Source organism: Quercus robur, chromosome 8 (assembly GCF_932294415.1).
Source record: "Quercus robur chromosome 8, dhQueRobu3.1, whole genome shotgun sequence".
NCBI classification, from domain to species: Eukaryota; Viridiplantae; Streptophyta; class Magnoliopsida; order Fagales; family Fagaceae; genus Quercus; species Quercus robur.
This window is the reverse complement of record NC_065541.1, coordinates 29,035,773-29,107,861: the sequence shown is the minus strand read 5'-3', so window position 1 is coordinate 29,107,861 and position 72,089 is coordinate 29,035,773. Positions and strand designations below refer to the sequence as shown.

The following is a 72,089-nucleotide window of genomic DNA, read 5'->3' as shown; positions in this document are numbered from 1 at the left end:
GCTAAGGATAAATTACAACTATACAGGTTATGTGATGTTAGAAATACTGAATGATTGTATTGTATTTCTTGAATCAAAGAATATACATCACTGCCTTTATATAGGAGGCATATGTGTGCAGTACAAGTAGAGTGTAGTACAAGTACAAGTGTGCTATACAAGTAACCTAATTGGGCCTAAAGCCCATAACATAATACATGTTAACAGCCCCCCTCAAACTCAAGGTGGATGTGAGACCAACTTGAGGTTGTCAACCAAATCACGAGTGCGTCCCTTAGGAAGTGACTTGGTGAAGATATCTGCAAGTTGATCTTTGGAGGAGACGGAGAAAAGCTTAAGAGCACCATGGACAAGATGATAACGGATAAAATGACAATCAATCTCGATGTGTTTAGTCCGTTCATGAAAGACATCATTATGAGCAATATGAATGACACTCTGGTTGTCACAATAAAGGGGAGTAGCAGAGGAGGTGAACACACCCAAATCCTTAAGGAGCCATCGTAGCCAAAGGAGCTCAGATGTGGTATCAGCAAGAGCACGATATTCTGCTTCAGTACTGGAGCGGGCCACAAAAGTTTGTTTCTTGCTTCGCCAAGAAATCAAAGAAGAACCAAGGAGAAAACAGTAACCTGTAGTAGACCTGCAATCAGTAGGATCTCCTGCCCAATCAGCATCAGAGAATGCACGGAGTACAAGAGGAGACTGAGCTGAGTAGAAAAGGCCATGAAAGACGGTGCCCTTCAAGTATCGAAGAATGCGCAGAACAGCAGCATAGTGAGTTGATCGTGGAGCAGACAGATACTGGCTCACCTGATGAACAGCATAGGAGATGTCTGGACGAGTAACTGTGAGATAAACTAGGCTGCCAACCAATCGTCTGTAAAGAGAGGGATTAGACAATGGTTTCCCCCCTGAGGGAGTCAGATGCGCATTAAGCTCAACTGGAGTGTAAAAAGTCTTGCTATCAGTGAGTCCAGCTCGAGACAAGAGTTCAGAAGCATACTTAGCTTGAGTAAGATAAAGTCCATCAGTAGAATGAGTGATTTCAAGACCCAAGAAGTAGCTGAGATGTCCAAGATCTTTCATCTCAAATTGCTGACTGAGAAAATCCTTGAGTTCTTGAATGCCACTGAGGTCATCACCAGTTATGATCATATCATCCACATACAGGAGAAGTAAAATAGTGCCTTTGTCAGTGCGACGAAGAAATAAGGCAGAATCATAATGACTGGCCATGTAACCCAAATGAGAGATGGTAGAGCTGAATTTGGCAAACCAAGCTCGTGGAGCTTGTTTAAGGCCATAAAGTGCACGTCGAAGGTAACAAACCTTGTTTGAGTCAACAGAGAGACCAGGAGGAGGTTGCATATAAACTTCTTCATGTAAATCCCCATTAAGGAATGCATTTTTGACATCCATCTGAAAAAGGTCCCATTTACGGGCAGCAGCAACAGCTAAAAGGGCATGGACAGATGAGATACGAGCAACCGGAGCAAAGGTCTCTTCATAATCAATCCCATACTCCTGTGTAAAACCTTTTGCAACAAGACGAGCTTTGTAGCGCTCAATGGACCCATCAGAGCGAGTCTTAATCTTGTAGATCCACTTACAACCAACCACAGATTTCCCGGGAGGGAGTGTCACCAAATCCCAAGTATGGTTTTTAGATAATGAATCAAGTTCCTCTTTCATTGCAATCTGCCATAAAGGGTCAGTGGAAGCCTCACGATAGGTGTGAGGCTCATGTAATGTAGCAAGAGCAGTGTAACAATGATAGTCAAGTAAATGTGTAGGAATAGATCTTACTCGAGTTGAGTGACGTGGTGGAATGTCGTGTGCAAGATCTTCAAGCGGAGCAGGAGCAGGGGACCCAAGCTCAGGGTTGGGGTTGGGTAGCTCGTCTTCAACCTGTTCATCTTCCACCTGTTCATTAAAGGGTGAACTAGGAAAGGGATCAGTGATATCTGGTGGTTGGACAGAGAAGTCTACAAGAGAATCAGGAGCAACTACAGGAGGATCAGGAGCAGCTACAGAAGGAATATGTGCCTCATCTGGAAAAAGATCTAAAACAGAAGAGGAAGATAGGGAGGCACGAAAGTGAGAGAGCTCGACAAAGAGGCGATGTTCCCAAAAGACAACATTGCGAGAAATACGAAGACGATGAGAGACAGGGTCATAGCACCGATACCCCTTTTGAGTTTCGCCATAACCAAGAAAACAAAAAAGCCTTGACCGAGGCTCAAGTTTGTTATGCTCATGTGGCTGAAGAAGAACGAAACAAGCAGAGCCAAAGGAGCGAAGGTGGTGATAGTCTGGACATGACCCAAAAAGGCGCTCATATGGAGTTTGATTTTGGATAACCGGACTCGGAATGCGATTAATAGTATGAACAGCATGAAGAGCAGCTTCGCCCCAAAAAGGAGCAGGAACTTTGGCAGAGAGAAGAAGAGCACAAACAGTGTCAAGAATATGACGAAGTTTCCGTTCGGCTCTACCATTTTGCTGAGAGGTACCTGGACAAGTTAGTTGATGAACAGTGCCATAGGAATGCAAAACAGCTTGGAAAGCATATTGAGTATATTCAAGAGCATTATCAGATCGAAAAATTTTGATGCGTTTGGAAAACTGAGTTTCAACCATTTTTGCAAAATTAGAATATACTTGCAATAATTCAGAACGATGTTTCATATTAAAAATCCAGCTATAGCAAGAGTAATCATCAACAAAGACAACAAAATATCGAGACCCACCAATACTAGAGACAGAAGAAGGGCCCCAAACATCAGAATGAATAAGGTCAAAGATATCAGTTGATATTGATTCACTAGTATTGAAAGGCAAAGCTGGTTGTTTTCCTAATTGGCATGAAACACAATCAAAATTTTTTGTAGACACTGAACCTAACAAACCTCTAGAAGCTAATTGTTGTACCCGAGAGGAAGATGCATGACCAAGGCGAGCATGCCAAAGTGCAAGGGAAGGAATTGAAGAAGCTGTAGCAGCTGCAGCAACAGAAACTGGAGCAACAAGTGGAAGACGAAGGTTGTCCACGGGAAACATACGCCCAACTCTGGGACCAGTCCCAAGCTCCTGTCCCGTCCTCGGATCCTGCACAATACACCCAGAATAATCAAAGATAATGCGATAACCCAACTCAGCTAATTGTCCAACAGAAAATAAATTATAAGAAAGGTCAGGAACATTAAAGACTCTAAGAACCGAGAGATTGGAGGTCGCAACGGAACCTATACTATGACCAGACATTGTGGAACCATTTGCTGTGCGAATATTAAGAGGGTGCGGTGCAGGTTTAAGGTCAGAAAATAAGGACGAGTGAGGTGTCATGTGATTGCAACAAGCAGAATCCATAAGCCAAGAGGTAGGAGACATACCAGATAAAGCTGAGAGAGAAGAGGAATAAGATGCATTACCAACTATACGAATGACATTGGCGATGATATTTATAAGGTCATCTCTGGAAATGGTGAAAGTGGATCCAGAAGACTGAGACTTTGCAGAGACGGGAGCCATAGGTTGGATACTCTCAGTGTTAGCAACAGTAGCAGCAGAAATGGAAACAGCTGATTTGTTGCGTTGATAGCAAGTCTCAATATTATGGCCAAAACGTTTGCAAAAATTGCAAAAAACATTTGTTGGATTGTCGGCGACGATTGTTGCAAAAGGAAGAAGACTTGTCCTTATTCTTCATTTTGAAGCAAAATATGCAAAAATAGACTGCAAAAATGAAATCTACGCAAAAAACTGGGTAAGGAGCACCTGTACTGTAAAAAGTCAACTCTGCAGAAAGTCAACGGTCAACGGTCAAGTCAACGGTCAACGGTCAACTCCAGTGATGATGTCAGCTAAGGCTGACGTAGATGATGACGTGGCCGAGATGACGTCAGCGATGACGTCAGCAGATGACCCAGCGGCGCGTGAGGCGCGTGAGCGCGTGGTCCAATCTTCGCCGAAACTTCTGTCGGCGCGTGGCACGCCTGATGATGCTGATTCTTCGCCGTTGATGTAGATCGGAGCAAGACGAATCCGATGATTGCGGCTGTGAGATGATCGGAGCAACACAGATGGCGCGTGGAAAAGCGGCCGAATCTTTGACCAGCGCGTGGCGGCGCGTGAGAGGTCAGATGATGATGATTCCGGCGGCTATGTGTAGATCGGTTGAAAATCTATACGTTGATATTTCTTATGTCTTAATCGGAGGTCTGATGTGGAAGACCTGACGGAGGCAGTGATCTTGGTGGCGGTGATCGAGCTTCTGACGGTGAAGATTCAACCTTGGCACCTCTGAGGGCACAAAAGAAAAGGTTTACTGACCGAAGAAGTCGAGGCAACGGAAAACACCAACAAAGATAGGACTGCAAGACACAAGAAGGTTAGAGCAATGGCTCTGATACCATGTTAGAAATACTGAATGATTGTATTGTATTTCTTGAATCAAAGAATATACATCACTGCCTTTATATAGGAGGCATATGTGTGCAGTACAAGTAGAGTGTAGTACAAGTATAAGTGTGCTATACAAGTAACCTAATTGGGCCTAAAGCCCATAACATAATACATGTTAACAATAACTATAGGAACATTTGAATTTTGAGTAGTAACATGATCTTTAGAAAGTGGCTTGGAATATCTTCAGCCATATTAGTTATCTTAACAACCCCCCGCAAGCTAATGGGAGGAGGAATCACCATAAGCTTGGAAGTGAGATGTGCAAAACGAGCATTTGTGAGAATGTCTGCAACCTGATCCACAGTGGAAATAAACTTGACTGAAATTTCACGATTAAGCACCTTTTCTCGAACAAAATGATAATCAACCTTAATGTGTTTTGTTCGAGCATGGAATGCAAGGTTAGACACCAAAGCAAGTGCACCGACATTAGCACACCATAAGATAGGAGTTGAAGGAAGTGGGACTTGAAGTTCCTTGAACAACATATGCAGCCAAAATAGTGCTGCAGGAGTAAGAGCAAGAGACCGATATTCAGCCTCAGTGCTTGAGCATGAAACAACTGCTTGCTTCTTTGCACTCCAAGAGACCAAACTCTTGCCAAGAAAAACTGTAAATCAAGAAGTAGAGAGTCTATCATCGGGATCACCTACCCAGTCAGAATCACAAAAAACAGACAATTGTAGACCACCCATAGTGTAGAGTAAACCATAGTCAGCAGTGCCTTTTAAATAACAAAGAACTTGTTTTGCATTGGTCCAATGTGTGGATGTAGGTGAATGCAAGTGTTGACAAAGTTGATTGACTGTAAAGGAAATCTCAGGCCTTGTAAGTGTACAATACTGTAAATAGCGAACCACATGACGATATTCTGTAGGATCAAGTAGACTTACACCATCATATCGTGAGAGTTTGGAACCAGAGGGAAAAGGAGATTTAGCTGCTTTGACCCCAATCATATGAACCCGAGCAAGCAAATTAGCAATATATTTAGCTTGACAAAGATGTAAACCATGCTCAATTCTTGTGGCTTGAATACCAAGAAAAAAACTGATAGGGCCAAGATCCTTAAGGGGAAATTCAAGCTGCAACCTAGAAATTATAGAGTTGATGAATTCAAGATGTGTCCCTGTAACAATAATGTCGTCAACATAAATAAGCATAAAAATCTTGATATCACCACAGTGATATATAAACAAGGAAGAGTCCACAAGAGAAATAATGAAGCCAAGATCCAAAAGATAGGATGAGAGCCGATTATACCAAGCTCTAGGAGCCTATTTTAAACCATAAATAGCTTTATGTAATCGACATACATAGTTGGGATGTCTTGTATCAACAAAGCCTTGAGGCTGTTCCATAAACATTTGTTCAATTAATGAACCATGGAGAAAAGCATTGGTAACATCAACTGTTTGATAGGCCAATTATAATTCACTGCCAATGTCAAAATAATACGAATAGTTGATGTCTTAATAAAAGTCTCAGTATAGTCTATCCCACATTGTTGCTCAAATCCTTTTGCAATCAATCTTGCTTTGAAACGATCCACAGAACCATTAAGTTTTTACTTAATTTTGTAAACCCACTTGTTTGTAATCACATTGTGATTATTGAGTCGGGGACAAAGTGTCCAAGTCCCATTACTTATCAAAGCATCAAACTCCAATTTCATTGCATCTCTCCATCGGGCATCAGAGGCGGCCTTGCTATAGCAATTGGGTTCAGTCTCATGAAGAATGGTATGAAAAAGATGGAAAGGATGTTTGGTGGAGGTGAATAATTTATAATCTGGGAAGGTCTTAGATCTAAAAGAGTCAGTTTGGGATCTAGTGGTCATATGGTGGGATGGATTTGAAGAAGGAATCCTAACAGGAAAAGCAATTGGCAAGGAAGGTGTTGGTATGGCCAAATCAACTAAATTGGAATAAGATAGTAAAATATTAGGTAGAGATGCCGATGAGGTTGGGCATTGGGAAGAAGTAGGGGATATATGTGTAGGTGAGGGTAAGGAAGGTGGGGCCACAATATTATCATGTGAGACTAAAGAAGAAGATGGAGAAGGACTTATAGTAATAACTAGAGGAGCATTAGACTGGACAGTAATTTTAGAAGGCATGTTAACAACAGCTTTCTCCATGGCTGGAAAAGAATTCTCATTAAATACAACACGGCGGGACAAGTAAACTTTATTGGAGTCAAGATTAAGACACCTGTAACCTGCATGACTATAACCTAAGAAAATACATGGTTTAGAACGATACTTCAACTTATTTAAACCATAAGGTCGAAGAAGAGGATAACATTTACGACTAAAAACTCTAAGAACATGGTAATCTAGTTCTTTATTGTAAAGTTTGGCAAAGGGATACTTGTAAGTAAAAACTGGAGTGGGTAATTTATTAATGAGAACACAACTGTAAGAAAAGCATCCACCCAATACTTGTTAGAGAGTTTAGAATGTCCAAGAAGAGTGAGACCAATTTCTAAGATGTGGTGCAATTTGCGCTTTGCCAGGCCATTTTGTTGGGATGTATTTGGACAAGATTTTTTGTGAATGATCCCATTCTTTTGAAGAAATAATTGGAATTGCTGGGAAGTATATTCACCCCCTCCATATGATTGAAGTTGTTTAATAGTGGAAGAAAATAGATTTTCGACTAACAACTTAAATTTTACAAATGATTGGAAAACATCAAATTTATTACAAAGAGGATAAATCCAAGTGTAGCTAGAGTAATCATCTACAAACACTACATAATATTTGCATCCACTAATTGATCAAATTGCAGAAGTCCAAACATCTATATGAATTAATTCTATGGGTTAAGTAGACACACGATTTGAAGAAGAAAATGGTTGCCCCTTAGCTTTTACTAGTTGACAAGAAATACAAACTACTTCTTTATTGAAATTGCTACATGAAACTGGTAATTGAAATTGATTGAGAACACGGGAAATAATATCAATAGACGAGTGCCCTAATCTAATATGCCATCCTAAAGATGAAGTTTTGACGCCAAGAAATGTTGTGAAAGAAGCTTGGTTGCATTTGAGAGAACCCCTTGGAAGCCAAATAGGATATAGTCCGTTTTCACTTTTGCCTTCCAAAAGTATTGCCTTGGTCTTGTTGTCCTTAACAAAAAAAAAGAGTAGAGGTTAGTTTAATGTAACAATCATTTTCTTTGCAAAATTTTTGAATTGACAATAAATTGGCAAAAGCATTAGGACAATGAAGCACATTTTTCAAATGAAATTTAGAAAGAGATGAAGTTAAGACTGTTGAACCAGCATTTTCTATAGCAAGACCAACTCCATTCCCGACTGCAACAGTGTCATCATTCTAAAAGGGTTGCTTGAAGCTTAAATTTTCCAAATCATTTGTAATATGAGCATTGGCACCACTGTTTGCATACCACTGCTGATCATCATAAGCAACGTTAGTGTGAGCAACCACGGTAGCAAGCTAAGGAGGATGAATCAATAAGGAATATTTGAGGGCATGACTCAGAACCGTCGACGATACCCTCCAAATCATTACTCCTCAAAATGGGATGAACTACAGATAACCACATAAGATTGTTGTTGTTGTCAAGCCGAACATGTTAATTGATAATGGGAAGATTTAAGGTACTGGATGGGGTGATAACATGAGCTTGAGGAAGCCATGGATAACATGATTAAAAAACGTTAGCTTAGTAAGGCTCTGATACCATGAAATAAAAGCTGAGTAAATGGTACTGGCTTAATTACCAATCCTTAATATGCATTAGGAAATATATATAGGTACACAACACAGGTAGTATTTGGTTACAACAGAAATTCCTAGATAGAGGCAGAGGAGCTAAGGATAAAATACAACAAAGGCTACAGATAAATTACAACTAAACAAGCTATGTGATAACTATAGGAACATTTGAATTTTGAGCAGCAACGTGATCTTTAGAAAATGGCTTGGCATTATCTTCAATGAGCATTAACGTGATCTTTAGAAAGTGGCTTGGAATTATCTTCAGCCATATCAATCATCCTAACACATTGCAGAATTCAAAGCTGCAATTTGCAAGTAAATTAGAAGAGAGCCTAACTCATATCTTTACCGGCTGGCTGTGGGGTCCTTTTGATTTTTTTTTTTGGGCCTTAGGCCTTGATTGATGTATTTATTGACAGGAACACCTCTGCTGTTAGTCTGTTCCTAATTTTTGGGTTTGTTCCAATAAAATTCTTCTAATAAACTGTGGTCCTTGTGGATTTGCTTCTATATATATATATATATATATATATATATATATGAAAGTTCAAAAACGTGTACAAAAACACTTTTGAACGTTTAGACCCCCAAAAACCAATTTAATCAACACACGCAATATGTTAAACAATAGTGTGCGGAAACTTAACATATGCTATAACATGGTATTGATTAAACAACTATCTAAGCCACAACAAAATAAACCACAGCAGATAATGTAAAGGCAGAGATAGAGAGGAAGGAAGATGCAAACACAGCGATAACACCAGATATGTTATCGAAGAGGAAACCGAAGACCTCGGCGAAAAACCTCTCCGCCGCCCTCCAAGCGGTAATCAATCCACTAGAAAATACAGTTGGGATACAAGGACAGCAATAGACCCTCCAAGCCTAATCTACCCAATGCACCTAAGCCCTCCAAGCTTCTTGCTCCAACGAGGTTGCGCCGAACCTTTTTCTTTTCTAGCTTTCCGGATTCCGCTACTTCACCGTAGCATCAACCAATAAAGATTGGCTCCTTCCTAACTGCTTCCCAGAACTCCAAACGACTGTCTCACAGAGATGATAATGGTGAGAACCAGGTTTGGTATAAAGGCCTCTCAAGGATTTGACAATGGAGAGGAAGAGAGTGAGGGATTTTGATGAGACTCTAAGGTAGAGATTGTGGGTAAAACAATCTGGTTTTTCTTTAGGGTTTCTCTCTCAAAATTCTCTCTGGAAGCTCTCTTTCAATCGTGGGTTAAAAGGGTATTTATACTGAAGAGGAGTGGAATGCGAAACGTCAGGTTTTTCCAAAACAGGGGTGGCTCGCGGCTTGACCTCGCGGCTTGACTAAGTCGCGAGTTCCAGTCGCGAGTTAACCGTATGGCCAGTTGTCCTGTTTTGTCCTGTAGTGCTCCAGCTAGCATGACTGTTCATCTTCCAGCATGCTTGGCACGTGTGCAGATTCTGGCGGGTTGAAGCCGCGAGTCCAGTCGCGAGTCCCAGCCGCGACTCTCTGTTTTCTTGCACACTCTTGAGCAATCTTCACACTATCTCACTCACTACCCTTACAACAATCCCACCTAAATACAGGGTTACTAAATGCTGAATTACAAGCAAATTTGGCACGGAATAAAGCCAATTAGATGGTTGAATAAATTCAACCTTACAATCTCCCCCTTTGGCTATTCCGTGACAAAACCCTAAAACAGACTCTAGACTTAACATGTGAGTTGGGAACAGTTGATCAAAACTCACTCACACCTAATTCTAGAAGCTGTGAAGCACTTGAATCATATGAACATAAACTCCTGAAACACAACAATACACCATGATCATTGTAAGCAGAAAATTATTAATGCATATGAAACAGGCAAAAAGAGATCAAGCATAAGATGGAGTTAAAGAACAAACCATGGCTTGATCAACCAAGTGAACACCACAAGGTAGTGATCACAGTGTTCATTCACACTTGGAATGAACACAAAGACATACAAGTTAACAAGCACGAGGCAAGACACTTGTATGCTCAACACTCAACCAATGCATAGCACACAAGGCATATGCATCTAGGAACAATCCTACAAGGGCACAAGAGTGACAGTACATAAACCAAAATGCAGAACATTTAGATTAAAGTACTGATTTCAACATAGCATAAAGGCTGCACTTAAGCATGGTACATACCACAAGGCCTACAAACTATGCATAAAACATAAACCCTGAAAGCTTACAGAAGCATATGGGTACAAACACATTATATTGAATAAAAACTTAAACAATATAAACTAAATGTGCTTAAAATTTCTCCCCTTCAAAGTGATGAGAAGCTGTGATGCACTTGGAACATATATATACTTGTACCCTGAAACACTTGCACAAAACACATTAGACCCTCAAGGTAAAGCAAGTAATAAATGACAAGTATAATATAACAAGTATAGAAATGACTACACTGATCACATAGCAAAGCAAATGATCATCTGAACATGCATTCAATGAAGCATAATAACATAGGGATATATGCATGTCCAAAGCACAAACATGATGCAATGAGAACACCAAAGCATAACACAAAGCACCATAAAGCCAACAAGAAAACAAACAAGGTTTTCTAGTTAACACAATGTCTTCTCCCCCTTGGTATATGCATCTCCCCTATGGAATAACTCTCCCCCTACAAATGTGCATGAGAAATAGAATTTCTCCCCCTAAGGATGTGCACAAGAGTCATATAGAAATGACAAAATACTCCAAAACATTCTCTAGAGTATACTCTCCCCCTTTTTGTCAGGAATAGACAAAGGGTCAAGAAGAAACGAGGGCAAGAGATAAAGTAATGAACAATGATAATGATGCATGAGGGATGTGAGATGAATGAGAAAATGAAGCTCAAACCTAAGACAAAGTAACATGCTACAAAGCATAAGGTAGACATGACAAGCTAGGATGAAACAGCAAGGTCAAGACCAATGCATGACAAGGGTAGCAAAGGTGTGTGCAAGAGGTGGCTAAGTGCAATGCATGATCAATGCATGAAAAATGCACATGTGGGGCAAAGTGTGTTAAAATACACAACCAATGAACCAAACATGTTCCTAATGAGGAAACATGAGAAACCCCAAAGTTTGGTACTCATCGGAGTCCAAACAAGCGAGAAAATGCCTAAGAGACATTTTATCAAACACCTAGCATGCACACTATGAGCAATAATGTGAAACAATGCATGAACATCATGAAATTCACCCTTAATACATGTTCTAATTGCCATAAGGGGCCAACATCCAATGCAAATCAACAAAAGAAACCAATCCCATGAAGAAAATTGACAAAAAATAAGTTTTCCCAACCCCTATGATGAAAATCCCAACCAAGAGCACAAAACTCTCCAAAACATAATCTAAGGATCAAAATCAATGAAAAGAGTTTATAATTACCTTAGAGATGTTAATGGATTGAAAAACCATTCAAATTGGTTGGGTTTTGATGTAAAAATATTGAAAGAGGGGTTTTAGAGAGGATGGGAGAGGTTTAAAACAAGTTTCCCACGAAAAAGCTCTTTAAAAAGCTGATTCTGGGCGACTCGCGACTGGCGAGTCGCGAGCCAAGTCGCGAGTGAGCCGCGAAACCTCTCTGTCTGAGCTCGCGGCTTAGACTCGCGGCTTGCAAGCCGCCAAACCGACCAGCCAAAACTGGCAGCTTGCTGGCAGCTCACGCAAGTAGCCAAAATGAGTGGCCAAAAAATCTGACACATGTTTTTCAAACCAGAACATGTTTAAACATTGAAAAACAAAGTAAGCACTAAACATAAACTCAAAGAGTGATAAAAATCACTTCCAAAAACATATAAAATGATCAAAAAACTTTTTGGATTGAACCATATATGATTGAGTACACACACATCACATTTAGACAAGTACAATCTAACAAATGAATAAGACATTCATTGAACATAAGGCAAGTGTGTTATGTGTGTGTATCAAATGTGGAATAGTCCTTAGTCTAGAATGAAGCTTCAATGATCAATTCAATCAAGTCATACACAACTAGTACTAAGTCAAGTGGTATATCTCAATTATAGAAGTGAACATATATGACCTCCCACAAGAAAATGATTACATAAGATTGAAGCTTTTCATTTGGCTTCTTACAATTCATATCATTTGATCATTTTGAATCAATACAACTCATTTTGAGCAATACATCTCATTTTTGAGATTGATGCCTGAAATTTTTGATATTTCAATTTGATGAACAAGCCTTTGGCTTTTTGGACATCATACATTTTCTTATAAGTCGCTTTCCCTTTTTCCTAGTCGAATACTAGTATGTGCGACGGCTTTTGCAGCTCATTATCTCTTTTCATTTTGAGATTTACATTTATTGAGCTCTTTAAGCAATAAAGATAAAAGAGTGGGAAGAGATATAAGCACAAGTCTACGCATGTATCAAAACCAACATGACTATTGACAAATCATTCATGACAAGCTTGAAGATCGATTTACAACAATCACACAAAGATGTCAAGATTTTTCCCACAAAGATATAAGTGCAAAAATAACAAGCTAAGCTCGAAAATGCACAAAACCATTTGTACAAAGGTACAAGGCCAAACTCACATGTGATATGTGCTCAAACATATACGATCAAACTTTTTGAATTTTTCACTTTTTATGTGGTTTTGGATTTTTTACTCACACAAAATAGAAACATAAAAGTAAGATCAAAAACGAAACAATGCATACAAATAAATGCAAGATGCACAAAATGCATGAAGATATGACATTTAATGCATGAAGGGTCCTACAAAGATCGAAAGAATTAGATCAAAGACCAAAAGAGCAAAAGCTCAACCATAGGAACCCTTCCTCATCCAAACGGAACGATTGTTTGGAATGAGTGTCTCATGAGAAGTGAGACGAGGGTTGGAAGAATGAGAACCGGAGATGCACATAGACAAGGAGTTAAGAGCATTAAACATTTTCTTTAACAACATGCTATTATCACTAAAATCCGGTTTATCCTTTTTAGCACAACTTCCAAGAAGCTCAAGTTTTTCTTTTCTTTTGATTCTTTTAAAAGCATGAAACTTAGAGCATTGAGGTCTTAAATGACCAAAGGCACCACAATGGTGACACACAATGTGTTTAGGTCCACTAGGCCTTTTGGGAAGGGATCTAGCAATATGATTTTGTTCCATCTTCAACTTATGACATTGAGGTCTTATATGACCAATCACACCACAATGGTGGCAAGTTGGAACAAACTTAGATCCATCCAAAGCCTTAGGTTGAGACCTAAACGAAGGCTTTGACTTAACAGCCTTTCTCTCCACCTTTTGATTTCTTTTATGTGGAGGAATGTACACCGATTTGTCCTTTAAGGTAGAACACACACTAGGCACAAAATCGGGTACCACAACATGATTGCAACAAATATTTTCATCCTTTTTAACAATAGGTTCAGCAATCAAACACTTGGCATGCATCTTAAGAGATTCATTTTCACATTTAAGATCATCAACAAGTTTGTTAGACAAAACAAGTTTAGCATCCAAGTCCATATTCAAACATTCAAACTCTTTCAGCTTTTCAAGAGAAATTTCAGCAAGTTTTTTATATTTCTCAACCAATTTGTTGGATTCATTGAGCTTAGCAATCAAATCATCCTTTTCACAAAATAACTTGCTCAAATTCTTTTGAAACTTCTTAGCATTTTTCTTGAAGAGTTTGTCAACAACACCCATAGATTCAAATAACATGTCATCACACTTATGAGGATTAACACTCATAGAGGCATTTTCACAAACACGTGGCATGTTACATTCATCACCAACCAAATCATGCAAAGAGTCATACAAAGCACAATCCATGGCAAATAAACACAAGGGGTCAAGGATCACACTTAGGTATTTAAACCATAACAAGTGTACCCGCTCTGATACCAATTGAAAGTTCAAAAACGTGTACAAAAACACTTTTGAACGTTTAGACCCCCAAAAACCAATTTAATCAACACACGCAATATGTTAAACAATAGTGTGCGGAAACTTAACATATGCTATAACATGGTATTGATTAAACAACTATCTAAGCCACAACAAAATAAACCACAGCAGATAATGTAAAGGCAGAGATAGAGAGGAAGGAAGATGCAAACACAGCGATAACACCAGATATGTTATCGAAGAGGAAACCGAAGACCTCGGCGAAAAACCTCTCCGCCGCCCTCCAAGCGGTAATCAATCCACTAGAAAATACAGTTGGGATACAAGGACAGCAATAGACCCTCCAAGCCTAATCTACCCAATGCACCTAAGCCCTCCAAGCTTCTTGCTCCAACGAGGTTGCGCCGAACCTTTTTCTTTTCTAGCTTTCCGGATTCCGCTACTTCACCGTAGCATCAACCAATAAAGATTGGCTCCTTCCTAACTGCTTCCCAGAACTCCAAACGACTGTCTCACAGAGATGATAATGGTGAGAACCAGGTTTGGTATAAAGGCCTCTCAAGGATTTGACAATGGAGAGGAAGAGAGTGAGGGATTTTGATGAGACTCTAAGGTAGAGATTGTGGGTAAAACAATCTGGTTTTTCTTTAGGGTTTCTCTCTCAAAATTCTCTCTGGAAGCTCTCTTTCAATCGTGGGTTAAAAGGGTATTTATACTGAAGAGGAGTGGAATGCGAAACGTCAGGTTTTTCCAAAACAGGGGTGGCTCGCGGCTTGACCTCGCGGCTTGACTAAGTCGCGAGTTCCAGTCGCGAGTTAACCGTATGGCCAGTTGTCCTGTTTTGTCCTGTAGTGCTCCAGCTAGCATGACTGTTCATCTTCCAGCATGCTTGGCACGTGTGCAGATTCTGGCGGGTTGAAGCCGCGAGTCCAGTCGCGAGTCCCAGCCGCGACTCTCTGTTTTCTTGCACACTCTTGAGCAATCTTCACACTATCTCACTCACTACCCTTACAACAATCCCACCTAAATACAGGGTTACTAAATGCTGAATTACAAGCAAATTTGGCACGGAATAAAGCCAATTAGATGGTTGAATAAATTCAACCTTACAATATATATATATTAAAGCAGCCACTTACATTTGTCTAGAACTTTTGGTTCAACTTCAAACAATTGAATCCATATATTACATTTTCCAGTCAAACAATCATTGAGTTTTTATTCAGTGTTCAAACTAAGCATTTATTGTACTACATACGATGCTATGTTTGTCTGTCGTAAGATCACTTAGGTCTCGTGCACTAGAGCATTGACCCAAACCTTGCTTGCCCATCGTATTAAAATTAAAACTGAGTAATGTTACATATATAATAGTTTCACAACAAAGTTAAAGCAGTAAATTGTTCTTGGAATGTGAATAGCTAATTCAAAGTAAGCTAAGAATTAGAGATTGGGAAGGGAGTCAAAGAAGAAAAGGAAAGAAATTGATTGGTTAGTTCTTATTATGCATCAAATACAATCATTCTAGCCTTTATACTTGGTAGATAAAACACTGATAAGGCCAAAAACGTATTAACCTCTTGTGATTAATTAATTGATTAATTAGCCAAGTTTATTAATTAATCAAATTAACATGCAAAGTGCATGGTAGCACAAACAAATCACCAATTATACTAAGTGCAGCGGAAAGTAAATTGACACGGTGATTTGTTTTCAAATAGGGAAAACCTACACAGCAAAAACTCCACCGGATGATTTGAAGGTCACCACTCCTGAGAATTCATTATTATCAAAACAAGCGGTTACAAGTAAAGGAATCCCAGTACCTTCTACCAAACTACAGTTGAACCCTTACCCCAATACCCAATTGGACTTGTTCTGTAGTGACAATCTCTTATTGTAATGCACGGCTTTCAGTACGTGACTAACCAATTGCGCAAATCCCATTATGCGACTTCAATCACCAACTAGAGAAGGTTGTTGGCTACAAAGTTTTTCAGTTCATCACATGATGAAGATCGAGAAGATGCTTGGTCATAAAACCCTACGGTGTATAAACACAATAGCTTCTTCATAAGAAAGATGAACTAGGGTAAATTCTGTCTCTAGTCACAATTTGCATGAATAAACTTTGTTCAACACTTGTGCAACTTGTGTCACCTTTGACAGCCCTTAAAATAATCATTTTATATGTTTAGGGTTGTGAGAAAAGAAAGCCCAAACACATAATCATGGATTGGAAGAAAACAGAACAGAAAAATCTGTTTTTCTTAAACCTCAACAGATAGCTATCTGTCGAGCTGCTGTCGAGCCACGGGGCTGGAACAGCTCTTAAAGCTCAATAGATGCTGGTTGTCGAGTTTTAATGACAGACACTTTCTTAGCTTGAATCTTGGACAGACTTGCATGACTTTAACATTTGATCTTGAAACAAGGTTTCTTGAAGTATTAAACATATCCTAGATCTACCTAAATACAAGTAAAGTGCGCTTTGTCAAAGGACTAACCAATTACATAAAATAATGACATATATTCCTAACATGTGAAACACATATGTCCTAACAATCTCCCCATTTGGCAATCCGTGACAAAACCACAACAAACAAATGAACATATGAGAGAAGTCATAAAACACTCAACTCATATTCAATTGTTGAATACAATAAAATCTATCCTAACACAAACTCTTGAAAATTTTTGCAAGAAGAGAGTTTATGGCAAGTAGACTTTGACAACCTGTATTTCTGAAACACTTTAAACAAAACTTATCAAGACATCTTTGTATGAAACAGAAATAATCGATTGCATACAAGTAATAAGAAGCATGTGCATAAAGAAAGAAAAAAAAACAATACATGTAAAGGTAGGTGAAAGAAACATACATCAACATATAAAGAAAATAAGTACAATATATGTCAATAATGGTCAGAAGACCCATGTACAAGAATAAATATATCTAAAATAGAGAAAAAAAAAAAAGATACAAGTAATCCTCACTACATCTCTCAAATATCAACACTCTCCCTAACAAAACAGTCCTATACTAACTCTCTCCCTAAGTATGACTACTCTTATATCCAAAACTACTTCCCATTTTTGTCTCAAGTGACAAAGGGTAAGAGTGTCAAGTAGACATCTCATCTGTACCAGAAGAGCTAGCATCTCCATCATTATCATCCTCAGAAGCAGTAGCATCATCATCATCATCCTCAGCCTCAAAAGCCTTTGGAGTAGGTGGAGGAGAAGTCTCAAAAACGAAATCACCTATAACCGCCTGCCATCTTTCAATACGGCCGACACGGATGTTCACTTAATATAGCTCAATAGAGAGTGTATCAAGGCGAGCATCCATGCGCTGAAACTGAGCCATAATGTCCCCGAGAGTCACATCACTCGTAGAAGAGGAGGGAGTAGATGTGGATGGAGCAGATCGGGATGGAGCCAAATGGGTGGGAGGAGTTGCTGACCCAAACTGTCTCGACCTAAACTGCACCTCGCTCCGTTTAACGATAGCGGCGTCTATGGCACACATGTAAGTAAAGTGGTTGGACATTGGAAAGGGAACAGAAAAGTGGCGTAAAATTTTCATGATAGCCGAAGGAAAGATAAGCTTATCACGAGTCGCCGAATCCCTATGAACATCCATGATAGAAAGAATAAAATGAGAAGGTAAATCTATAGTAAGATGCTCAAGAAAGGACAACAAAAATCGAGCACGAGGCTCTATGATAGAGTTATAGTGAGAGAAAGGATGAAGAACAAAAGTCATGACCATGTTCAAAAACAGAGGGCCTTTTGTAAAGCCCAAACAGTGAGTGAACTGACAGTCACCCCACTTAGAAGGGTGCTCACAAAAAGCAGATATAAGCTCGTCTTTAGACACAGTCTTCAGACGATTACAACCAGGGTAGTCAAGAAACTCTACCCTAGGGACATCGAGCACATCCGCAACAATCTACGGTGTGACAACAATGCACGTACCTCGATCGCAAGTGATGAAATGAGGTACTGAATAATCAAATCCATGCATGTTGGAGTAAAACTCTTGGATCAGCATGGATGGACATGTGATCGGGATGTCACACAGTGACTCCCAACCCTGATTATGAATAACAGTGGGTAGGTTAGTGTCGGCGAAGTCTGCCAGGATGGCTTGGTGTTCAGAATGAATGCCTCGTTGAGAAAAGTTCTTCGAGAAGGCCTTTTGGGCATCCTTATCACGGAACCAAACAGATGAAGGAGTAGGATTAGACAAAGTGGATGACCCAGAATGAAAAGGGTTCCGGGATGGAGTAGACTTTCCTTTGGGTGCCATAAACACAAACTAACGCAAACAGAAGAGAGAGCGAGAGAGAGAGACAATCAAAAAAGTCCCAAAAACAATTCAAATATATCAAGATATATTGAAGAGGAAGAACATATGCATGGGAATGCATGAACATGTGACATGCAATATAGAAAGCAGCATGGGCTTAGCCCAATCCAATCCTACTAGCACACAATCAGTTGCACATAACTAAATGCATGATAATACTGTTACAATGCTCATGAGATGTAATGCATGAAGTTTTTAAGATCAAATCTTTAAAACCCATCCTAAAATTTCAACAAAAACTCAACAATTTTGAAAAACCTCAAAATTTTTCAAAAACCCAAAACCTAGATCTAAATGCATGAAAAGCAAGAGGAATGAGAGAAAAACAGATCATACCAAGTGATTTGAAGCAAGGAAAGGTTGAAAATCACGTGGGTTTGAAGGTTTTGAAAGAGAAGTGAGTGTTTGGGAGGTGAGGAGACAGATTTGTCAAGAGAGATCGAGGAAAGTGAGAAAGAAATGCGAACGTGCTTAAATAGGAACCTTATAAAGCTTGATCGATCGAGATGTGTTGAGGAGCTGTCGAGGTTTAAACGCGTATCCTAGCTATCGAGCCACCTATCGAGGTTCTGACGAGGAACAATTCAATAGAAAAGTTTATAAAGAAGCCCGATCAATCCACCTAGTTGTCGAGAAGCTATCGAGGATCCAGAAGATATGCCAATCGATCTGCCTAGCTGTCAAGAGGTGTCGAGATTGCAATAAAAACCAGTTGAAGAGCTTGATAGATAAGCCAGGTGTCGAGGAGGTGTCGAGATTGCTTAAATACAGTTTTTCAAGAAGGGAAAAACACAGATATGAATGCAATCAAGCATGCAACTCAACCAAGGATCCAATCAACATTTTGAACTCTCAAAAACATCTCACAACTACAATTTTAAGCACATAGATCCCAAACACACACACACACACACACACACACACACACACACACACACACACACACACACACTAAACAAGTTTAACCAATTTTATATTTCAAAAATAAGTCAAGACAAATTAGTGAGCATACATTAACACATGTAAATCTTATGATGGCCAAATCACATTGTACCTGCACATGTATCAAGAGTAGTAAAGAATATTGTGTGTTGTGTGTGAAAAACATTGCAAGATTGCTTAAGTGTCAACTACTTATGACGATTTGAGATATGAGAAAATTGCTTTAACTCACACACAATCATAACTGTTTGATGGGGACTATCACCTTCGAGGTACATCCTATAACTCCCACATCTCCTAGAATGCATGCTTGCAATCATATTTAAAAGCATTTTGATCTTTTTGCTTTTTGTTTTTCATTGCATATTTTTCTTTTGAGCAAACCATGCACGAGCATACAAGAGATAGAAAAGAAATACCCAATTATGTTAAGCATTTGAAATTCCAATTTTGCTATGTGGAAGCACACAAATGCTATTCATGATTGATGGGCAACGGTGGTGAGATGGTTATTTATGCCTTTCTCTTAGGATTTTTTAGTCCTTCCCGTTAAAAAAAGTGATATGAGTGTTAAGTACAAGAGATTACTTAATCTTACTCATCACGAATATGAGCCACAAAGCTCACTTGCTTAGTTGTGCATAGAGATGCTCATCTATTCTACAAAAGATACAAGTTTAGAAAACTTTGTTTCAATGGCCATCCAAGGTACAAAAGTACCAATGTACACAAACACACTTTTTTTTTGTATTTTTCTGATTTTTCAATTTTTTTTTATTTTTATAAAAAAAAAAACAAAATTGAAAATAAATAGACAAAAACATGTTAAGCAAAGTAAAGCATAAGACTAGACTGACTCAAAATAAAAGCAAAACACACAAGTAATGCAATAAAGAAAAACAAGAAGAGAGAGAAGAAAGTGATAGAATCACTTGGAGCCCTTTTCCTTCCATACCTTGGAAGAACCTTTCCTTTCAGTAAACCCTTGAACTAGTGGTGAAGGGGAAGAATTAAAACCGTTCAAGTTCGAAAGGAACATGAGGGTTTTGAGAAGATCTCCAAGAGAAGCAAGAGAGGATTGAAGCTAATTATGGTTTCCCGAAACTATCATGCCGTTGGTTTGTTGAGTGGCTAACCACTTATAGCAATTTGGTCGAGTATGATCGGCAACTCCACAATGATGACAGAGATGCTGCTTTTTAAGTTTAGGCTTTTGAGAGTTAGCCTTCTTAGCCTTAGGGTTTTTAGCTTCTTTAAGATAGATTTACCCTTTTCTAAGTTCTTACTAGCTACTTCAGTTTTATCATTGTTCTCAATTTTAACATTATTAGCAGGAGGAACAAAAACAGTAGTACTAGCAGAAGTAATACTAGAAGAAGAGAAATCATACCCTAAACCTGTTCGATCAGAAGCAGATTTCTGAATGTTGAGCATCGCATCAAGTTTTGCACTTGAAGTCCTCTCTAACTGAGCTTTGACTTGGAATAGTTCTGCCTCAAGTTTCTTGGTCTTCTCAGCCAAGAAATTATTTTCAAACCTCAGTGCTCCAATAGTCTGAGATCAAACTTTGTGGAAAGCTCTTCTTGTTCCAGCTTTACATCATTAAGCTTCTTGGTGGTCAACCTATACATCTTCTCATGCTTTTTTAAGACCTTGTATAACTTTGAATGGGCTGTATGGATGTCATCGTGTTCATCCATCTGATCAAACTTGGACTCCACCAATTCCTTTTCTTCATCCACGTTATCAACAATCCCCTCAGTAGGATTAACAGTGGCAGTGGAGGCATTCAGGATTCTGTCATCCTCATTGTCGAAATCATCCTCAGGCTCGGTGTCACTCAATGTAGCAGCAAGTGCCTTGCTCTTCCCAATGGTCTTGAGATATGTGGGGCACCCCTATTTCATATGTCCAAAGCCTTGACACCCGAAGCATTTGGTCCTGAGGAAATAGTGTACTGACTGCCATCCCTAGCATCCTTCCCTTTATCTTGGTTCTTGAACTTAGAAGAACTAGATTGCCTACGGTGCTTGTCAAAGCCCTTCCCATTGGCATTCTTCATGAACTTCTTGAATTGTCTGGTGATGTAAGACTTCATCTTAGAATCTTCATCGTCTGAAGACTCATCTGTGTCACTGCTCTTGGCCTTCAGTGCCATACTCTTGCTCTTACCCGACCTACCAATCCTTGTTAACCCTAGCTCGGAGGTCTACAGATTGCCAACCAGCTCTATCAAAGGAATCTTGTCAATATCCTTTGATTCCTCTATAGTAGTGATCTTGGGTTTAGGAATGGTTTCCCCAAGATTGAAAGCTGAGTTCACTATATCTTTGAGCTTGGCATAGAACTCATCAAACGACTCATCCTCCTCCATCTTGATTTCTTCAAAACTTGTAGTTCTGAAGCTTTGAGTCTTTGATAGCCTTGGTTCCCTCATAGGTTTTTTGGAGAATGGTCCATGCCTCCTTAGCAATTCCAGTGGAGGATATCTTCTTGAACTCCTCATTAGTGGCCATACTGAATAAGGCATTCAATGCTCTGCTGTTGAAGTTTGCTGCCTTGATCTTAGCATCATCCCAATCGGCCAGCGCTTCCTTCGGCTTGGTCCAGCCTATCTCAACAGCTTGCCACACCTTTTCATCTAGAGACTGCAAGAAAACTCTTATGCGTACTTTCCAATATGCATAGTTAGTACCATCAAATAAGAGAGGTATGATAAGAGACTGTCCTCTATCCATGACAAACAGGGGTCAATGGATCACATAGTAAAGATTAAAACCTAATTAGAGTGTGCCTACTCTAATACCACTTGATAGGCCAAAAATGTATTGATCCCTTGTGATTAATTAATTGATTAATTAGCCAAGTTTATTAATTAATCAAATTAATATGCAAAGTGCGTGGTAGCCCAAACAAATCACCAATTATACTAAGTGCAGCGGAAAGTAAATTGACACGATGATTTGTTTTCGAATGGGGAAAACCTACACGGCAAAAAGCCCCACCGGGTGATTTTAAGGTCACCACTCCTAAGAATCCATTATTATCAAAACAAGTAGTTACAAGTAAAAGAATTCCAGTACCTTCTACCAACTTACAATTGAACCCTTATCCCAATACCCAATTGGAATTGTTTTGTAGTGACAATCTCTTCTTGTAATGCACGACTCCCAGTATGTGACTAACTAATTGCGCGGATCCCAATACGCGACTTCAATCACCAACTAAAGAAAATTGTTGGCTACAAAGTTCTTCAATTCATCACACGATGAAGATCGAGAAGATTCTTGGTCACAAAACCCTACGATGTACAAACACAGCAGTTTCTTCACAAGAAAGATGAATTAGGGCAAATTTTGTCTCTGGTCACAATTTGTATGAACAAACTTTGCTTAACACTTGTGCAACTTGTGTCACCTTTGACGGCCCTTAAAATAATCCTTTTATATGTTTAGGGTTGTGAGAAAAGTAAGCCCAAACACAAAATCACAGATTGGAAGAAAACAAAACAGAAAAATCTGTTTTTCTTAAACCTCGACAGATAGCTATCTGTCGAGCTGTTGTTGAGCCATGGGGCTGGAATAGCTCTTAAAGCTTGATAGATGCTAGCTGTCAAGATTTAATGACAGACACTTTCTCAGCTTGAATCTTAGACAGACTTGCATGGTTCTAACACTTGATCTTGAAACAAGGTTTCTTGAAGTATTAAACACATCTTAGATCTAACCAAATACAAGTAAAGTGCGTTTTGTCAAAGGATTAGCCAATTACATAAAATAGTGACATATGTTCCTAACATGTGAAACACATATGTCCTAACAAACACTACTGAACAAGTAAGTATTTTTTTGTAAATTAACATCATTTTGCTAAGAATTTCGCTAGTTAGCATCGTTTCCAAACTATTTAGGAAACTAACATCTTGAGTCTCTTAGACTTAAATTCACTGTAGCAACTCGAGTCTCAAAGACTCGATTTCCATGAGATGGCATAATTAAGGTAAAAAAGAAAATTCACGTGGAACTCAAGTCTTTAAGGCTTAAGTTGCACAAAAGAAAAACAAGAAATCAAAAAACATGGGTCTCTTCTTTTCTCCCACTGAAAAAAAAAAAAAATCCAGGAGTTCTTGCAAATGGCCAAAGAAACAACAAAAATAGAAAAAAGAAGCAAGAGATCAAAATAAAAACCACATGAAGCAAGAGATCAAAACAGAAACCACGAACACCCAAAGAGATCAAAAACAGAAACACGAAGTAACAAACTCACGAACCCAGGTGGCGAAGCCACAAACCTAAGCAACTAACCCACGAATCCAGGTGATGAACCCCTGAACCCATGACCCTAGGTAGCGAACTCACGAACCTAGGCTCAGATTGAACCCATGAACCAAGATCTCCCTAACCCAAAACCCTTGGCTCAAACTGAATCTAGGCGGCCAAGGCTCCAGGTGAAGGATTTATGCAGAGGTTTTCTTCTTCTTCAGGTGAAGGTTTTGTTTTCTTCTATTTCTCTTTTTATTTATTTATTTACTTGTGTAGAACAAGAATTCAAGTCTCTAATACTCTAGTTCCATGTGAATTTAATTCACCTAAGCTTTGCCAGCACATAGAACTCGAGTCTCTAAGACTTGAGTTGCTACAATGAACTTGAGTCTAAGATACTCGAGATGTTAGTTTTCTAAATAGTTTGAAAACGACGCCAACTAACAAAATTGTTAGCATTTTGGCCTTAAATTGCAAAAAAAAAAAAAAAAAAAAAAAAAAAAAAAAAAAATTTGAACAAGTAACTATCTAACAACTAACCAACTACATTTACTCTAATAAGTTGCTATTCTTCGACTAACTCACATGGCTAATTACAATAAGCACATGCCAATTAGCTAAGTAATTAAACTATAGTTGCCTTTGTTGGTATGATGCTACCTTACTGATATAGTGACAATTGATATTAGGATCATTGGGAATCCTAACAATCCATCCCTTTTAGACACTAGAATAAAGTGGCAGCCACAAACATTATGGCATGAGCAGTATCAGTATAAGCCTTTAGCCCAATCCAATCAATTTCTTAAGCCCAAACAAGTTCATTTTCAAGCCTAGTAAATAAAGCCATTATTTTCCCAACAATTCAGAAGATATTTGAAGGATAATAATAAGTCATTTTCATCAAGAAGTTAAAGAGTATTTAATGTTGGTTCCCTAGGAAACATTCAGTCATTGTGTTTTATTCCTCCCAGCATCGGAGTGTCCCAACTTCCAGCAAGTTCAATTTGATGCTAGTCTAGCCCAAATGTTTTCCTCGAAGATCAAAAGTGCAGCCGTCATTTTGAACATTTTTTTTTTATCGTTAATAAAGAAGTGAAACAATCTTTAATTAGTGTCTCTTAAAATGTATCAAACTTTATGTTTTATTTCCCTTAGGCAGACTAGTATTTTATTTGTTTCTAGTTCCTAAGAGTCATGTTTGACTTTAGTCATGTTAAGTTAATGTTTTAATTGCTATTTTCATTTTCCAATGCTTAAAGGGTTGCTCTAAACTCTATTTAAGCCTTTTGGTTGAATCAAATAGAAAACAAGGTGTATTTTCAAATTAAAAAGCTTGTTCTTTTGAGAAGATGGATTTCTTCTAAATTAACTATTATCCCTTGGGTGGATTCATTTGGGTGGCGAGTTCCGATTTCTGAATTTCTTGGGTGGTGTTGTTAATTTATATCCCATAGAGTAGTGAACCTATCTAGTTCTGTATCCTTAGATAAATTCCTTTGGGTGGTGTTATTTATATCCCTTTGGGTTTACTTTGGTGGTGAGCTTAACTATCATTTTAATTCTTGAGTATTTTATTATTCCATATAACTAGAAAAAAAATATAAAATTATATTCATCCACACTACCCTTATTTATCATATCAGAGAAGTTTGGGCTGCACCATACGAATCCTGTATCAATCTTCCATTCATCATGCTCTCTAATTCTTATATGATGATAGTTGCTGCTATAGACACCATATTTTGTCCACTCTTGATTTGCGTGCCAAACCCCAAAAAATCCAAAAAAGTTATCTTTTCTCCACGAGTCAAGGAAGCATCTAGATTGACGTGGCATAACCTATTTGGGCATTAGAGCACTTGAAGTGCCATTTCTGGTTAAATTGACCAAAATGCCCCTGGTCAACTCTGGGTTTACCAAAAGTCAAAGTCAATCAAAATCATCCCAAAATAACATTTTTCATGTTACTACATCAAACCTAAGCTACTTGGTGATTTTCATCAACTTTGACCAATTTTGACCCAAGATTGACTTTTAGGGGTATCAGAAACCCTTCTTTTGATTTGACTATTAGAAAAGGTTGGGATCAGCTCCATTGTGAAGATTATAAAATTCCCTTTCCAACGACTATTCATGGGTCAAAATTGGAGCTAAAACGGTCGAAATCAGCTTAATTCGAGTTCGAGAAGACCTTCAAATATACGTCAGAAGCTGGACCAAGAAAAGGCCGAAGCTTGGTGAGAACATCGTTTGATGTGCTATGATGCATCTGAGGTGAAGCACTACTGGATTTCCACCACAAAAATAAGGCGAATTGCTGTTAGATTTTCGTCGTGGAAATTAGGCAATGATTCCAAACACACTTGGAAAGCATCGATTGAGACCACACCCATTTTAAAACCAAACCTCAAAGCCCAATATGTTTAAAGCCTTGAAAGCTAATGCCAAGAGCTTGTTATCAACTGTCAATGTCCTTAAATTATGATTTTACCATGTTAGGATATATGTGATTCAATGTTAGAAACATATGTCACTATTTTGTGTAATTGGCCAATCCTTTGACAAAATGTACTTTACTTGTAATTGGGTAGATCTAGGATGTGTTTAATACTTCAAGAAACAATGTTTCAAGTTCAAGTCTTAAAGCCATGCAAGTCTATCCAAGAATCAAGTAAGAAAGTGCTGGATTTTAAAACTCGACAGCTAGCATCTATCGAGGTTTAAAAGCTGCTGAAGCCCGTGGCTCGACAGCTATCTTGATAGATGGCTATTTATCGAGGTTTATGAAACTCAGTTTTTCAGAGCTGTTTTTCATCCAATTCGTGAGTATATGTTTGTGCTTTCTTTTCTCACAACCCTAAACAAATATAAGGATTATTTTGAGGGCTGTCAAGGGTTAAACAGTTGCACAAGTGTGAAGCAAAGTCTTGTTCATGCAAATTGTGACCAGAGACAGAATTTTCCCTAGTTCATCTTTCTCTTGAAGAAGCTGCTGTGTTTGTACACTGTAGGGTTTTATGACCAAGAAGCTTCTTGATCTTCATCGTGCTATGAACTAAAGAACTTTGTAGCCAACATCTTTCTCAAGTTGGTGGTTAAGTCACGTATTGGGATCTGTGCATCTATTGGTTAGTCACGTACTAGGAGCCATGCATTGAAAATGAGAGATTTTCACTACACAACAAGTCCAATTAGACATTGAGGTAAGGGTTCAACTGTAGGTTGGTATAAGGTACTCGGATTCCTTTACTTGTAACTGCTTCTTGTGATAATAGTGAATTCTCAGGAGTGGTGACCTTAAAATTAGCCGATAGGATTTTTGCTGTGTAGGTTTTTCCTATTCAAAAACAAATCACCTGTGTTAATTTAATTTCCGTTGCATTTAGTTTAACTAGCCTCAAACCCGAGCGATGCATGGGAAAGCTATTGAAAAGATACACATAATTGTGTTTTCTCTAATTTATTCAAAATGAGGCATGTGCCTTAAAAAAAATAGAAAAAAAGAATAGAAAAGAAAGAGATTATTGAAGTAATGAAGTTTGATATAAGTAAGAGCCAATATGCCATAATTTTCATTTTATACCTATTATTACACTGTAACAATTATACACATTAAGCATTTATTACCACCATGTCAAAATATCAAAGCTTGTACAAGAAAGATTAAGAGCGTCAAAACTCAGAAAAACTATTGGTCACATGGCACATCTGACATTCATCCTCTAAGACAATTATATTTGTTGGGAAATTTAGACTCCAGTTGATAGAATTAACAAATTTTAAACTCAAGTTTTTAATTAGATTTATTATGAATAAAACTTGTTAAAACAAACAAACATCAATATCATGCAGCAGAAAAATAAATAAGACAAGATATGATGACCCAAGAAAACCAATGAAACCAACCAGTTTCACAGTAAAAAACCTGGGGGGAAACCTTCTCGAAAAGCAATCCACTATAGAGAAGAGAAGTTTCAGATTTAGTACAAAACCTTTGTCCCTAGACTATACAATCCCCGTAGATGAACTCACAGCAGAAATCTTCTACTGCTTCAGAACCTCTGAACTCTTCAATATATGAACGCCACCCTTTGATGCATGAATCCTAATACGTGACTAACCAATTGCACGGATTCCAATACGTGACTTCAATCACCAACTAGAAGAAGATTTTTGGCTGCAAAGTTCTTTACTTCATCAATAATAAAGATCAAGAAGCACTTGGTTACAAAACCCTAAGGCGCAAAGACGCAGTAGCTTCTTTCAGAGAGAATAAGGTATCAGTCACCTTTTGCATATGTTCTCCTTGTATTCTCTTATGTGATGGCCTCTAAAATAAGCCTTATAGGTCTAGGGTTGTGAGAAAAGAAACTCTACACATATATGTCATCATGGGATGAAAATCAGATCTTGAAAATCTGAATTCGCATAACATCGATCGATCGGGAGGTGTCGAGCTTTAAATTTCGACAGATACAGTTATTGAGAAGCTATCGAGGAGCTGTCGAAGAGACAGGAGCTTTCTCGATCGATCCACTGGCTATCGGGAGGTGTCGAGATTACGATAACAATCAACTAAAGAGCTCGATAGATAGCCTAGCTGTCGAGAGGTGTTGAGTAGGTGTTGAGCTATCTATCCAGCTTTAGTGAACAATTTTTCTTCACTTGTTTCTTGGTCCAATCTTCATGGCTTTAATACTAGATTTAAACAACATGTTTCTTGAAGTATTAAACACATCTTAGATCTACCTAAATACAAGTAAAGTGTGTTTTGTCAAAGGATTAGCCAATTACACAAAATATGTCCTTAACAATCTCCCCCTTTGGCAATCTGTGACGAAACCACAACAAACAAATGAACATATGAGAGAAGTCATAAATCACTCAACTCATATTCACTTGTTAAATACAATAAAATCTATCCTAACACAAACTCTTGAAAAACTTTGCAAGAAGAAAGTTCATGGCAAGGAAGACTTTGACAACCTGTATTTCTGAAACACTTTAAACAAAACTCATCAAGGCATCTTAGTGTGAGACAAAAATAAAAGATTGCATACAATTAGAAACATGTGTATAAAGATAGAAAAGAAACAACACATGTAAGGATAGGTGAAAGAAACAACATATATCAACATAAAGAAAAAGATAAGTACAATGTATATCAATAATGGTCACAAGACCCAAGGTACAAGAAGAAGGAGATAAGTACTCCCCCTAACAAGATGAAACACATCTCCCCCTTACAAGGGCATGTATTTCTCCCTCTAACATGTAGAATCTTATAAAAAGAAACCACAATTTCTCCACAAATTCTCCCCCTTTTTGTCATGATTGACAAATGGTACAAGAAACTAGAAAGCTTCACCCGAGAGACATAAAAAATGATCAAGGATGATCAAAGGGGCACAAAAAATCCATAAAAATGCATAAATGTAATGAAACAAGATGCTATGGATGACAAGATAATAGAAAGATGCAAAACATGTGAAAAACAAATCTCTCAACAAGAAAAATGTTATGCACATAGAACCCAGAACACACACACACATACACACTAAACAAGTCTAACTAATTTTATATTTCAAAAACAAGTCAAGACAATTTAGTGAGCATACATTAACATATGTAAAATCTTGTGATGACCAAATCACATTGTACTTGCACATGTATCAAGAATAGCAAAGAATATTGCTTGTTGTGTGTAAATAACAACGCAAAATTGCATAAGTGTATACATGTTATGACGATTTGAGATATGAGAAAATCACTTTAACTCACACATAATCATAACTGCTTGATAGGGACTATCACCTTCGAGGTACATCCTATAACTCCCACATCTCCTAAAATACACGCTTGCAATCATTTTTAAAGCATTTTTGATCTTTTTGCTTTTGATTTTTCTTTACATATATATATATATATATATATATTTTAAGCATATCATGCATGGGCATATTAGAGAGAGAAAATAAATACCCAATGATATTTGACATTCTAATTTTGTTATGCCGAAGCATACAGGTGTCATATAATGATTGGCGGACAATAGTGGTGAGATGGTTATTAATGCCTTTCTCTTAGAATTTTTTTAGTCATTCCCGTCAAAAATAGTGATACGAGTGTTAAGTACAAGAGGTAAGTACAAGAGATAACTTAATCTTACTCATCACTGACAAGAGCCACAAAGCTCATTTGCTCAGTTGTGCATAGAGATGCTCATTTAAGTTACAAAAGATACAAAGTTTAGAAAAAATTGTTTCAATGGCCGTCCAAGGTACACAAGTATCAATATACACAAAACACACTATTTTTGTATTTTTCTAATTTTTTCTTTTTCTTTTTATTTTGAAAACAAAACAAAATAAAAATTAAACAACCAAACAAAAACAGACAACAACATGAAAGCATGAAAGAAAGATGCATATGCATGAAGGTATGATAGAAAGGTGCAGATGCATGAAAACATGATTCCAAAAGCAGATAAGAAATCAAGCAAAGAGAATCCTACTTTAGATAGAAAGAATTAAAGCAGAGGACAAACAGAAAAGACAATTAAGTCTTAGGCTCCTTTCTCACCCACACAGCACGAGTCTTTGGCCGTGAAGATGAAAAGGCACGTGTCCTAGTATGTCTACTAAAGGACATAGAAGAATTAAAATTCTCCTGAAATTGAGTTAAAAAGCTCAAGACTTTTAATAACTCTCCAAACAAAGGTGTAGGTGCTTGAGAAGAAACCTGTGACCGTTTGGACAATTGCTTATGAGCATACAATTTAAAGCAATTAGGACAAATGTGTCCAGAAACACCACAATGGTGACAAATATAAGGTCTAACAAAGGATTTAGAATTAGCCAAATCAGTTTTGGATTTCATACCTTTATTACCTTTCTCAGATTGTGGCACAAAGACAATCCTTGATCCAGAAGCCGTGGAAGAGGAGGGGCTGGAGGAAACAGCATATCCTAAGCCAGTCTTATCAAAACTAGGTTTTTGAGCACTCAGTACCTCATCAAGCTTTGCACGAGACATCCTCTCTATTTGAGTTCTTGCTTGACTAAGCTCAACATCAAGATTCTTAACCTTCTCTTCTAATAAGGTGTTCTCCACAACAAGAGTCTCAACTAACCTTGTAGTCTCATCTAGTTTGACTAACAAATCAGCTTTTTCAGTCTTTACCTCATTAAGCTCTTTTCTACAAAGATGAGAAGTCTTTTCAAATTTTATGAACTCAGTGCATAGCTTATCATAGGTTTCCTGAAGGGTCATCTTCTTGGGTACTTCATCATCAGAAGAATCCTCACTGTCACTAGCACTTTCCACAATCACCTTATCGGTTGAGGCAGCAAAGGCCATAACATGACCCACATACTCATCAGAAGAGTCATTCTCAGTATCACTCCAGGTAGCAACCATCCCTTTATCTTTGGACTCCGGAGTCTTTTCCTTCATAAGATAGTTTGGACACTCTATCCTCATATGACTAAAACCCTTGCACTCATGGCATTGGATGAGGGGTTTCTCATTCTTGCCCTTCCTAGAGGATTTAGATTTCCTAGGAGGTTTGCCCTTATCCTTTTTCTTGAACTGAAGAAGCTTGATAATCTCATCAGTTATGAAGGTTAGATCCTCATCCTTATCATCATCTTCATCTTTACTTTCAAAGTCCTCAATCTCTTCCTCTATACCTTTAAGAGCCAAGTTTCTACTCTTTCCACCTTTTCCCATTAAACCTAATCCTATCTCATAAGTTTGAAGGTTCCCTACAAGCTCAGTCAAAGGAATTTGATCAATGTCCTTTGCTTCTTCAATGGCAGTGATATTAGCATGGAATCTTTCAGGTAAGGACCTAAGGATTTTCCTAACAATTTTGGATTCTGCAATACATTCTCCAAGAATGAAAGCACAATTCACAATATCCTTGAGTTTAGCATAAAACTCATCAAATGTCTCATCCTCCTCCATCCTTATTTCTTCAAAACTACTAGTGAGTCTTTGAAGCTTCACAGTTTTTACTGCCTTGGTACCTTCATAGGTGGTCTCAAGAATGGTCCATGCTTCCTTAGCAACTTCCGTGGATGATATTTTCTTGAATTCCTCATTGGTCACCCTATAAAACAAAGCATTCAAGGCCCTACTATTGAAATTTGCCGCTATGATTGTTGCATCATCCCAATCCATCGGAGCTTCCTTTGGCTTAATCCAGCCAACTTCAATAGCTTGCCATACCTGTTCACCTAGAGCCTGCAAAAAAAATTTCATACGAACTTTCCAGTACGCATAATTAGTTCCATCAAATAAAGGAGGAATCAAAAGAGATTGTCCACAATCCATGACAACAGGGGTTAAGGATCACACTCAGGAAATTAATCCAATCAAAGTGTACCCTCTCTGATACCACTTGTTGGGAAATTTAGACCCCAGTTGATAGAATTAACAAGTTTTAAATCCAAGTTTTTAATTAGATTTATTATGAATAAAACTTGTTAAAACAAAAAAATGCAGTAGAAAAATAAATAAGACAAGATATGATGATCCAGGAAAATTAATGAAATCAACCAGTTTCACAGTAAAAAACCTGGGGGAAACCTTCCTGAAAAGCAATCCACTATAGAGAAGAGAAGTTTCAGATCTAGTACAAAACCTTTGTCCCTAGATTCTACAATCCCCGTAGATGAACTCACAGTAGAAACCTTCTACCACTTCAGAACCTCTGAACTCTTCAATATATGAACACCAGCCTTTGATGCACGAATCCTAATACGTGACTAACCAATTGCGCAGATCCCAATACGCGGCTTCAATCATCAACTAGAAGAAGATTGTTAGCTGCAAAGTTCTTCACTTCATCAATAATGAAGATCAAGAAGCACTTGGTTAAAAAACCCTAAGGCGCAAAGACGCAGTAGCTTCTTTCAGAGAGAATAAGGCATCGGTCACATTTTGAATATGTTCTCCTTGTATTCTCTTATGTAACGGCCTCTAAAATAAGCCTTATATAGGTCTAGGGTTGTGAGAAAAGAAACCCTACACATACATGTCATCATGGACTGAAAATTAGATCTTGAAAATTTGAATTCCTGTAACCTCGATTGATCGAGAGGTGTCAAGGAGGTGTCGAGCTTTAAACTTCGATAGATACAGCTATCGAGAAGCTATCGAGGAGCTGTCGAGGAGACAGGAGCTTTCTCGATCGATCCACTAGCTATCGGGAGGTGTTGAGATTGCAATAACAATCAACTGAAGAGCTCGATAGATAGCCTAGCTATCGAGAGGTGTCGAGCAGCTGTCGAGCTATTTGTCCGCAGGTGTCGAGTTATCTATCCAGCTTTAGTGAACAGCTTTTCTTCACTTGTTTCTTGGTCCAATTTTCATGGCTTTAATACTAGACTTAAACAACATGTTTCTTGAAGTATTAAACACATCCTAGATCTATTCAAATACAAGTAAAGTGCGTTTTGTCAAAGGATTAACCAATTACACAAAATATGTCCTTAACAATATTAATGACATTGTAGTGTTGAATTGGTACATCAATTTATGTCTGTGCATAACATCAAGTTTATGTTATTCCCAGTAAACTTTTTTGATATTAAACATTGGCTACACCATACCATATATTCCTTCTAGATGAGGAAATAATTTTAATAATGAAAACTCACAATACATCCCAATAAATGTAAAACTAATCTGATTAGTGATTATACATGGCTTCCACTTGTCATGAATGATAATGATCATTTATTTTATATATTTTATCACCGTATGTTATAGTCTCTTTTGCAAAGTTAAATCGTGGTCTCAAAGTACAATAGAAAGTGGTTTCCAAGCTCTTGGCAGAGTTCTTCCTTTCCCATGGTGACTTATATGCTCGTGGTCTCACCGTATGTTGTGGTCTCTTATTAATTTCCTCAAAGAAATAGAAAATAAAATTCCCTCTTAATAAATTAAATAATCTCTTTCTCTAGTTTCACCATTCAAAAGTTGAATTTAGTAAAAATGAGATCATATGCAGTAGTGTGAGCATTTTGGTTGGCACTTGTTTTTGCTACCAAACATCCATAACTAACACTCATATTTTCCATTTCATGCATAAATATACTGAGCATACATGACATGCACAAAACATGCTATCGGAATAAATACATATTGTGAAACAAATCACAAATATTGAGATCACGTAAGAAAATACACTATATGGTTGCACACATCCTCAATAAATAGTATAAACTCAATGAAACGTAGCAAACTACAAGGTACAGACTTGCTCTTCAGGTAAACTGTGTAATGCCCTCAAACTGTGCAATAGGTGGGAAGAATATCAATAGGGTGGAAACTAATACCTTCCTTCATTATGTAAGCAAGAGTATTGCGGACAATAACTCCAGGAACCTTGATCTTTTTCTCAATACTAACATACTAATATTCAGAGGAACATTAAAATTTATTGGGTATAGCTAACTAAGTAGAGACCAAATCAAACTCTTAATTACCAGTTCAAATTACCCAAAACCATATTAGTCCAAATATCCAAAACCAAAACAAATCAAAAGAACTACTCTTAAGTAGAAACCAATTCTAACTGAAATACCTTTATTGAAACCGCCCAAACATTTATCAAAGATATTGCATAATTCATGTATTTTTTCTAATTTTTTATTTACTATATAAATAAAACTTTTTTTTAAAAAAGTTCCAGAAGTATAACAATTGAGGGAAGAGTTTGCCAAGGTAAGTGAAAAATGAGAATTCAAATAAGTTGAACTTCAAGGTATGAAAAATATAAAGAGAAAATTTACTTAGTGATGGAGTGCGTTCCAAACCAGGATGGTGTTGCATTTAGACCAAAATACCTGAAGCACAACCAAAATACCCAAATATAAATTATTAATGACATCCAAATTTTAAAAATTAAAAACAAAACTTTATAGGTAAGGATTTCGGCAATCTAACCATGTGTGAAGACTCTGATTTTATCTTCCTCTGCTTTATAGTCTCAAATCTCTATATCGCTATTTTAAAAGCCCCAAATTTTTCTTGTTTCATTCCAAAATAGTTTTTAATTTCAACAGCTTGTACATCTTTGCGGTCCTGCCTTTTCAACAACTGCCATAGAAGGCTTGCAGACAATAAAAAAGAAAGAAGGAAGAAAAGAAAAACCAAATAGAATTCAGAGAATGAACATGAAATTGAAATAAGATGAATGAAGAGAGCAATAAACTGATGAAACTAAAGAGACATAGGAATTTCAAGTGCATTTTCAAAGGAAAAAATGTTGCATGGATCTTAATTAAAAACTAAGTTTTGAACTTTACTCTAAAATCTCCTTTAAAAATTCAAAGCCTTGCTTTTAGTAAGTTAGCTCCTTACAAAGCACCAGATACCTCAAGCAAGAGATATAAATTAATTACAACTTCACCTTATCAAAATAAAGCATAAGCATTCCTTTTGATTGCCTTGATCTAAACCAAGCTTGCTAAAGCCATTTGTTAGAACCTCCACCAAACGTTTCTTTAATGCATTGTATAAACATGCTGTCTTCATCAAAGTTTCAATCATCTCCAAATGGAGTGACGCCCAAAGTAAAACCAAATGCTTCTTATAAAATCTGGAACTTTCTTTCTAAAATAGAAGAACAGAACTTTATTATTCAGAAAATGAATGAAATACAAAAACTGATCCCAATACATTTAGGTTATTCTATATATATATATATATATATATATATATACACGTCTCAGATAAACAAGTCCCTAATTTTCAGCAAAATTAGTTTCTAACAATTCTAAACTATACAAAGGTATTATAGCATTTACAAGACAGACCAATTCCTACAAGCCACGTGTACTATGATCTCCAAAACAATGTATAAACACTTCATGATAAGGCACAGCTTCAATGGTCTCTAGCGCATCCTTGCAAGCCCACAGATGCTCTGTTTTTGATGCCTCTGCTTTGCATTGATTGTAGCTGAAATTGTGTGCAAGTGGTGCTGCTCCACTCTTGCATTGCTGTCCTGCATTGATGTCATCAGATGCATCCTCAAGCATTGAACAAAGGGCATTAGTTTTAACACTTCTAGTAATATAAATTTAAAAGTTGCATGAAGTTGAACAAATAACAGTAAATCCTCAATTCTCACTATGCAGTATAAAATATTTAATGTGGCCAAGAAAACTTTAACTCCCTTTGCAAATGTGGGTATTAGCCTCTCCTCTTTCTTGAAGTCTTTCACCTGCTCCAATGACCATGTCTCATCACCAAGTCCTTTCACTCTCTCATTTTTATTAATGCTACCCGCCATGTTGCTGATTATCAACTAAAACACTATCTCAGTTTGAAATCTTTTATAGACAACATTGGCTTCTTTTTAAAAGTAAGTCATTGGTTCCTAAGATATAATAACAAAGAATATAGGCATTGCAAACCAAATATTTTTGAAGGAAGGAGACTTGGGACATTTGACACAAATCATGATTTTTTTGAAACACCTAGAAGATGTATTTAACTCATCACCCACAAAACCAGTAGACTAACCCACTACAGCCCCTAAATTATGAAATGCAAAAAGATAAGAAAAAAATGAAGAACAGTTGGACATCAAAGAAGAAAAGGAATAGGAGGAAGAGAGAGAGAGTACCACTAACAGCACATTCAAAGTATAACAAAACAAAGAATAATAATTAATAACAATTACATCAGCTTTCTTGTTTTACATAACAGCGAGCATCACAATTTGTTTTAAAGAATCTCATGCCCAAACATTTTCTTATGTTGAGTTTAATCATAGTGGTTTCACCGTGACTTCCTCTCCATCTCCATCGGCTTCTAAGGATGAGAGTGACGATGGCTCCGGCAGTGATGACACTGATGAGGATGATGATGTTGGCTTGCCTAGTGTTGATGAGATCTCTACTTGATGTACTTACCACACTAAGATGAGACGTTTGACACTAAGATGCCTTGATAAGTTTTGTTTAAAGTGTTTCAGAAATATAGGTTGTCAAAGTCTTCTTGCCATAAACTCTCTTCTTGCAAAGTTTTTCAAGAGTTTGCATTACGATAGATTTTATTGTATTCAACAAGTGAGTATGAGTTGAGTGATTTATGACTTCTCTCATATTTTCATTTGTTTGTTGTGGTTTTGTCACGGATTGCCAATGGGAGAGATTGTTAGGACATATGTGATTTCGTGTTAGGAACATATGTCACTATTTTGTGCAATTGGCCAATCCTTTGACAAAAAGCACTTTACTTGTAATTGGGTAGATCTAGGATGTATTTAATACTTTAAGGAACAAGGTTTCAAGTTCAAGTGTTAAAGCCATGCAAGTCTGTCCAAGAATCAAGTAAGAAAGTGTTAGAATTTAAAGCTCGACAACTAGCATCTATCAAGTTTTAAAAGCTGTTGAGCCATGCTGCTGAAGCCCGTGGCTCAACAGCTATCTCGATAGATGGCTATCTATTGACGTTTATGAAACTCAATTTTTCAGAACTCATCCAATCCGTGAGTATATGCTTGGGCTTTCTTTTTTCACAACCCTAAACATATATAAAGATTATTTTAAGGGCTGTCAAGGGTTACACAATTGCAAAAGTGTGAAGCAAAGTCTTGTTCATGCAAACTATGACCGGAGACAAAATTTGCCCTAGTTCATCTTTCTCTTGAAGAAGCTGCTGTTTTGTACACCGTAGGGTTTTGTGACCAAGGAGCTTCTTGATCTTTATCGTGTTATAAACTGAAAAATTTTGCAGCCAACATCTTTCTCAAGTTGGTGATTAAGTCGCGTACTAGGATCCGCGCATCTATTGGTTAGTCATGTACTAGGAGCCGTGCATTGAAAATGAGAGATTGTCACTACAGAACAAGTCCAATTAAGTATTGGGGTAAGGTTCAACTATAGGTTGGTATAAGGTACTGGGATTCCTTTACTTGGAATCGCTTGTTATGATAATAGTGAATTCTCGGAAGTGGTGACCTTAAATTCACTCAGTGTGGTTTTTGCCATGTAGGTTTTCCCTATTCGAAAACAAATCACCTGCGTTAATTTAATTTCCGCCGCAATTAGTTTAATTGGTGATTTGTTTGTGCTACCACGCATATTGTATGTTAATTTGATTAATTAATCAATTTGGCTAATTAATTGGTTAATCTATCACAATGGTTAATACATTTTTGGCCTATTATACCAAAACAAAGGACTATCTACTAACAGGCATTATGAGGTGCCTAACACCTTCCCTACACGTAACCAGACTTCCAAACTCATGAATCAAGATTTTTTACCTATCCATATTACTGTGGGAAAAACGACCTTTTTTCTTAGCTTAAGATCGTTAATAAAGTCAAATAGAATCAGGTGACCAATCACACCTTAGAAAAACCCAATGATTGGTGATAACTTCACTTACCCTCGGTAATTTCCATAAAATTGACTCATATTCCAGTTACACACCCAAGGTATGACACACCTCCATATCATCTCTCGCACTGAGACCAAGATAGATGAAAGGCATGCGAGCTTCGCCGCGATGGGTGGTCGAGCAATCGTGAGGTGTCGACAAACTTGCGACTCTACTGGGTACACTTAGAGAGTTTAGCCTTTAGAGCTTTTGATAAGATCGTAATCTTTGGATATTGGCTTTCAAAAACATTGAAATTGGCATTAACTCTGGGGCTTTCTTTTTGAAAATTGCTTTTACTATATCCTAGTAAAGTATTTTCAAAACTCAAAAATGTTTTCCAAAAATGATTTTCAAAATGGTTTTCCAAAACTAGCTTTAAGGTATTTTCTTATGTGTGAAGCTTTCTTGCTTTCCTAAAGTATGCTTTACGTCTTTCCTTCACATGTACGAACCTAGGGTAGTAAGATTTACTTTCTACTACACCTTTATTTATGCTTGTATCTGTTGTGCTTGGAAAGTCTTTCCCCTTTCGTTTCAAAATGCATGACATCACCCCTCATATTGGGTTGAACCCGGGCCTAGCGTTGAAGGCTAATGTTGGATGCACATACCTTAGATACTTACTGGATGCCGAATTGTAGGCTTTTTCTAGGTCCATGGGTGGACAGGATTAAGTTAAAATGGCCCCCTTGATCCGCTTTATCCCACAACTTCTATGAATGGAATGATTAGATGATCAAGGTCGCCCCCCTAAGAATAGTACCAACTTACCAGTTAAGCCGTGTCTCATTTAGTTGGCCTATACTATGTCAAACCCATGAGGACTAGGAAGAGCCAAATTTGAGTGAACATCCTAGCCTAGGGTAGGATATCCTTCATAGGATTGTCTTCAAAATGAGTCAAGGGGAAAGTGTCCAATTTCCATGTGTAGGATTGCCCTTTTTGCTTGTAGCAAAGAGTTGTGTGCTACTCTAGGTTCTATCAATCCCGTTTACATAACATCTGTGATTAATCCCTAGGGAAAAGCAACCCCATTGCTTGCACATTAGATCATACCCGATCCCTCTTGGGTATTGGGTATGATCTAATTTTTCAAAATACCTCAATTGGGATTCAAACTTGGCAACAACCATTTAATCCTATCTCTTTTTCCTTAGAAGTATCTAATTTTTCAAAATACCTCTCTTGGGATTCAAACTCGGCAATGACCATTTAATCCTATCTCTTTTGCCTCAAAAATATAAAAATTTTCGAAATACCTCCTTCATCAGGATTCAGATTCGACAGCAACCATTTAATCCTATACCTTCTTCAAGATTCAGATTCGGCAATGACCATTTAGTCTCATCGAGATTCGGATTCGGTAGCGACCGTTTAATCCTATGCCTTCTTCGAGATTTAGACTCGGTAACAATAGTTTGGTCTCACGGGGATTCAAATTCGGCAGCGACCGTTTAATCATATGCTTTCTTTGAGATTCAAATTTGACAATGACCATTTAGTCTCATCGGGATTTAGATTCAGCAGCGACCAATTAATCCTATGCCCTCTTCGAGATTCAGATTCGGCAACGACCATTTAGTCTCATCGGGATTCAGATTCGACAACGAACAGTTAATCCTATGCCTTCTTTGAGATTAAGATTCGGCAATGACCATTTAGTCTCCTCGGGATTCAGATTCGAAAGCAACCAATTAATCCTATGCCTTCTTCGAGATTCAAAATTTTCAACAATCGTTTAGTCTCATCGGGTTTCAAATTCGATAGCATCCGTTTAATCCTATACCTTCTTCGAGATTCAGATTTGGTAGGGACTATTTAGTCGCAGTGACCGTTTAATCCTATGCCTTCTTTGAGATTTAGATTTAGCAGCGATCGTTAAATCCTATGCCTTCTTTGAGATTTAGATTTAGCAGCGATCGTTAAATCCTATGCCTTCTTCGAGATTCAGATTCGGCAACGACCCTTTAATCTCATCAGGATTCAGATTCGTCAGGGACCACTTAATCCTATGCCTTGTTCAAGATTCAGATTAGGAAACAACCATTTAGTCTCATCGGGATAAAAATCCACCACCGAGGATTGTGAACACCCAATTGGTTCAGAAGTTTGGGAATTAGGAATTCTATCAATCAAAACAAATATTCAAAAATTAGCATCATAGTATACACAAATATCAATTAAAAAAACTCCAATCATAATTACACATGATTTTCTACAAATTTAGACACTTACTCATAGTTTAATGGGCATAAATATGATGGTGATTGTGAGAGTGAGCTGGTAGAAGGCAACGATGGCGATGGTGATCCTAAGAATGGTGAAGGAGAATGCATAGTTGGCAAAGGACAACATGTGGTTCTCAAGGGAGAGTTGCTTGGCGAGAGAGAACCAGTTTTTTTTTTTTTTTTTTTTGGGTCTCCCATTTCCCTTTTATACAATAATTTCAGATTTCAAAATCACATGACTCACATTTAAATTTAAAAAAAAAAAACCATAAAACAATAAAACACTAAATATTTTTGTAGTATTCAACTCCATTTGTTCTTTAAGTACAATGACAAATATTTCTATAGTATTCAACATTAACATTAGGACTCCTACTTTGACTAGTGAACTAAAAACCTATGAAAAGACAACCTTTAACTTAAATAAAATAAAACCCAAGATACTTAGGATTTCCTAATAAATTCTAGACTTGGCTAAACTAACAAAATACGCTTCATTTGCAAGGATTGTCAAAATTACAAATTTTCTCCCAAATGTAAAATTAAATAGATGAGTTTGTAAATTTATCTTTCATGGCTGCATATATACACAATTGACACAATTGACACTTGATGGCTGCATTTATATAAAGTTCTCATCTATACACAATTGACACTTAGGATATATACCTAATGTGTCATGGATTTCCTTGCTATATATATACCAACCACTGAATATTTGCCCTTAGGATATATATTAAAATATATACACATCTTTAAACCATTTTATCTGATGCTAACAACAATATCGAAGTTAACCAAGCAGGGGTGAAACTGGTAAAGGGGGAGTCGCTGAGTTGGCCAAGACTACAAGGTGGAGGTAGGGCTTAAAGGGGGTGGCTAGCGGTGAATTGAGAGCCTGAGAGCGAGGGTGGGTTAGTGAGGGAATGAGAGTGAGAGTAAGGGTGAGGGTGGGGGTGAGGTGTGAGGGGTGGCTGGGATAAGAATTGATTAGGTTTAGGATTTGGTATCAGTTAGGGGTGTATATATATATATATATATTTGGGTTTTTTGTAATTTTATTCTATACGGGTTGGGTTCAAGTTTGGATTCAAGGCAGGTATGCCTAATACCCGCATCCGACCCGAACATGCTATGGGTTGGACAATAAAAACCTAGACTTGCCCCAATCTTTCATAGGTCAGGTAAAACTTGACCCATTAGGGTCGAGTCGGGTACCCGTAGGTTGGGGAATTTCGCCATTCCTATATGCCATGTTGTGTGTTTAGATGAATGTTAGTGTGTGTGAGTTTAAAATAGCCTATTAAAAGACCCTTTGATGGGACTAGGATTTGGAACATAATGAGTGGAGGCAGACCCACGGGTCAGGTAGGATTGGGTTCTAACACTTTCCTATTCCCATACCTAAACTCTAGACATGTGCTCTGGCAAAGATCAGTCCTTCCACAAGTGTGCTATATATATGGTTCATAGACCTAATCTAGGTGGCGACTCCATTTACACCCTCTACCCGGTCCATTCTAGGCCAAGGTGTACTTCCTATGAAGAAACCATTACTTGCTACATTCGCGGTAGGGGAAGGGTGCTTACTCCCACAATTATTGCAACCTAGTTAGAGGACAATAGTATCTTACTTTCACCAGACCAAACCTGGAGGACTTCAATATCTTACTTTCACTAAACTGCACATTTTCTATAGTGTCAATTTTGTATCTAAGTTTATGCGTGCCCCTATAATGGCTCAGGACTAGCTTTTTAAATGATTTTGCCATTATTATGTTTATGGGATTTCCCACTTTGGGTTATCGATTTTGGTTTCAAGCACCCTTGATGATGATGCTAAAAATCATCAGTTGAACTCCTCGTCAATATGGATGGACGACATCAACACAGCGGTTGAGATCCTACAAAAAAGGACAAATATACTTGGAGCACACTGTTGTGGTGTGTGCCAAAAGACCTCCGATGAGCTAGTCAGTAAAATCAGAGCTTAACCATACAAAGGAATTGTTATTTGGCTAGAGTTGTAGTGCATAAGTTGCATAAGATTTGCATACCTTTGTTCTAGTTCTTTGTGCCTTTTTATAGGTCTTCGCCCCTCATTATGGGTCTAATGGTTGACCTTAATGGTCTTGGATCCGTTGGCAATAAATGTTGGGGCGCTATAGGATTTAATGTCCTTCTACCCATTGGTCCATTTGTTACAGTTTTGTTTGTCTGTCAAGTGAGCTATTACTCATGTCACTTATAGAGAGCTCCTTTAATGCTAACTATCCTCGTCCATAGGATGAACAGAAGTAATTGGTCTCTTCTCTAGTTGTCTCATGGACGATGTTGATTTTTCTCCTCTTCAATAGCCCTCTAATCCTATCGTCGTATTTACAAACGCAGCTAGAATATGAAAGGTCAAATTGCTTTGACTTTTGTACCCGTCACATCTATTGCGATGGATGTCTTGGGTCTTGTTGTAACAAGTGTTCGGTAGTGATTGCTAGGACATACTGGAGTTGTTTCTCGAGCTTCCCATACATGATTTTGGGGGTTTTTTTTTACTTCTTCCCTCTTTCATTTTTTTTCCATTTTTTTATGTTCCAATTGTTTCTTTTAAGTCATCCACTCTGTTTTCTCTGCTTGGTGCCTTCGCTCCTAGTAAGTCTTCTCTGTTTTCTCTTTGTATTCTTGCATTTTGATGGTAGTCTACTCTTGTGTTAGGCTTTCCCGCCCCTCTGTTTCTTTTTTTTTTCTTTGTTTGTGCTATCTTCTCTCTTCTATGGGTAGAGCCCATCCACAAGTTGGTGTTTTTATTAGGGGGGATTATTCTTATCGATCCATTCTTCTTTCACTTTATCCCTTAGTCCATTGTTCTGTAGGGATCACCCAAATTATGGATATTTTGGCTTTAGATGAAGCTGTCCGTTCAAGTGACCTTAAGACCGATTTATCTTCTAGGGATGAATTTGTGGTTCAAGAGGTTGCTTTGTCATCTCAACCTTTTAAGGCTTTTGAGATAATTAGTAGTCTTAAGGGAAAAGACGTGGTTAGGATTTAGGAGAAATTTCAATTTCCCTCGTCTGTTAACCTTAGAATACCTTCAAGGATGAATAGGGCGTTCTCTATAATCCTGACAAGATTTGCTTATATGAGGCAAACTTTGCTAGTGGGTTGTGCTTTCCCGTCCATCAGTTCATCAAAGAGTGGTTGTTTTGTTTAAACATTGCCCCTACCCAACTTGTCCCTAATTCGTGGAGGATAGTCATATGCTACATGGTCTTGTGGCTCTTGGCTAACGATGGTGATATCATTAGAGTCAATGAGTTTCTTTATTTATATCATTTGATACTGTCCACACATTCTAGTTACTGGGAGTTCAAGCCTTAGGATGCAAAGTCTAGGTTGGTCTTTGATTTTCCCTCTTCTCTCCATGAATGGAAGAAGAGATTTTTCTTTATCTCTGGTGATGGTTGGGAGGCCACCCCAAATGAAGAGTTGAATGATGCTTCTAGATTGATTCGTCAATAGGGGGTGCCTATGTCTGGTGCGTTTTCTTCTTCTTCTTCTTCTTTTATGTATTTTTATTTTTTATTTATTTATTTACCAGACTTAAAATCATCTTGTGTATATTGGGAGCCACTACATGACCCCATTTGAAGAAGTGGTATTTATGGGTGCCTGGAGAAGGTTAGGGAATTTGTTGATAGCGTGACTGATTTTGACGAGCTGATTTCTCCTAATTCTCTTCATCTGCACTTCCTCGATCCTAAGATCGTCTACACACATGTTGAAACATATAAAGATGAATAAGAAGAGTAAGTTAGCTTTACCTTCATGTGATTTTTATGATCTTTCTTTCTGTATGTTGATTTATTTATTCTTCCACAAATGGCCATTCATTTTAGCAAGAAAGAGCTGGCTAAGATGAAAGAGAAGAAGGACAAGTTTGTTCTTCAAGAGGAGGGATTGCTTTCAAAGAGGCGTCATCTTGTTGAGAAGAAGGATGAGGTCGCTAAGAAGCTCGAGACGGTATTGCCACCTTTTCTTTCTTCATCCCATCTTCCTCATCCACACTTTCCCACATCTTCTCTTGAGGGCCTTCCCTCTAGTGGTGGATTGAAGAGGAAAGCAGTTGGGGACTTCTAGGTGGATGCTGAGTTTGTAGTAGGCAAAGCTCATGAGGTCGTCTCTATTGACGAGCTAAAACCCCTAACATCCGAACCCTCTAACGAGCTAATGTCTTCCCACATACACAAGTTATGTAAGTATGCTAATATCTTCTTTTGTTGCTCTTTTTTATGGTTTTCGGTTGTTCTTAATCCTAGCTTATATACTTCTGTAGGTGCCTAGGAGTCTTTGTACCTTTCTGGAAAGTACTTGGATTATGAAGAGAAGTATGTCTTGGCTCATCAAAGGTGGAGTTCGTCTCTTTTGAAAATATTTCTTTGACGGACCAAGTGACAAAGCTTATTGTTGACTTGGCCAAGGCCCAAGATCATCTATCTGTGCTGGAAAATGACTTAAAGGTAAAGAAGGCCTTTTGTGCTCTCAAGGATAAGCAACTAGAGGCCACTTTGGGCAAAATAAAGGAAGCTAGGGTCCAGACTATAGCATATTTCGAGAAATTAGACGAGTATGATGACAAGCTATGTGCTCTCTACATGGAAGGTTTTGATCTTGTCTGTACTCATGTGAGGAAGCATCATCCTGAGGTTGATTTGTCCACCTTGGACATTGAAAAGGTGGAAAGAGAAGTTGTTACTGAACGGGCTGCAGCGGCAAATGCAAATGATGTGATTGATGGAGAGATTGATGACCCTATTGACCATGCTCAATCGTGACACCTTATATGATATGTGAGTGAGCCCTTATGTTTTAGGGCTATGTTATAAACACTAGGTTTAACTCGTATGTTTTGGGCAAAGAACAATGCTTTATTACTGCTCCTTTTTTTTTTACATTGTGAGTGAACAATGCTTTTATTTGCATCATGTATGAACCATGCTTTCTTTATGTCCTATGTGCTATTATCATATATTTGATGATACTTAGGTTATGTTTTACATCGTGTATTAACGATGATATTTTACGTCATCTATAAATGACACTTTAGTCTTTTTTGACTTAATTGTGTATTAACAATGTTAAGTTGATTTGTATCGTGTATAAATGATACTTAGTCTCTTATTGGATTTTATCTTATTAATCGTGTATTAACGACATAATCGTGTATAAACGATACTTAGTCTCTTATTGGACTTTATTTGTTATCGTGTGTTAATGATGTTATTGTGTATAAATGATGGTAATTTGTTGTTAGGATTAGTGCCCTTAAATCCTATTGTATGATGCTATGTATGATATTATGTATGACTTAATGTTGTGATTAATAAAATTGTTTTATTATTATCTAAAATAATGGTAACATGAATATTTGGACATTATCATATAGTCCATGAGATGCATAGTATGTGATTTATGTGATTTAGTCACAGATGATATAAATCACAAGTTCTTTGTAAACTCAGAATTTTAGTTCTTAGTCGATGATGAAATTGGGCATTTCATCTGCGAAAACTATAACATATCAACTAAGATGATTTGTTTTGATCATGGAAGTAAAGAGTTTTAGTTGATATGTTTTAAGAGTTAAGACATATTGAACTGGACCGCTATGAGATTTATTATTCTCCTAACGACTGTCAAATGAATAATAAATCTCACGACTTTTATTTACATCAACTCTTAATTCTAAGAGAATAATGGACTTGTTCATGAAGTATAGGTTGCTTTGATATATTAAGAGTAAGATCTAAAGTCACGATCAAAACCTCAGTATGAAGGGCAACCACATTTAGTGTTGATGGAACATATATTCTCAAGATGGAATTCATAATCTCTTAACAGAGATATAAAATATTCCCTTGAGATAAGTTTAATGGGTTCAGTTATTTAGAGTGTTAGTCCTAACCACTTTAGTAAGGAGTTACTAAAGTATATATTTATGAAATTGGATTTCATAAATATATGATGAATAACTTAAAGGATTAAACCAGGTACTCTAAGATTAAGATATAGTAATCTTCAAAGTGGCAGTCTAAATTCATGTCTTTGTATTACTATGAATATTTTATGAAGGAGTTGCATGTACAATAAAGTCTTGGGATATAATTTATTAATAAGGCCTAGAGTGCAATTATATTTATATAATGGTATTAAATATAATTAATGGTAACTTTGGACTTGTCAAGAGTTGACAGAAAAGCCCAAGGCCCATTAGAATTAGTGTCTTATTTGTTCCCTTTTGGTCCCACTCCAAGCCTCATACTAAAGCCCAATTGGAATGGCCCAATAGGCTAACCCAATTAAATAATCATTTATAAGGAGAGAAACATACAAAATTTTGGATGAGAATGAAATGCTTTGTATGTGAGTGTTGGAAACTCTCTTATTCTCTCTTGAACACACTCATATAAACTGATTGAGAGACCACACTTCTTAGGCATAAGTAGAATTGGAGTGAAGATCTAATCTTTGGTTTTGAATTTCACTGCACCAAGGTACACTCTCTTGTTCTTGTATTCTGAAACTTACATAGTACATGTTATCAATTGCGAAAGAAGTAGATTCGTTAATTTTCCGTTATGTATGTTTTGTATGCGATACAAACAAGTATTTTTCCAACATTTGTATTGTGTATAAACGATACCTAGTCTCTTATTGGACTTTATTTGTAATCGTGTATTAACGATGTTATCGTATATAAACGATGATAATTTGTATCGTGTATAAACGATAGTTAGTCTCTTATTGGACTTTATTTGTAATCATGTAGTAACGATGTTAATGATAGGCCACAAACTAAATGACCCCTTGTGATAGAATTTAATTAATTAATTAGCCAAGTTATTAATTAATCAATTTATCATGCAAACGCATGGTAGCACAAACAAATCACCAATAAACTAATAATGCAGTGGAAAATAAATAACACGTGATTTGTTTACGAATGGGGAAAACCTAATTGCAAAAACCCCACCGGGTGATTTTGAGGTCACCACTCTCGAAACTCCACTATTCACAACAAGCGGTTACAAGTAAAGGAATCCAAGTACCTTACCAACCTACAGTTGAATCCTTACCCCAATACCCAATTGGACTTGTTCTGTAGTGACAGTTTCCCTTTCAGATGCACGACTCCTAGTACGTGACTAACCAATTGCACGGATTCCAGTACGCGACTTCAATCACCAACTAAGAAGGTTGTTGGTTGCAAAGTTCTTCAGTTCATCCACACGATGAAGATCAAGAAGATGCTTGGTCACAAAACCCTACGGTGCACATACACAGCAACTTCTTCAAGAGAAAGAGATGAACTAGGGCAAGAACTTCATCTCCGATCACAATTTTCTTGAACAGAGTTTGCTCAAAGCTTGTGCAACTTGTGAACACTTTGACGACCCTTAAACTGATCCTTTTATATGTCTAGGTTTAGGAGAAAAGAAAGCCCAAAGACGCATTCACGGATCCCAAGAAAATCATATTGAAATTCTGAAAATCTTAAACCTCGACAGATAGCAGGTGTCAAGCAGCTGTCGAGCACACCGAATGAAGAACAACTTCCTTAAGCTCGATAGATGCAGCTGTCGACCAACTGTTGAGCTTTAATGATTTTGCACTCTGAACTTGTTTTCTTGAACAGACTTGAAAGTTTCAATACTTGATCTTCTTGAAGTATTTAAAACATCCTAAATCTACCCAAATACAAGTAAAGTGCGTTTTGTCAAAGGATAAGCCAATTACATAAAATCATGACATATGTTCTTAACAAGTGAAATACATATGTCCTAATAGTTAACATGTATAAAAAATGATAATTTGTATCGTTTATAAATGATACTTAGTCTCTTACTGGAATTTATTTGTTATCATGTATTAATGATTATGTTTTACATCATGTATTAATGATGCTTAGTATTTTTGGGAGGCCACCCCAATTGTTATCATGTATAAACGATGGTAATTCATATCAATACTTAGTCACTTATTGGACTTTGTTTGTTAAGCTTTTCCATTCTTTGTTGAGCTTCATTTCTCACTTTGTCTATCAAGTCCAAGTTAGTTTTGAGTTCTTCTTCATTTTGATACTCATTGTAATTTGTTACCGTAGACTTGTCAACCCTATCTCCACAAGAATGACAACTTCAAAATCGAACATCAGTCGGAAGGGTGTTTCCCCTGTTGGAGTCCTTGTTGTAGTTCGGTAAGCCCATAGTACATTTGGAACCTCTTCCAGCCATGCCTCCTTTGCCCCATCAAGTCAAGTCTTGATAATTTTTAGCAAGTTTTGATTTGTTACTTTAGTCTGGCCATTGGCCTTTGGATGTCCTAGTGAGGAGTAGTGATTCTATATCTTCAAATCCTTGCAAAATTTTATGATTTTTGGATTATCAAACTGCCTTCCATTTTAGAAATAGTGACGCTTGGAATTCCAAACTTGCAAATTATGTTCTTCCAGACAAACTGTTGGATTTTTTGCTAGTGATCTTGCTCTAGCATGATTTCCACAAATGCCCTCGTGTATCTCCTTCAATATGTATTCAATTTCAGGAGCCATGACACAATGTTGGTAAAAGGAGCGCATACCCTCGTATGTATAGAACATTATCTATGATGATGAAGTGTGTTGCCCTAACTCGTATCTTACTTGCCTCTGCTTTGTTGCTAGGAAGTGGGTCGTTCTTAAGGAAGGATATAATTGGTGTCATCTAGTCATCCTATTCCTAGATTGGCATGACCATACTCCCATCTATGCTGGGTTTTTCTTATAGCTCCATGTTTAAGCCAGTGACTAGGTTGTATTCTTCTGAGGAAGCAATCTTCACTAAGGAGTCTGCTCATACATTTTCGCTTCTAGGAATCTGCTAAAAGATAGCCTTGTCGAATGATGGTAGAAGCTATTGGACGAGATCCAAGTATTTCTTCATTCTATCCTTTCTTGCTTCTTAAACCCCCTTCACTTGTTCAATTATCAATTGAAAATCTACTTGAATGACCATCATTTTTGCCATCAGTGTTTTTGGAAATTTGAGCCCGGTGATGAGGGATTCATGCTCTACTTCATTATTTGTTATTGGAAATTGGAGTTTGACAAAATATTTCAAAATATCTCCTACTGGGATCTTAGGACGACCCCTACCCCTCTTTCTTCCTTTGTGGACAACCCATCTGTGTTGATCGTCCATATCTCATTCTTCTTCTCCTCTTCCTCTGGTGGGAGAGTTAACTATACTATGAAGTAGGCCAATATTTGTGCTTTGATGGTAGTTCAAGGTTTGTATTTAATGTCAAATTGACTGAGCTCTACTACCCATCTAACACTATATATAAAAGCAGAAGTCTTTTCCTGCATTTGAGGCCGTGCAGCCATACAGGAAAAAATGCCCATCTAACTTTCAGCCACGTTCACAATTAAGAAGCGATAAATTATACTGTTTCACAAGGTTAAAACACCATTTGATAGCCTCTCAGTATAAAAATAAATATAACCGGCTAAAATACAATTAAAAGCCTTGCAATACTCCAAAAAAAACGCAGGATACAAAGAGAGAAAGGGACAATGTTCGTAAGCCGTCAACATTCATTCCCTTGCTAGACTTAGACCACTGAAACTGCAAGCACATAGAGGGGAAAAAAAATCTATGGGCATCAACACCCTTAGGGATATCTACCACCATCAGATCGACGGAACCGGCCCCGGTACATTTTTCTCAATTTTTTTTTTTTAGATTTGGGTATGAAATATTACTTTTTATTGAGTTTTTTGTTGGATAGGTTTAGTTTTTATTTTGGTTTTGATTCCTTTTTGTTTCATGTTTTTGGGTTCTCCTTGAAAATGTTTTTTTTTCTCAATTCTTTGATATTTTTCGATATTGATTTTAGTTTTTTACTTCCGTTTCTAATCTTAACAAAATAAAAAAATAGGAAAGACTGTGACTTTAAAACATCAAGCGTTTCAATTTCATTCTCTAAATTATATTTCTTTTTGAAATTTTTTTTTTTATTAATCCTTTTATGATGGTTGATGTTGAAAGGTAGAGACAGAGTAATGTTTTGTTTTTTTATTTTTGAAATTTAGGTGTTCATTATGATTTACATTTGGGTATTATGGTTCAATTGGTTATGATTTAGGTTTTTTGGTTAGGAATAGTATTGTTTTGGGTATTTTGGATGGGAAACAATTTTGCATATTCGGATTGTTCTTATTTTGGATTTCCAATTCAGAGAAAGATGAAGTTTTGTTCTCCACACATCATGCACAATCAATTATAAATGTATTTTAGCATCTATTATTATTATGTTTGTAGTTTTGCTTTGTTAATTTGTGAAATCTATTTATATAACTCACAGAGATGGCTAATCATGAACGAAGGAACTTGAGTGGAATGATATGAGGTTTAATAAGAATTATCTATTGGAACTTAATATTTTAAGCATCAATAGCAAATAAGATTTTTCTTAAATTGCTAGATGATTTTTCTTTACTTTTTAAATGACCACAAATTATATTTGGAGTTTGTTTTCAAACAACGTTGAACAACTAAAACTCTAAAAGAGATTGCCAACAATGGTTATATAATGCCAGATGCTGAGAGGAGGAATTTTGGAACTATTGTTTTTGTTGGTGTCAATTTGCCTAACTAATTCCCAAACCTCAATGACATTGTATTAAAAAATGCTGCCTTCTCTTATGTTATTTTCAATTTCTTCTATTTAGTTACTTAAGTTAATTTACCAAGAATTTTATTTCATATAATTTAATCTTTTATACCTAATTTGTAAACCTAATTTATCATCTTTGCCTTTTGTTTTGATGATATTGGGAGTGTCATCCTAGATTTTAATAGTCGAATTTGAAAGCTTAATTCTGACCCTATAATTCTGTTGAAATTACAGATTTGTTGATTTCTTTGCCAATTACAACACTTGGGTACTCTCCAAAAAGAGTTGTTGGAACAAACTAATAGGTATGGATAGTCTAATTTATCTTCTATTTATCTCATACTTCGTATTAGATTTTGTCCATTTAGTGTATTTGTGTTTGAATTGGCTATGATGTGCATGTTTTAGCAAGCTTTTTTCTTTACAAATCAATCAATATATTACTAATAGCTGAAGCGTAGCATTTAATGTTGCTACGCTTCCATTGAGCCACGTCAGCAGCTATGTCATTATCAATTTTTTTCCAATTTTTTATACAATTTTTTAACATTTAAAGTGAATTAAAAACTCTATTATATTACAATTATATTACAATCAAAATATCATATTTAATTTATCTTATTTTTAATTATTCTTATTTATTATTAAATTTTCAATTCTATTTTAACTTTTCATATCCCCACTACTCTCTACCTTAACTTTCTTCAACCTTTCTCATTCCATTTCAACTTTTCATATCCCCACTACTCTCAATATTAATATTATTCTATCTTTTTAACTTCCTTTATTTTTTACTCTTCTTATTCTTATCCTCATGCTATAAAATTGTCATTCTCCCTCTTATTCCATGCATAATTTCTATTTTTCAACACACAAAAGCCCCTCTCTCTCTCTCTCTCTCTCTATATATATATATATATATTTTTTTTTTCCTTCAATTTTTGGTATATATATATATATTTTTTAATTTTAGTGTAACAGGTTGACCATCAAAACATACTGATGCAGTATTGAAAACTCCACCAAATGCATTGCAGAAATCAGTTTTAGACTACTAGAAGTCAGTTAGTTTGCTAAAATTAGAATTGACAGGTAATCCAGCTTGATACGATTTAGTTTTATATTTTATGTTGTTATCTTTTTTATTCACATTGGTTGTTAAATGTTATATTATTGCATTATAAAGATAGTATATAAAAATATAATATTATTTTATTACATAGCATAACTAAAATAATATGGTGTTTATTACCATACATTTCATTTTTATTATTTTATTCTCATCTTATTTTATTCAACATTTAAATTTAGCAACTTCCTCCATATCATAATTATTTATATTTTGTCTCATTTTTAAAAAAATTAAACGTATAATATTTTATTCAATAAATAAAAATTGTTCTTATAAAGTCTTCACATGAAATGTTACAATGCATCAATGGAAAAATGAAATACAAAACAAATATCAATTTAGAAACACTCAATTAAAAAAAAAAAAAAAAAAGAATAAACAATTTTCTTATAAAGTATTCCCATAAAAAGTTACAATGCATTAATAGAAAAAGAGAATACAAAAAACATGCTATTTTAGAAACACTAAATTTATAATAATAATAATAATAATATCAAACCAAACATATCATAAAATTATAAACTAATAGTTATGGATGTACTAACTTCATGGTAGCAAAATGGAGTAAAATAAAAATAAAAATAAACGTTACAATATGCATATTTAGTACATTAGAATTGTCATCAAATTTGGGAAAACAATAGGATGTTAACAAAGAGGGAGAGAAAGAGATTAGTAAAAGAAATCAAACGTCAATTAAATAAATTAATTAGTAACCGTTAATTGGAAAACAAAGAGACCGACGGCTAAAGGAGTAAAAAATTAATTAAAGATGACCCTACGAATGTTATTATAAACTTTACAATGCAAATAAATAAATCGTTAAATTCACTTAATTAAATCATATAATCAACAATTAAATAAAATCATACAAAATTTAAACTTGAAACTAATCAAACTCTAATCTAGAAAATCATATTTATTATCAAAACTAAAAGGAAAACGTTCTTCAGTAATAATATAAATATATAAGAGATGAAAATTTTCAAAATCTTTTTTTTTTTACATTTCATTTAACATTATTTATAAATAATAAAATATATAAAAAAGTCCTTAAATGCTTATAGTCTTCACACACCATGACTTTTAAATCTAATGAAAGGTTTGAAGAATTTAACTCTCATTTAATGCCTCTATTATGAAAATCAACAGCCAGTAAAATATGATAATAGTAAGAAACATTATAAATGAGAACATGAAAAAACTAATTAGCCACTATTATTATGGAATAGATGTCTTTTTTTTTATGCATCTAAGAAAATGAACTGTATAGGGTTTACTTATTAAGGTATATATAAAGATTCACGTTAAAAAAATATGTAAAGGTTTTTTGAAAAAAAAAAAGTAGATGTAAGGTTTTTATTAACTTAAAAGACAATGAAAAACCAATTTTTAATTACTACAACCGTCGCTACTCTATAAATCACACACAACACTATATTCAATATCCTAAACAACATAGTTAGGCCCTTTTGGATATACACCACCATATTCAACTTATAAATTACAACCCAAATCAATCATACAATTACACAATCAAAGCATGAACATGTAACATGTATTACCTTCTGAATTATTACTTGGAATTTTCACAATTATTGAAAGAGAATCTCCAAATTTAATTTTTAGAAAACATCAAGACAAGGTGAATTTTATTCTTTTTAACTTCCATAGAAAAAAAATATTATGCACATTATTTCAACCCTTATGGAAAAGAAGGTTTACATGTAGCATGCAAAACGTGTTTAATTGACTTAGAGATGTCAACTATGGTAGAATTAAGGTTTCAAATTTTAAATAAAACAATTCTACAATAATAAAAAATTATTTTGTGATAAATATGATTATGAAATGCATTACTTTTCATTAAATTAGTTCAAATTACAAAATAATAATAATAATGAGATCACCATAAAAAATAATCACGCGCAACGCGCAGGTCTGTGACTAGTTGATTTTAATAGCCAAATCTGAAGTTTAGAGTGAAGATTTTGTTAAACACTATGTTATTACATATTAAGGGATTATTTACAAGCATTGTAGATCTTGATATTCACATTCAAGCTAATAAGGACAATGTAATCGTTACTATCATGTAAGCTTCTTAAGCATCAATAACTATATTCTCTCAAACCTACAACCTTCAAAAAAAACCCTGAACCAAATCTACGTTAGTTATAACTTATAAGATTTCAATTATCTTTTTTTCTAAATCATGTGTTGATGCTAGGTTGGTCATTTTCTGAACAAGTGTGTGTGTGTGTGTGTGTGTTTTTATTTTCATTCATGCCCTAGGTTTAATCCCATTATCAAAGAAGTGTATATATACATAGAGTTTTGAGTTCTTTGAATTGTGTCTATGTCCTAATTAAGAGATACTTTAGTTCACAAGTATTTTCCTTGAGATTATTTATATACACATTGATTTTTGAGTTTATGATGTTTACATGCTAAGTTTAATTCTTTAATGCATGCATGAATTTAGTTAGTTTGAAAGTAAGATATTAGCTGATTAGTGGCAATGCTAAAAAAAGGGATAATTACAGTAAACCCACCTGTGGTTAGGCCCGTTTTCACTTTGCCTACCTGTGATTCAATCATTTACAATTTACCCACCTGTGGTAACTTCCGTTAGGACTCTGTTACCCACCTTTCCCTTTGCTGTTAGAAAAACAAATTTTTAAGAAAAAACAAACATAACAAAAATAAAAAATTTAGGACACGTTAACCTAACTGTCTTTGCCATATAGGAAGCCCATATATGAATTTGGGTTCTCAACTTTTACAACCACAGCGAATTTGGTGAAGAGGCTCATATCAGATTGGAGTTCAAAAGCATGAACACCAAAGCTCTCATCATCTCTCTCTCTCTAAAACTCAGATTTACACCTTTGTTCCACTGCACCAAAAGTCAATTTGTGTTGTTGATCTAAGCAAATTAGCTGAGTGAGATAGGTCTCATCTCCTCTCTTCGATGGTGGAGTTGATGAGGCCGATTAGCCACCACAGCAAAAACCCAAATCAACCACTATCTTTGCTTCATGGCTTTTCTTTTTTTTTTCTTTTCTTTTTTTGCTTTTGGGTTATGGGTTTGATAATGATCTAATTATGGTGGGGTTATGGGTCGTGGCTTGTGGTGGTTGTGGATTGTGGGCGAGGTGGTGGTGCTGCTAAGTTATGGGTTCTGATAATGGTGGTGGTGGAGTGGGTGGACAAGAGAGAAAGAGAGGATGAAGGCGATTTGACTGCAACGCTTCGTGGGGTTTAATTTTTTTTTGGTTGTGGGTTTTATTTGATTTTGGCTTGCTAGTGGTGGTTGACCTCCATGGCCCCCATTAGCACCACTATGAGCCACCGCTACGATAGCCAAGCAGCCGTACAAGCCACCATCAAACTTTAGGTTGAAGCACTCGACCACCACCACCATCGGCAGGATGAACAATCGTGCTATTTGTCTCTCCCTTTTTTTTTTTTTTTTTTCCTTTCCATTTTTGTAGTTCCCTCTTGTTTGATTTATTTTGCCCGTGATTGAAATTCTCTCTTTGGTTTGTTTCTATTTTTTGTTTAATCTATGATTGGGTTCTAAAACTTTTTTTATTACAGTTTGGGTTTGAAAAACGAGAGGGATTTTTGGGTTTGTACTACAATTTGTGTTCTTGTGTTCGTGAGGAAAAGATTCAATAGTTCTTGTTTTTGATCTGTGTTATGTTCTTATTTTTAATAAAATAGTGCTTTTCTAACGTTTGAGGGTGAGGTGGGTAACGGATGCGTAGCAAATTGAAGTTCAGGTGGGTAAAGTGTAAATGATTGAACCATAGGTAGGCAAAGTGAAAACGGGCCTAACCATAGGTGGGTTTACTGTAATTATCCCTAAAAAAATTTCAAAGAAAACCAAATTGGGTTCCCCTTTGAAGATATTAGCTAATTAGTGGTAATGCTAAAAATAATTTCTAAGAAATCCAAATTGGATTCCCCTTTGAAACAATTGTTGTTAGTGGCAAATTAGTTGATGATGTCTGTGATCAACTTAAATTAGATTAAGTACAGACAAAGAGCGGGGAAATGAGGGAATGTCTATTTCTTTTTTATTTAGTAGTGCTTTAATTTTTTGGTTTCCTCCTATTTTGTGTGTGTGTGGTTTTTTTTTTTTTTTTTTAGAAACAAAGTAGCTTTAGGACTTCGTAATTATTGTAGTATGGAAATATGTGATTTTATTTAAGCTGTATTTCTATTTACAGGTATAGAGAGCTAAATGCAAGAAAATTCTCAACAAATCGCTTTGTAATATATGCCCACCACAACATTTAGTTTAGTCCCTTGCAAACAACAGTTTCTTGCATCAATTATTTTATTTTGTGCATATTTTGTTTTAATTAAATGAGCTTGGATCACATAAGTATTTGTTTGATAAGATTGACATATTAACATGAGAAACCAACAGAGCAATTATCATTGGAAATTGAATGTTTTCAAAGTATGTGTTGTGAGTTAAGGCTATGTTTTATCTCTATAAACCCAAAGCTTATTAAAAATAAAAAAAAACCACCCCAACATAAAAGGGCTTTAGTTTGTGGTTAATTTACTTTGGGTTGGTGCCTTTGTGTGCTTTCAATGACATACGATGATGTGCTCACTATGTGCTTGATATTTTGTTTCTAGATGGACACCATTGTAACATATGATATATATTTTTAAAAAATCTATAAAAAATAATTGGAGTTGATTTTAAATGGAGTGATATTGTATTTTATAGATAGCATTCCTACAAGTAGGATAAATGATAATGCTATACCACATGCCCTTGATGAATTTTAATGTATTGTTATGTTAAGTTGATTGTTTTGTATTTCATAAAATGATCCCACACATTGCGCGGGTTAAACACTAGTTGGATTAGATGACCAACAACATCTAGCTTGTTCATGACTTTCTTAATGGATTGATCTGTCATCACTAGAATAGTATGAGCTTGAAAATAAGGAAGCAATTACTAGTGATAGAGCCATTTTTTCCATTTTCATGTATCTTCTTTCTGCTCCCTAAAAGGCTTGGTTGGTGTAATACACTGGTAGTTGTATTAAGTTTTCTTCCCTTATCAAGGCTGAACTGGCTGTGGCCATTGGGACTGCCAAGTAAAGGTAGAGTTCTTCTCCTATGATGGATGGACTCAGCAATGATGGTTGCGCAAGATAAGCTTTCAACTTGCCTGTCAGACTTTTGACTTCCTTCACCATTTTTAGGGATGTCAGCTCCAAGATGGCCCTCACTTTGTAGGGGTTTGCCTCTATCCCTCATTGTGACACCATGAATCAAAGTATTACCTAAAGAAACTCTAAAAACACATTTGGTTGGATTTAATTTCATATTATACTTACAGAGTGTGTTGAAGGTCTCGTTAAGGTCATCCAGGTGTTCCTCTTTAGCCTTGCTTTTCACTAACATATCATCTACATATAGTTCCACATTTCGCCCTATTAACATTCGGTTTACCAACCTCTGGTGTGTGGCTCCAGTGTTTTTCAGACCAAAGGGCATGACCTTGTAACAGTATAACCCCTAGCCGGCGACAAAAGCTGTTTTCTACTAGTCTTCCTCGTCCATAAGTGTCTGGTTCTACCCAAAAAAGGCATCCATGAAGCTTAATAGCATGTGTCCTGCTGTTAAGTCTACTAGCTAATCTATCCTTAGAAATGGAAAGCTATCCTTTGGGCATGCTTTATTTAGGTTTGTGAAATCAATGCACATTCTCTATTTCCCATTTGCTTTCTTCAACATTACTACATTCGCTAGCCATTCGAGGTAATATACCTCACAAATGAAACCTGCTACCAGCAACTTCTCCACTTCTTTAATGACTGCCTGATTGCGATTAGGAGTAAAGATTCTTCATCTCTGCTATATTGGCTTGTTTTCTGGGTCAACATTTAGGCGGTGTTGGATGATTGCTTTGTCAATCCCAGGCATGTCTTCATAGCTCCATGCAAACACATCTTGATTTTCCTTCAGGTATTTGATTAACCCTTCATTCTTGTATTGTGGAAGCTCTGTTCCTGCCTTCGTGACTTTTGTTGGATCTCCAAAAATGATCTCAACTATCTCTAATTCTTCTACCACGTCAAGGGCGGAATTGTCCTCGTCTATGGTCCATGTATGGTTCTCACCTGAGGCCAAGGCTACTTGGTAGCATTCTCTAGCAAGAATTTGATCTCCCTATATTTTCCCCACTCCATAGGCTATTGGGAACTTCACCTTCAAGCAGTATGTTGAAGTGGTTGCTTTAAGACTATTCAAAGTTAGTCATCTAATTATCATGTTGTATGTGGAAAGGCAATCTACTACTAGGAAATCAATTTCATTCGATATTTGGGTTGGATAAGTTCTTGCAATAATAGTTAGTGTAACAACCCCCTTGGGGTATATTTTGTCACCTATGAAACTTACAAGAGGGGATGTGAATGGATGGAGCCGTTCTTTTGCTATCTTCATCTGCTGGAAGGCGAGCATGTAGAGGATGTCCGCTGAACTTCCATTGTCGATCAAGATTCGACGAATGTTATACTCCTCTATCCTTAACATAATTACCAAGGGATCATCATAAGGCTGTTTGATCCCTTTGGCATCTCTTTCAGAGAAGGAAATATATGGGTTGTCCCTCCTAAGTGCTTTAGAGGATGGAAAACGGGAGTGGATGTTGTTTACCTCTCTCATGTAGGCTTTCCTTAATGATTTGGAAGATCCTCCCACCGTGAGTCCTCTTGAGATCATTCGTATTTCTCCAATGAGGGCTTTCACTTGACCAAGACTTAGTTATCTTTCTTTGTTCTTACTGTCTCCATAGGGTCGTCTCTGATGATCTTCTCGCCATACAAACTTTTGAAGCTTCCCTTGACGGATCAGTGACTCTACTTGCTCTTTCAAGTGCCTACATTCATTAGTATTATGGCCATGTTCCTGATGGAATCTACAATACTTACTTTCATCTCAAGATTTGGCTGGTGTTTTAATTGGTCTAGGCCAGCTTAAACCAAGCTCATCCTTAATCTGTCTCAGCATTTGGTCAACAAGCATCACTAGAGGAGTGAAATTAGTGAACTTTGACCTCTGCTCTAGAGGGCTTCTTTTCTTTCAGAACCATGCTTGGTGCTTCATTGGACTCTCTTCTTTTCAGGATGGTGATTTGTATAATCATCTCATTTCCTCCTTCTGTTAACCATTCCTTTGGACACACATGCATCCTTTGCATTCATGTACTTCTACGTATTGTGAAGTAGTTCTATCACTGTCTTAGGCGGGGTCTTGTTTATGGAGAATAAGAAATATCCAAGTAGTGGTCCAGCTTGGAAAGTGGTCAATATAACTTGATCTTCTGCCTCGTCCACCTGTAATAACTCCTTGTTGAAGCGATCTATATATTGCCTCAATGACTCTCCTTCTACCGGTCGGATATTCAATGGATGGCCAGTGGGCTTCTTGTGGCATTGTCCTCCTATGAAATGATAAACAAAGCTTTCACTTAGTTGTTCAAATTTAGCAATTGTACCTGGTGATAGCTTTCTGAACCACGCTCTAGCCGTGCCTTTTAGAGTGGTTGGAAATGCTCTACACGTGACCTTGTCTAGCATCATCTGTAGGTTCACTAAGGTCTTGAAGGACTCAATATGCTTTAGGGCGTCTTTCAACCCATCAAAGATTCAAGTTGTGGAAGCCAATACTTGGGAGGTAATGGACAATTCAGGACTTCTATAGTGAAGGGTGAATTTGTTCTCCAGATCATTCTATCTAGGTTGGATGTGGATTTGTCCTTCTTTGTACTTATTACTTTGTCTAGTTCTCTCTTCATGTTGTAGAACATCTCTTCCATCCTAGAGGAGTTTTCTTCCTCAGGTGTTCTTCTTCGATGATTCAATGGATCAACCATCTCCTCATCATCATTGTTCTCATGCCTTTCTTCATTTCTTGGATTACTTTAAGCTTCCACAATTTTCCTTAGCTCCAAATTATGTCGTGTTAATTCTTCAATGTTCTCTATCAATGCTTGAATTTGCAGTGCTATAGAATCCATCTAGTATCGAGAGGAATTCTTTTGTCAAGAAAAGGGAAACTATATGGCTTTGCAAACATTTCACACAGACGGTGACAAACTGATGATGCTAAAAATCATCAATTGAACTCCTTGTCAATATGGATGGAAGACGTCAACACAAAGGCCGTGAGATCCTACAAAAAAAATGATAAATATACTTAGGGCACCCTGGTGTGGTGTGTGCCAAAGGGCCTCCGATGAGCTAGTCAATAAGATCAGAGCTTAACTGTAAAAGGAATTGTTGTTTGGTTAGAGAGTTGCAGTGCATAAGTTGCTTAAGAGTTGTGTACCTTTTTTTTGGTTCTTTGTGCCTTTTTATAGGTCTTTGCCACTCATTATGGGTATAATTGCTGACCATAATGGTCTTGGATTTGTTGGCAATAAATGTTGGGGTGTTATAGGATTTAATGTCCTTCTACTTGTTGTTCCGCCCGTTACGCTTTTGCTTGTTTGTCAGGTGAGATGTTACCCATGTCATTTATGGGAAGCCCCTTTAATGCTGACTATCCTCATCCATAGGATGGATGAGAGTAATTGGTCTCTTCTCTGGTTGTCTCATGGACGATATTGGTTTTTCTCCTATTCCCTTGATTTGTATGTTTTTTTTTATTAGGTTGGTTGCCCCAATAGTCATCAATCTACCAAGGGAATCTAGAAGTTTCTAGTCAGTAATTTCATCTTTTAATAGTGTCAAAAAGCATTCAACCATCACTCAAATTAGGATTGAGGTCGAGTACATCGCTCCATGGCCTTGATCGAAGCTGACCTCGTTTGGTTATCCCTTTTTCATTGTGTCCTTTTGCATTGCCAATCCTTGCCCTCCAATTCTACCTTGTGATAATCTAAGTGCCTTGCACGTAGCAGTGAATCTTGTCTTCCATAGAACGAAAAACACTTTGAATTAAACTACCACTATATATATATATATATATGCGTGAAAAGATGGATCTTAATTCCCTTGAAACCCGCTTTGTCCTGCCAACCACGAACTGGCCGATATCTTTGCCAAGCACCTTTACAAGGTTACATTTTGGGAATTATAGAACAAGCTTGGCGTTCATTTTGATCTACAACCAAATTTGTGGGGTGAGTGAAAGCCCTGAAATCCACAATAGTCAACACAATTAAAAATCCAACAACTAACTGTCCTTTACACATTTGGCAAGTCTAACATCTCCTATACCTAATTTGCTCTTATATTTGCTCTTTTTTTAGGTACAATCCTTCTAAATGAAATACCAACTCTCTTTATCTCAACGTGAGGTAAAACTTCTCAAAACATCTTTACAACTTGTTTGGGAGGAGGGAAATTAATGGAGTGAAAAGAATAATTTTAGAATATTCATTCCCTTTCATTGTTTGAGAGTTTTAATAGAGATAATGGAAAGTTCATTCGCTTGTTTAGGAATTTAAGTGGGGGGAATAGAATGGCTAGGAATGAACACTCATTCCTCTCAAAATCTCAAATTTTTATTCTCACTAAAATTGGGAGGAAATGGAGAGAATAAAATCAAAATTAATAATTTTTTTACTAAAAAGCCCAAAATACTCATATATATTCAAACATTTTTTTTGAAATAGGGGTCTAATTGTAATATTGTCATAAAATGATTCCATTCATTTCCCAAATAAGGTTGCCTACCTTCCATTTTTTTGCATTCATTTATGTTAGGTTCTATATGTGTATAGGTTTATTGGCAAACACGTGAACACAAACTTGTCTAGATATAGATCTTAGTGTCTATATGTATGATTAGACAATGCTCAAGATGTTACTAGTCAGTGTGCAAGAACAGGAAAGTTGTTGATTCAAGAACTGAAATTTCAATAGTTTCGACCGATCAAAACTTAAGTTCGATTGATTGAAATGCGTATCTGTAGAATTAGAAATTTAGCCCATCAAATGTTTAGGGTTTCAAACCTACTTCACTAAGTACATAAAGGAAACCATACGACAAGTTTTCAAAGACTTTGAAGCTTTTTATTTGAGATCTAAAAGGTTTTGTGCCTTCTCCTTTCAAAGTTACTATTGAAAAGCAATCTACATACAATCTAAACTGGTAGAATTGAAGTTGCTACAAACCATTCATCAAAGACTCTAGATCTAATTCTTCAAGGGTGGCTTAACACATCTTTATAAGAGAAGTTTGTGGAATTCAAAGCTAAGTTTGTTAACTATAGTTAGGTTTACTATGAATTGATATTTTGATTGTAAATCTCCATCTGATGGTGGATTGTTCATCTTGGGATTGGTCCCCCCAGGTTTTTCCTTTGGAACAAGTTATTTCATAAGGTTTCCTGGGTCATCATATATTGTGTTATTTACTTTTCTATTGTGCATGATATGTTTGATTATTTGTTAGCCTAAGGCTTGCTTAATTAATCTAATTAACAACTTGGCCTTAACATTGGTTAAACCTTGTTTGTTTAGGGGTCTTAATCTAACAAGTGCTATCAAAATGGATACACTTCATTTGGATTAATATCCTAATTCTTGACCCCTGTTGTCATGAATATTGCTAACTGTCTTCATGACCATGATTTTGTTGATTCTGGTGAATTTGTTGACCTTCAAGAAGCCTATAGAATGCTTTATAAAGAGTTTATGAAGTATTCTAAAAAATCTGAAAGATTAGAAGCTAAACTTGAGGAATCCAACAAGTTAGTTGAAAAAATAAAAAATAAAAAAATTGCTAAAAAGTCCATAGAAAAATTGAATGAAATTAAAGAAGATCTAGTTGAGTCTAAAGCTAAACTAGAAAGAGTGTCTAGTCTTAAGCCTGTTGTTGAACCTGAATCTAAATATGCTCTCATAAAGCCTAAGGATGACAATGTTTATGTTCCTTTCTTTAAGAGGAATCATAATAAAGAAAGGGCTAATTTTGCTAGGATATACAAAGGTAAAAGAACTTTGAATGAATCTCATGTTAAAAAACCATGTCTAGATCATATCCTAAGCATTAGGGAAAATTTGAATTTGTCCCTACATGTCACTATAGTGGTGTGATTGGTAACCTTAGACCTAATTGTGTTCAAGTGAGATCTCAATCTCATGTCAAAGCTAGACTAACTTCAAATGAGTAAAGTAGACCTAAGTCTACACATATTTGTTAATTATGGTGTTCCTAGTCACACTTGCTCTAATTGTTTCAAGATTCATCATGAGAAGAGAGTGTCTAAATTGTCCAAGGTACATGACTCTATACCATTGGTTGACGAGTTATTAAATGCCTTGAGCCTTCTAACTCAATTTCATGGGAATGTTTTTCCCTCTCTGTCCTTCCATAGATTTGTTAGAACTCGTGCCTCTTCATCTTGATAGCCAAAGACTAGAGCTATATGGGTAAGGATGGATCCAAAGATTTATTTGTCTTTTTGTTTGTTCTCTGCTTGAATTCTTTCAATCTTTAGTAGGACACCTCTCTTTCTGATTTCTGTTTATATTTCATGCATATCATACATGTTAGGAATCATTTGTACATTGCATGTTATGCATTGCTTTTGCATTTTATTCATTTAGCATCATGTGTGCATTTTGCTTTTGGTCATAATATAAAAACAAGAAGAAAAAAAAATGAAAAAATGAAAATCCAAAAATAGTTTATGTTTTTTATATTGCATACCATTGAGTATGTAATTAAGGTTGGCCATTGAAACTACGCATTCATGACTGTGTAACTTCTCTAGCTTTGATAAGCATTTTTTTGCACCTCACTAATTTGTAATATCTTATGCTAAATATGTGTTATATGCTCTTAGTTTTGATCAAAGATTCTTGATTTTGAAATCACATATTTTGAACGTAAGGGCTAAAAAATCCTAGGAGTTAGATATGAATAATCATCTTACCACTAGTGTTGAGCAATTTGTGTTTCTCTCCACACACACACACACAAAATGAAAAGAGAAAAAAGTCATGCAAAAAAATCCTTGAAAAAGGTGATGCATTGAAATTAAAAAGATGTGTACAATTTTGGGCTTGAATTAAAAAGAAAAATCCTTATATGCCCTTGTGATTATTTGTGACTGTGTTATAAGCTTTTAAGCATAAAATTTTATGAAAGCACATGTCAAAAGATTGTAACTCTGTATTGGGAGATGTGGGAGTTATATGATGTACATATTTAGGTGATAGTTACTTTCAAACCAATGTGATTGATAATGTAGAAAATTTAGGTATTTTCTAACAACATATCACCTATTCAATGTTTTGTACACTTCCTAGTTGCATACACTACACACAAATCTTTGCTAAATTAAATACATGAAAATGTGTGTGTTGTCTATTTGGCCTATCTTAATTGAATATAATTTGGTTTGATAATGCAAAGGCTGAGTCTGTTTAAGAGATTTGAAAAATTAGCTGTCTAATCTAGTTTTTAAAATTTAAAATTTGAGTTTTACTGCTTGTTTTATAGTCTTATTTGCTTTACTGCATTTAGGTTTGTAGTCCATGCATTTCTAGCTTTTGTTTTTGAGTCTTTATGCTCTTCGATTCCTATTCGATTCCTTCTTAACCGATGAAAAACCTTCTGGATTTTTTCAATTCCTGTTCGATTCCAGCTCGACTAATCAAAAAGTTTCTGTTTGCTTTAATTCCTGCTCGATTCTTGCTTGACCGATTGAAGATCGAATTTTCTGGGTTCTTATAGCCTTGACTGACCAAACATGCTCTGTCCTTACTCTTGTTTTCTCTCTCCTCCTCAACCTAAAATCAACCTCTCTTCCCCAAATATATATATATATATATATATATATATATTTTGGTCTTGTGATAAAAAATCTTCAAATGTTTTGCTTCTTTACCTTTGGTAAGTCTCTTTTACCCTTTGCTTTTCAACTTCATACTTGTTTACATGCATTTCATGTGTAAATGTCTAGGGCTTTGGATTTAGGAGAAAGATTTCTGGGTTTTTGATCATTTGAACTTTATTGTTAAAATTGAACTTAAGTTTCATACTTGTTCTTGTTCAACACATGATCTTTAAAGTTATTTGTCAATCAACCTTTTGATTTGTGAGGAATTGAAAATTTTGGGTTCATGTGTTCTTGGTAAAATTGGGGATTTTTGTTCAAAATGGTTAATGGATTCAATTAAAGGTTGAAACTTGTGCTTAATTTCTACATATTGATCAACTGATCATTGAGATGATAGTTTTAAAATAAAACTTGTATTTGAGGGTTTTTAGGTTGCTCATGCATCATATTTGTCTTTAGATTGTTTTAGAGCATATAGTTGCATTGAGGACATGCATTTTGTTTCTGTTTATGTCTTCTTTTTGTTCTTTTTTGCTCTGATACTGATGAGATACTTTTGTTGAGGTACAAATTTTCGGGCCCTAATTTCATTAGCCCACTCATTAAAAAAATACATATACAAGCCCATAAGCTATTTTGAGCCCACATAAATATTTCACACATTATTACCCAATTTGAGCTCCCAAAAATACTCTCCATACAAGCCCTATAAATTACCTTGGGCCCTCTCACAAAAATTACCCATTATATCCAATTTAGGTCTTCCACAAAAAATACTTACCACGTTGCTACCAAAATTGGGCCACAAAATTACACGGTCTCCACAAAAAATCCCAAAATCATTTAACTTGTGAGCAAAACCCGAAAAGCCCAACAAAACTCTCTTATAAAGCTCGTTACTGCACAGCACCTCTAAAACCCATTGCTACACGTCACCTCTAAAAGCCCGCTGCTACATGGCAATATTTTTTTGCAAAATCTTACAAAGCCCAAATGTTATTTTGGCACCTATTTTACAAAGCCCAAATATTATTTTGGCACCTATTTTACAAGGTGTTGACACCCCATTTTGCAACCCGCATTTAACCTCATATGGAGGGTAAAAAGATAATTTCACCTTGGAAATATGCATCTTTATTCTGGTCACTAGATCATTAACCTCATTTCACCAAAATAATCTTGATGTTATAACGATCAAATTGACTGGTCATAAACCCAATCGGACCACCAGATTGAAAGTTATCATCAAATCAAATTTTAATAGCTGAAATGCACTATCACAAATAGAGTCCGACTATGCGTGATTATGAACAATTGATTTCAGTTGGTTATAAGTATAATCAATTTAAGATCGATGATGTGTCATAATTTGATTGGTTAGGAATATATTTTATGGTAGGGTTGCCAACACCTAATTAACTAGATAATTAAATATTAATCATTCAATGAGTAATTTATGCAATTATCTTTTAATTAGGGTAAATTTGGAACTAATTAGGTCTGAAATGGGAGTGATTGGAGCCTATTAGTGTTAATTGGAAACTAATTTGGAACCTATTAATGCTAATTGTACTGAAATTGTTTTCTAATAAATGACCTCTGCTCACCATTTCGTTGATATCTCAGACTATTTTGAATCTGTGAATGAGGTTAATTTTACCAGAAACTAGACATCTGGGGCTTCATTGAGCATAAGAACGAGACAATTCTGATCAGAATTGAGTCAGATATGATTTTTTCGAAGTTGACTCTACAAGCTGTTACAGCAGCTACGGGAAAACCGAATTTTGGCTTGCTCCTCACTTCCACCAATCTTTCCATTTACTGCACCAGATTTCCCCAAAGGCTAAAATGAGGTCTAGATTCATGATTCTTTGTCAACACTTATTAAATGGCCTTCCATTCATATTTCCTCAACCACTACTATATAAACCCCCACTCTCCTCCATTTCAAGACACACAAAAACCCCCCTCTCTTCTCCTCTCTTGAGTTCTAGTGAAGTAGAGTAGTCTTGTCATATCTTGGTCTTCATGAGACTCACTCTCCCTCTCCTAACTCTTCTTTTCCTCCACCCTTAGGACCTCTACCAAGAGTCTTCTCCTCCACCACATGGATCTTGAATAAAGGTATAATCCATTTTCCTAACTTGTTTTTTTGTGTTACCATGATGAGAATTTAGGATTAAAGCATGATAGTAACTATTTAAATTCTCTTGAATATGTTTGAATGTTCTTAATTGTTCTTATATGTTCTTCACATGTTTTTGGTTGTTCATCACATGTTCATGCATAACACTAGTTTTAATCTTAAATCCACATAAAAAAAAATATATATGAAAAACATGTTTGTTTTATAATTCTTTCAATTCCTTGAATCTAGGTTATCACCACCCACACACATTCACTAGAATTTATTTTTCAATCCCAATGCAATGCTTAATAAATTCAATTAGGGTTTATCACATGCGCACACATTAAATTCAACATGTAAATTAATTGACATATTGGATGATGTGATATGAATGTTGGCCACCATAGTCTAGAAGACCGGTTTCACCAGGCAAGGTGGGTGCCTAACACCTTCCCACCTGTAGCATAGCCTCCAAACTTAGATCAAGGGCTAGTAGACCAATGTTTATCCTTGTAATTTTCAATTTTAGATTGTAACTAGGAAACAAAGCTATATACTTTATCTTAGATTGTATCTAGGGCCAAAGCCATGTAATTTTCCTATAATCAATTTAAATTCAATTGAAAATTAATAAAATGAGGAATTTTTCAATTTTGGTTTTCTTATTTATCCCAATAATTAAATAAGTGGCGACTCCATTGTAAAACTCTGAATCTAAAGGGGAAAATATAACTAGTCGAACTTCCATTTTGACAGGCAATAACATGACTCCACCCATTCACGTGGGTTCGGCCCAACAGCCTATAAAACGGGTCGAGGGCGCAGTCTCTCACACAAAGCCCAAATGTTATTTTGGCACCTATTTTACAAAACCTAAATATCATTTTGGCACCTATCTTACAAATCCCAATACTATTTTGACACCTATTTTACATAAACTAAAGTCCCTAACTCATGGGAAATATAATTACTCATCCCTCAAAAAATACTTCTCTTACAAAATTTATAAAAGCCCATGTATATCACCCATGGCAAAATTATTCATTTTTGTAGAGATGACCAAGCCCAAAGAAGCTCAACTATAAAGCCCAACTGAGCTAGCCCAACTCACATACAAATCCCAACAACTGAAGTTCACATGAGCTGTCCAGTTAAGCTTCAGCATAACCTGACAGTTGGGGCCCATTGCCATTAGTTCCAGCTTGTCCAATTAGATCAGAAGAGGACACGTGTCCAGCAGTGGTTAAACCCTTCATTGCCAAGCTGAATTCCATCATTTCTCATATGACACAAAGCTAGGATGACATGACATAAGGCTGGGAAGCTTTAGCCAGCTGTCTTTCATTTCATCTCCAACCCATTTGGTCAAGGACTAAGGGCAGCCATAACTAGGACGTGAAAGCTTCTGGAACAACTAGAAATTAGTTCATTTTCATGCCAAAAACGTGTACTCTCTGGTTCATGGACCAAGCACATGAACCCCAAATGGGGAAACTTAGGGAAATGTGGTTTGGAGGGCACCAAAGGGATCTCCAGCAAAGTTCCAAACAAAGGGCTCCAAGATTAACACCTGGCTTAGGGTGATGCAATCTGCCCTAGGGAGCTTTGATTCTACAAGCAGCATAACCAAGATCATTAGCCTAATGCATGCTTTAAACCCATTAACTAAGGCCAATCAGCATTCAATGCTAGGTTAGAACTCCAGCTGCTATTACTTAAAACAGCAAAGAACATCCTAAAGCTGAGCTTACTACTCTTGGCCAAATCCTAGGAACGATTCTCTGAGGATTGAAGATTGAGGATGATTTAGCAGAGATTATTTGCTAATTACCCCCTCAAACTCAACTATAAATGGAACTCTCCATTAACACTTCAACACAGACTAAGAGATACACTAATAGAAAAAAGTCCTTCCTTAACTTCTCTGTTTAGCCTTCTCTAAGATTTGGCAAAGTTTTGAGTCACTAAGTTCTTAGCTTCAAGTTTAGAAACTAATTTCTCCAGTTCCTAGCTCATAAATAACCCTCATACCTCTATCTATAAACACTCATCTATCTCCAACAGAAAGCTCCAACAACTTTACTGAACATTCTCTCTCATTACTCATACTTCCCACAAATGGCCCTCACTACTCACTACATATACTGTATCCATGAGCATGCCCTGGCATCATAATGATCTTACTGTGCTAGCTAGAATCTCTCTCTCTCTCCCTTCATCTCACACAAAGTTTCCTCATTACTTGCTATAATGGAACCTATGATATTTTTTTATTCATTTACTATTGAAGGTTATGACGTGACCGTTACTATAGAGTTTTTCCCTCATATTATTGTATCAGAAGACTCTTCTTCAGAGTCCATGGATGATGAGTTTGAAAATGTAGATACTTTCCTTAATCTATGAATATCTAATGGCTGGAGGTTTATTCTGCTCTGTTTCATTTTACCGCTGGAATATTTTACCGCTGGGATACTTTACTACTGAAATATTTTACTGTTGGGTTATTTCTTTATTGCAACATGCTTTTTATTATGCTAACGTGTCTGCTGTAGGAAGTGTTTTTGGGCAATCTCATAACCCTTGTCAGTCCCATCCTAGGCCCAAGGTATAAAAAGAGGGCGAACTCTTCAAAAACTTCACTGATAGCCTTTGGGCCATGCTTCAAGCCTATTGTCGAGTTTCGGTTTAGGCCCCCAACCCAACATAAATCTCATTTGTCGAAAGGAAAACCTTTCCGCCCCTGACAACTTTCTTTTTCAATATCTTCCTTTGTCCATTTCATGGTTGAGATGATGTAGTCCTTCATGTCAACTCAAGCTGAACATGGATAGTTGTTGGATAAACTATTGGAAGACATGACTGACTTGCTTATTTAGTGTCATCAATTGAGGAGTTCTTTGTTCCCCACACCACCTCCTGCACCTTCTAATTGATTGTTTATCTTTCAAAATACGTGACAAAAAGGGGAAGTAGTTGTTGGTTGTTGGTTTTAGGGGGGATTTTTGTTGTTAGGGGGAGACTTTGTTCTTCTTGTTAGGGGGAGACATTATGTTTGTTTTTGGGTGTTTGTATCCAAGTTTTTTATTTATTTTTTTTTTTTGATACTCTATGCTTTGTTTTCTTTTGAGTTGTGTTGTAACTCTATATTTGGTATCAAACTTATTATGCAATGTTCACATGCTTTATTGTTTATATTGATTCTATCTACTTATTATTGCATTGTGATACATATATTTTTTTTACCTGTTTTTCTTTTCACACATGTCTTGATGTTTTCTTTAAGTGTTTCAAGAAAGACAAGTACATTTTGGTCAAGATCGACTGCCTATTCTTGCAACTTCTAAGATAGTTAATTATTGGTTGGGATTTGTAATTGTTTTGGAAAAAATATTGCAATTGGATTGTTCTTGTATTTGAGCATTTAATTTTGTATGTAAGTTTTGTCATGAATTGCCAAAAGGGAAGATTGTTAGGTTCTATATGTGTATAGGTTTATTGGTAAACACATGAACACAAACTTGTCTAGATATAGATTATAGTGTCTATAGGTATGATTAGCAATGCTCAAGATGCTACTAGTCAATGTGCAAGAATAGGAAAGCTGCTAATCAAGAAATGAAATTTCATCAATTTTGACTAATTGAAATTAAGTTCAATCAATCGAAATGCATATTTGCAGAATTAGAAATTCAACCCATCAGCCCATCAAATGTTTAGGGTTTCAAACCTAATTCACTAAGTATATAAAGAAAACCCTAAGGCATGTTTTCAAAGACTTTCTAGCTTCTCATTTGAGATCTAAAAGTTTTTGTGCCTTCTCCTTTCAAAGTCACTACCGAAAATTGATCTACGTATAATCTGAATCGGTAGATTTGAAGTTGTTGCAAACCAGTTATCAAAGGTGATAGATCTAAATCTTCAAAGGTGGTCTTGAAGTCACAGATTGGAGGTCTATGTGAAGAAAATCTTTAATGGGATGTTGAAGACATATATATCAGAGAAGTCTGTGAGATTCAAAGCTAAGTTTATTAACTTTGGTTAGGTTTACTATGAATTGATATTTTGACTGTAAATCTCCATCTAATAATGGATTGTTCATCTTGGGATTGGTCCCCCTAGGTTCTTCTTTTACAACAAGTTGTTTCATAAGGTTTTCTAGGTCATCATATCTTGTGTTATTTACTTTTCCATTATGCATGATATGTTTAATTATTTGTTTAACCTAAGGCTTGCCTAATTAATCTAATTAACAACTTGGCCTTAAAATTAGTTAAACCTTGTTTGTTTAGGGGTCTAAATCTAACAATTTATTTTAAAACATTCAAACAAGATTACTTAATTCTATTACATTCTTTCCCCTTACTTAAATACATTACATTGTATTCCTTTATAATCATTCCATTATATTCCTTTATGAACTCAAACGAAGGCTTTATAAAATATTTAATATCTTTTTTATGTTATTAACTTATTATTATTATTAAAAAAAAAAAAGTGTTTTTTTGTAGTTTATTTTTACAGTAAAATGGATTTAAAAAAAAATTATGTATACATGTATTATAGGTCTAATACACGTATTTTACTTAGGGATGCACATGAGGTGGTGCAAGTGATGATGGAGGCTTTCATATTGAGAATATCTTACAAATATGGGACAGTCCTGTAACAAAGTTATAGTTAACTATGTAATACTCTTAATATTTCTCTTAAGCAAAACTAGGAATACAATCAATATCAATAAATATATATATATATATATATAAGCAGAGATTCAATGCATTAGGGTCTAAGCTTTTGCCAATTGGCATCTTCTATTGAATTTTCTTTACAATCTTTCAACTCTCTCATTAATTGCCTAAGTTTACACCAAGTCTCTCTCTTCTTTTTGTTGTTTAGCATTTTC

At 36.2% G+C, this 72,089-nt stretch overlaps 1 long non-coding RNA gene across 1 annotated transcript; it reads left to right on the top strand.

Annotated features, from left to right (window-relative positions):
• The first annotated feature begins 42,966 nt into the window (after window positions 1-42,966).
• Window positions 42,967-45,402, top strand: LOC126693954 (uncharacterized). Its single transcript, XR_007645579.1, has 3 exons — window positions 42,967-44,172; window positions 44,263-44,622; window positions 44,700-45,402. It is a non-coding gene; the product is annotated as an uncharacterized LOC126693954 (long non-coding RNA).
• The last annotated feature ends 26,687 nt before the right edge of the window (window positions 45,403-72,089 follow it).